Genomic DNA, 72,089 nt, shown 5'->3' with positions numbered 1-72,089 from the left:
TGTGATCCAATGTAATATTACATTAATTATAACTAATTTGGAATAAAGATCTAAGCTAGCGAATGCTATCCCATTACTTTTTCAAGCTCTAATGTGCCATTTATATGCAATCCTAGGTTTTAAGAGGAACCATAAAAATGTAAGTAGCATGGAATCTCATTTTTTAAATTAAGTTTTTGGTAGGGGGTAGTATTAATGACTGTATATAAAACAAAATTTTAGGTAAAATTATCATTTTAATTAAAGAGAGCCTATCCTCCATTTTGAAGAACATTTTATTCTATCTTTTGATTAGTTCACTAATGGTGGTTATAAAATTTTTGTAGTTTAATTTAACAGATTCTTTCCATGTATTATTTATACTGACACCCAAATATTCTAATACACCATTCTCTCAATTAAACAGGCTATTCTCTCTTAGGTTTTTTTGATCTTTTTGTTAACTAGTAATGTTTTGGATTTATTATTATTAAATTTACACCCTGAAATTCTTTCAAACTTACTTAAAGTATTTATAACATCATGCAAAGAACTATCAATATCACCCAGCATTAACAACATATCAGCAAATAATTGTATCTTAGGACAATAGTCCTTATTAATTTGAAAGCCTTTTATATTTTGCTTGTTTTTTATATATGTAGCAAAAGGTTCCATTGAAAGAGAAAACAATAATGTTGACAAAAAACAGCCTTGTCTAGTTCCCTTGAGGATTTCTAGAGGTGAGGATAGACATAATCCGATTTTCACATAAGTTTGTGCCCCACTATAACATTTCATTAATAAGTTGATAAAATCTGAGGAGAATTCAAAACCAATCAGAATTTTTTGTAGATAAGACTAAGTAATAGTACCAAAAGCCTTTTTTATGTCAAGGCTGATAATAGTTAGTTTTTTTTTTGTATTTGGATGCTATGTCTATTAATGATAGTAATTTAATAATGTTATCTTGCACTTTTCTGTGAAGAATGAACCCTGTCTGATTATTATATATTAGATTAGGTAATATTTTCTTTATCCTGTTAGCTAATATTGTCATTAAAATTTTATAATCAGTGTTTAGTAATGAAATTGGCCTATATGAATCACAAGATTTAGGGTCCTTACTTTGTTTTAATATGGGGGAGATAATTGAATATTTCCACGATGGGGGTGTTATACATGTTTGCTTAACCATAGTAAAGGCACTCATCATTTTCTTTATTATATATTCAGGAAAAATCTTATTAGTTCAGGAATTATTCCATCCAGTCCTGGAGCTTTATTATCTTTTAAAATTTTTATTTGCTCTTTTACTTCTTTTAGTACTATTTGTTTATTTAATATGTTATTTTGTTGCATTGACACCTTAATAGTTTTGAATAAAAGTATTTATTACATTATCTGTCTCCAAAAGTGGTGTGTTATTATTTATATCTTTATAGTAGTTTTTGAAGACTTCTAATATGCCCATTAAGTTAGAAGCACTCTTAACTGAATCATCACTTTTATATTTAATCTCATTAATAAGATTTTGATTGTTTATTTTTTTTGGATCTTACCACTATTTTATGTAGATATTTGGGATTTACAGCATAATATTGTAATTTGCGATAGCGTTGTCGCCTCACAGTAAGACGCTGCCCGGTTCGATCCTCAGCTAGAGTGTCTTCTGCGTGGAGACATGCATGAATGGGCGTACCTTTGTTGAAGGTTGTGTGTCAGGCCTGGCAAGCCAGTATGTAAAAATCAACTGCCAATCATTAGCGGACCGGAGTTCCACTGTGGCGACCCCTAACCGGGAAAAGCCGAAAGACACAAACAAACAAACATTGTAATTTCAAATTTTCCAGGTTTATGGCTACCTTATGATTCAGAACTTTTAAGTATTTTTGATTTAACTTAGTAATTTCATTATGTGCTACTTGTTATTTGGTTTTCTGTCCATTTTTATCTTGTCTATGTTTTTTGTAAGTCTAAAAGTTATTTGTCCCACTCTCTGCTTTTTTAAGGTAACACGATTTTATTCTACTATATATATATACTTTAAAGGTGTCCCATAGTATAGTATCAGTCACTTTACCAGTATCATTTGTTTCCATAAACATGTCTATTTCTTTCATTATCCATTCCCTAAAGTCATTTAACTTAGTTATGTAAGCAAGAATTCTCTGCAGAAATCTTAAATCATCTGTATGTGTAGTTAATGTAAAGTTTATAGCATTATGGTCCAAAAGTGGACAAGTCATTATAGATACATCACTTATTTTAGAGTTTCTATTATTTCATACAAAGACCATATCAATGTTTGTTTGTGTACCAAACCAATATGAATAGTGAGTATACAATAAGGAATAATGTTTTCTTAGGCCATATATATGATTAAGGTTCATCTGGTTTGTAAAGTCATTTAACTTCTTGGCTTGAGTTGTTAGTTTTATTTTACCATTTTTAGAAGTATCATTGCCTGATAATAGGCAGTTAAAATCACCTGTTGCTATAATTTCCACTTTTGCATTTAAAATAATCAGGTCCAAATATTTGTCAGCATATTTAGTACTCAGTCCTGGTATCCAGTATGCATTAATCAAGGTATAATACTTCCTATTGGTCCCCAAAATAACCATGCTTAGCATCCCATCTTTATCTGAAATTGTATCTATAATTCTTGACATAGTATAAGTAATTTTCCATAGAATAAGAGTGCCCCTTCTCTTAGTCTTAAAACATGAATCAGCCAGAATGGTATAGCCATTGAATTAATATTTTCCTAGATCTTTTTTAATAAATAGGTTTCCTGTAAGAAGATGATCTGGGCTTTATGCATTTTGATATATTTAATCAAATCAGCTCTTTTGACATTATTGTTTAAACCATTAATATTTAATGATAAACATTTATAAGCCATTGACTATAATGTGTATGTTATTACTAACTGAAAGACCATTCTTCCGTGTCGACTTAAAATCTACTGAAAACTTACTTATCATGGATGCATAACATGTATTAAACACTACTTTCAAAAACCCAAAACTATTTACAAGCACATACATGAAACATAAAGTTTTTGGTTTAGTTAAAAACTTAACTAAACCATCCATCCACCACCTCTCCAATACCAAACAACACAAATTATCTATCTCTGCTTAGAATATAGTATAAAAGCAAAAAAAAAAGCATTACAAAACCAACTAAAAAAATCTGAATCTATGAAATATACATTAGAATGAGAGTGTCCAATATATCTGAAGCTATATGAATATGTCACATATGATAATAGCACCTCTAATACGTAGATATGCCAGAAATACCATCAGATCATTAGAACATTAGAAGCTGAAGGTTAAGAAGATTTTCATTATTTCCAAGACTTTTCAAGAAACATCAGATAATTCAACCATTTTTGTCAGTCATCTATCTAACATTTTTCATGTAAGGATCTGTTGAATATATATATATATATATATATATATATATATATATATATATATATATATATATATACACTTATTACAATATAACTATTATATTTTGTAGTGATACACATATTACTTATATATATTAACAATATCTAAGTTGGCATCTTTCATCAGGAAGGGGGAGAGAGAGAGAGAGAGAGAGAAAAAAGGGGGGCCTCACAAACCTCTGTTTAGTTACTAAAGGTTTAGTTATATAACATAAGTCTGATGTTAATAATAATGAGTTTCCTAATGCAGCTCTTAGTTCACTTGATGTCATTTAGTTACTAATAGTGTAATTGAATCTGCAGAATGTATGCATCTATAAGAGAACATAGGCATTTTCAAAGGCATTAAACACCTTTATCAGAACTAATTATTTGCCATTTAAAGTATCTAGTGAAGGATAACAGAATTTCAAAAGAAAAGAATTCTAAGTGCAACCATTTAACAAGTTCAACAGGTTAAATGATATCATCACTGTTGTTTCCTCAAGCTGCAGCTTCATAAACTTGTTAAAAAGTATCTAAATAGGCTCATGCACAATAGAAGGTGTTTCTAGTGAAGACAAAAGCATTTTTGGTGGGAAACTCAGATCTTGAAGCTTTTAGAGTTTACAGAAAACGCAAAAAAAAACCTCAAGCTGCCTTGTCAGTGCATGTCATGAATATCCACAATGAGAACAGTCACACATACCAACAGTTTCCTCACAAAACATCAACATCATGAAAAAAATAACCCTTTAATATGAAAACAGCTATTTAGAAGTAATAACAGCTACCTCAAATCAGAAATCATATTATAACATGTCAATCATTTACCCACCATTTAACCAGGCCAGGGAGAGGGAAAAAAGAGAACCTAGTATATATATATATATATATATATATATATATATATATATATATATATATATATATATATATATATATATATATATATATATATATATATATATATATATATATATATATATATATATATATATATACACACACACACACACACACACACACACACACACACACACACAATGAAGATACAAGCAATACAAGCATTAAAATGTTTTAGTCCCTTTAGTTTCACACACAGGTCAGGTATATTTCTATCAACCAGAGGGAAATTGAGGATAGCAATCATTAAAGAGTTAAAGTTTTTTTTATCTGGGAGGGGAAGACAGCAAGAGTCAAGTGGGATAAGCTGAACCTCCCAATAGAACAAGGAGGTTGGGGATTACCTAATTTGAAGGGATACTTTATAGTTACACAGTTAAGGCTCTTAAAGATAACACAAGCAGAAAACTAGAATTCAAAGTGGAAAGTGATAATGATGAACCAGGTGATAATTCAAGAAATAAGGAAAGAATGGGATTTTGGATGCCAATCCTTAAGGAGAATAACAAACGTCATACAGAATATTACATTATATTCATAAAATAGCAGAAAGTATAATAAGAACTAAGCCAACATTGGAATGGAAAAATAAAACTCTTCCAGTTATGATGACTGTAATTAGGGGTACAGAGAACAGACAAGAGGGAGATAGAATTTACTAGAGGAAGCTGACAAAGGAAGCAAAGTATTGGGGACAAATAATTAGAGAGGCAAATGTAATAGAATGGGAAGAGGCCAAGAAGACATTTAGATTGTAGGTTAGTAATTGCCTTTCCTATCAGGGAATGAATTGAGTACAGATGAAGACAAAGAGATAGAGGCATCCTAAATGAAAGTTCTGCACTGGTTAAGGTTTTAATTGAATGTAGAACAGAAACTGCTGTTAAAAATGGGATACTTAGTATGGCATATAAAATATTACACAGTAACTATAGGAATCAATCAGAAGAGGATAGAAAGGTTTGGGAAGAGATATTACATATACAATTCACAAAAAAACAATGAGAGGATATATGTATGGCTCCCAAACATGCAACAAAATCTAGAAGATTTAGGATTTTTGCCTGGAATTGTTTGCATAGATATTTTTTATACTCCAAGCAGACTCCAAAGAACTTTTTCTCAGGTACATGGCAAATGTTGGAGCTGTGATGGGAAATAATGAGTTAGTTGGAAACATATGTTTTGAGAGTGCAATGAGTTGGCAGACTTTAAAAATTCCATCCAGAGTATTCTATAAGGAATGCTGGGTGAGCAAATGAATCTTAGTAAGGAAAATATTTTTGAGCTAAGATACTGGATCTGAATTGCCTAGACATAGTAAAGCCTTGTTAAGTTTAATGCTGGTGGGTGCCAAAACAGCAATTGCTAGAAAATGGAAAACAAAATCTAAACCAACTTTACTTGAAGTAATGAATATTTTAACAGAGATAAAATAACAGACAGCGGGATATTTAGAAAAGGGTAGGAGTAAATTACATAGAAAAAAAGATTGGGAATTGTGGGAACATTGCAAGTAGAGCAATGTTTTGGAGGAGGAATGAGGTTTAAGAGAAGGCAGGAAGTGAATGATTTATGTAATGTTGCTTAGCTTATATGACATATAACAATATATGAGATGTATAATGTTTGTAAATGTGAACTTGTTAATACAGTTTGCTTACTTTTATATTAATGTAAGTTTGCCTATGTCGTAAGTGATAATTCAATAAAAAGGTTTAAAAAAACAATATTTTTCACAATGCTTGCTGTAGAATAGCACAGACATGACAGAAGTTCATCTGAGGTGCAGCATTGGTATGTGGGATGGATGTAGGTGACTAAACATAACTGTAACAAAATGAAATATCAGAATTTGGCAATATCAGAACAGAGGATTAGGGAGAATAGTAGTGCATCAATTGTTTTGGGGATAAGATCAATTAAATCTTTCTGGACTAATGAATATGCTCAAATACTTAAGAACTACTTGTGCAATGAGTATGTCACCTTAGATTGTGAACTATAAATTAATAAAGAAAGTTTTATAAATGTGTTCTGTTTGACAACATGATTGTGATCAATAAAAGTTGTAAAAATAATAATAATAAAGTAAATATAACTTTAGTGTGACTATGGTCTCATTTATTTATTGACAATTTACAGAGAAATTCCAACTGGATAATAACCCATTTTCAGTGGATCCATCCATCTATCCCAACCCCTTTTCCCATATGGGGTTGGGGTGTCTCTTTAATAGTGACAATAACCTAGAGCCAGGATTTACACCGCTGGGTGACTAGACCTGCCATGGTAGTTATTCCGTACCAAACACTAACACCTAGGGCCAATTTAGAGTGTTCAAACCACCTGCTGCATGTCTTTGGAATGTGGAAGGAAACTGGAGCACCTGGAGGAAATGCATGCGAACACAGGAAGGACATGCAAACTCTGCACAGATGCTCAGGGAGAAAAGCACCAAAATATTACATGAAAGCAAAACAGAAGAATATAGCAAATATAAACATTTGATATGGATTGTCATTTTACTGGTACAATATAAAATATCAGTAGTTGTAGTTGTAAAGATTGTGATTTTTACAAGTATAATACAGTGTAATATAAAAAAAGTAACTAAAGACATATTAAAATTGTTTAATGAGAGAACTAAGCTTAATTTGTTTAAATTTCAGTTAACAGAGAATTGAAAGCAAGGCTGAAAAGTAGAGAAATACATGAATTCCAAAGAAACAGAGTGGAAATTAAGAAAAAGATTATTAATAAGATGCAATGAGTGCCAGCAATGAGAAACAGCAAAGATTGCTTAGTAAAGGAAGGAATGTGCATATACAAGAGAAGAAAAGTGAAAAGAAAATATGTGTATAAAATTAACAGAGAAAGAGATATTTATAAATTACAAATGAATATTTTAAGGATAAGTACTTTGGTAACATAGCAAATGAATAGTACTTTCAGTAGTGGAATAGGATATAGTAGTAAGGTTGAGGAGAAGGATAGCAAAAAAGTTATTACAACTGGAAAACTGAAGGGAGAGGATGACTTCAGGAAAATGGGACAAGAAATAAAACTGTCATTAGAGGATGAAAGTGGCATGAAAGAGAAATTGATTGTAAAATGGAACTAGCCTGATGTGGAGCATGAGCTTAAGAATGTTTTAAAGAAGTTTTGAACCTGTTGGGTGATGATCTAATTGTTATTTTTTATTACTGACTAAATTTTTTATTGATTTTCACAAACATAAACATATATACAGTATGTATATCAAAGATATATTTACATAGTCAAAGCTTAAAGTGGAAAAACAATTCCAAAAACAAACATTACAAAACCAACTATTTACATAGGATGTCTATACTTTAAAAACTTTGTTTTCTTGAATGTATCTTTGAATAAGAGTGTAATTTATTACACTCTTCTGTTTCCAGCACTTGATTTACTTTCTGCCAGGCAATGCTTAAGGAAGTAGGTTACTCTGTTCTTTCCTTGATTATTTTCAATTCCAACTGTAAGACTGATAAAACCATGTTTTTGAAATGTTTAAAATTGGGAGGATTTAGAGCTTTCCAATTCTGTGTAATATTTTTCCTTGCACAGGTGTATTCAACAAAACTAGAGATTTTGAAATTTGGAAATTATCAGTGAACAGTGCCTGTAACAAATAGTTAATATTTTCCCAATATTGTTTAAGTAAATGGCATTCATAGAATATGTGTTGGCTATTGATTGTGATTTACACCTCCAGCATCTATTTTCTTTATTATATATTAATTCTAATTTGTGTGGTGTTAGGTATGTTCTGTGTATAAATTGACATGTGAAAAGTTGCCAATATAGTGATAAAGATGTTAGTTTTGGAGATGTAAGAATTGTTTTTTTTATCTTTATCATCTGGCATTTTACCATTAACTGTCATAGTATTTCCATGTATTTTGTTTAATATGGACTCTTGTTTCTTTAACTAATTTGTACAACACTGATAAAATTCCTTTCCCATTTGTGGGAAATTCCATCAACGTTATTAACTTCTCTATGAACTTAGGAACCTTTTCCCTAACAGAGTTCTGCATTATTGTTTGTTGGTTTAAAACTGTTTGTCTTAATCCCTGCAGTGTTAACCACATTATTTTCAAGGTTGAACTCACTAATAATTTGCTGTATCATTAGTACTTTATTAGTGTTTATCAACTGATGCCAGTAAATTAAACCATTCTTACTAAGTGTTTTAACTGCGACTGAGTCCTGAGTTATAATATTATTTTGTGTATATGCTATTGGGAATATCAAAAAAGACCATGCTTTTATAGTCAGATTTTTGTTTACAAAGTGCATAAAAGACTTTAGGATATTGATAATGTATTTAGAATTTATATTTCTGTGTTCCCCTATTGCCATATATTCCTTCAGTAACCAAAGTAAGCTATTAGGTACTATTTCCATATGTTTATTTATTGAATAATGAGTGTTTTTAACCAGATTTTTTCATGTACTAGTTTCCATTTGGAAGTATATTCTTTGTTTAACCATAGAGAAACTGTTTTTAAAGCTGACAATTGCATATATCCTTCTAAATCTGGTAAGCCTATTCCAAGTTCTTCCCATTTGTTAAAATGATGTCTTAGGGCAACTCTAAGTTTTTTAGGGTACCATAAGAATTTTGTTATTAACCCTTCAAATTGTTTTAAATATGATTTAGGTGGAGGTAACAATCAAGCTTGTATAAAATACAGAATTTTTGGGAATATAATCATTTTAGTTATATATAGTCTTTCCTGCATGGTAAAAATGGGTCTATATTATAACATCGAAGTCTAAAAACTTTGAATGTTATAATATTGAGCCCAGTAGAGTGAACGCTTGAAATAGCAAAGCTGTAGAACACCGAATACTTTCCTAGGGAAAGTATTCAGTGGGTCATTTCTGCAGCTTCGCTATTTTCTCAACTGTGGAGTGAAGGTTATGGACCGGTTAATGTAAATGTGCGAATGAAGGTGAGTGTGTGATTGGGCATGTGTTAGGTGAGTTAGGGTTAGGGCGTGGGTCAGGTAAATGTGCGATTGTGTGGATGTGAGGGTTATGGTGGGGGTAGGTTAGTGTTAGGGAGCGGGTAAGGTGAGTGTGCAATAGTTAGGGATCTTAGGGTTAGGGTTGGGTTAAGGTAAGTGGATAGCTAGTGGTGTATGTCTGGTTTAATATAGGGTTTTGTGAAGTGTATTTGTGTGGATTATTTATTTTGGTGTGCTTGAGTTGTATGTATGTTTATTGGAACAGCAAATTTTTTCCCTGGGAAAAAATTCGCTATTCTGACTGTTCAGTTTTCTGGTGTTTCGATTGAATGAGTTTGATATTATAACATTCGATGTTTTTAGACTTCAATGTTATAATATAGACCCAGTAAAAATAGTGTATTTCATTTTTGTAGGAGTTCTTTGATATTATCCAAGATCTCTTTATAGTTTAGTTGCACTGTTGTACCTATGTCATTTGTAATTTTAACTCCTAAGTATTTGATTGCACCATTTCTAGATAAATATTGATATTTTTTATTTAATGCTTCTTTATTCATATTTATTAGTAACATATTGGTTTTAAATGATAGTCCAGAAATCTTCTTAAACTATTTTGTTGCTTTCCATAGTTCTTTTAGTGTGGTATTATCTTTTTTTAAAGTCAATAACATGTTGTCTGCAAATAGTTGAATCTTTAACTCAAGGTCAGTATCTAGTTGAATTCCTTGAATGTTTGGGTTTGCACATATGAAATTGGCTAATAGTTCTATTACTAATGCGAATAACAAAGAAGAAAGTGGACAGCCCTGTTTTGTACCTTTTGTAATGGCAATATTCTCCGACAAACAGGATCCTATTTTTATGTACGCTGAAGATTTATCATAAAGAGACCTTATTAGTGATGTAAAATTTTTCAAAACTTCACACTCCACCAGTGCAAGCCAAAGGTAATCCCAATTCTTAATATTTAAGCAAATGACAATCATTTTATTTTTTGTTTTGTGTATGAAATCAATAAGGGACATCATTCTCTTTATAATGTCATATGTATTTCTGTTTTTAATTAATTCTGTTGGATCATTCTCTATCAATAATGGCAATATTTGTTTTATTCTGTTTGCATGAACTGTCATAAATATTTTATAATCTATATTTAATAAAGTTATAGGTCTGTATGAGATACATTCATCAGGTTTTTGTATCTTGTTTCAAAATTGGTGATACTTGAGTGTATTTCCAAGAAGGAGGACATTTATTACCTTCTTTAACTAATGTGAACACACTTAATAATAGATTTAATGCATTATTAGATAGTAGTTTAAACATTTCTGGTGTCATATTAGCATTAACTGGGGCTTTGTTTAATTTAGTTTCTTGATTTGTGCTTTAATTTCTGTCATAGTTATATCTTTATCTGTTATTTTTCTGTGTTCATCTGATAGCCTTAGTCTTATATTTTCCTTAAGGAATTTTCTAAGTACTTTACTTGATTCTACTTTATTTTCTTGACTACTGAGTTTATTAAAATACACTCTAAAAGCTACTAGAATTCCTTCTAAGTCTGATCATTTTTTTTGTGTCTATATTGTATATTTCTTTTATCTGATTTGCCTTTATCATTCTTTCTGTCCTGTTAGCTATTCTCCTTTGATTTATTTGGATTCATAGAGTAAGCACATAGTTTGGCCTTCTCTAGATTAATCATTGCTTTATGGTTCAATATCTCTTTAAGTATTTTTTGTTGAAGTCTTCTAATTCTTTTTCTGAAGCTAATTTGCCTTTATAAATATCTAATTTCATTTTGTCTATTTTAGTTTGTAGTTCTGCCAGTTCTTTATTCCAATGCTTTTGTTTGTTTATATAGATATATATATATATATATATATATATATATATATATGTCTGCTACCTCGTCTGTGAGGTTTAAATCTAGAAATGTTTGCATCTCTGCAGTATAGTATTACTTAAACCCTTTAAGGTTTGCTATAAAGGCTGGAATTCTTATGATTGTAAGTTTTCTCTTAAAGTTAAGATCTATTTCAAAAGTTATTGCATTATGGTCTGAGAAGGGGCAGGTGATTGTTCTGACTTTGCTTATTTTTTGGTAAGATCTTTTGTTATATACACTCTGTCTATTCTGGAAAAGGCGTTATGTCTATGTGAGTAATGTATGAATATCTATTAATCTTGTTCAGCATATGTGTTAATGTCCATTGAGTTATATGAGTCAGTAAACTCTGTAAGTAATTTTGATAGTGGAGATTTTTTGCATGTGCTTTTAGCATTTGTTTCCTCTTCTTTCATTATACAATTAAAATCTCCTGCAATTATTGCATTACCTTTGGAATGTTGTATTATGTTCTCTAAATATTGTTTGGCTGCCCTGACACCCATTCCTGGTATCCAATAGCTGTTTACCAGGGTATAAGCCAAACCATTTATTAATACTGACACTAAACAAAACATTCTTGAATTATTATTGGCTGTATTTATGATCTTGGGCATCAAGGTAGTCTTTCCCCATAATATTGCTACACCTTTGCTTTTTATTATATTCTGAACTTGCTAGTAATGTGTAATTATGCATATTCATCTTATTAATGTCTTGCTGTATAAGATGTATTTCTTGTCAAAATACTACTTGCGTTTTACATAGCTTAAAATATCTTTGCAAGCTTATTCCTTTACAGCTGTTATTTAAGCCACTGACATTGATAGAAATACATTTCACTGTTAAACTAACTATACATTTGTATTTAACCATTGTCCAGTTTTTGTGTTTGTACATAAGCTTGTATGTGTGTTGAAAACTTTTTACTATTAATTTCATATATGTTATAAATGCATTGCATAGACATCTATTAGTACAAATAAAAACTGCGTAAAAAGTGGTTTACAAAATATAAACAAACAATCATTCCCTTCATGGGAGAAAACATTCCATCCTTGAATAGATTTACCATTCAAGTGACCACCTCTTATCCCTATTCAACATCTTCCCTCAGCTTTCCCACCAACAAATATAACTAAAAGCATCAAATTCTTATTGCTTGTGTGCTATCAAACTTCAACTATTGAACTATATAATATTCAATTAAACACTATTACAGAGATTGTTATATGATATTACTGTCCATATATGATATTACTGTCCATAGTTAAATAAAATAGTGTAACCAACTTTAAATACAACATTGTTCTAGTATACTCATCTTATATTTTATCTCACTGTATTATTCAATGTCTTTCAACCAACATCTGTTGTCAGTGTAACAGTATGTATTGTATAGTGTTAACATTTTATTTAGACAACTCTTTATTATCAATGCATGTCTTGCTTCATTTATCACCATTGTATACATATATATCCTTTTGTCCATATGTATATTTCTAAGTAACCATTTTATTTTTAGTGCTTCTTTACAGCAGATTTAATATACAACTAAGATGACTGCTAGTATTTGTTGCAAACCCTTTGTGACACAGTCAAAATAGGTTCATATTTCCTACTATTAAGACAACAGAGCCTTATGAAACTTCATTTGTTTCAACATCCAGTCAAGTTAATGAAAACATTGTTATTGTTGTTATAAACTGTAGATTTTAATATATAATAACATTCTGGCTTCTAATGTAATCTGTATGTATAAAATAAACAACAATTTTATATAGCACATTCATCTATTGAGTGGATTTATTTACATCTTTAGATTTAGGTATGTTTGTATTCATACTATAGGCTTCATTATTTTCTTGTTTAATAGATAAACTATATACATTTTTTTGTGATATTTTATACTTTAGATAATATCAGTAATTAATATGAATTTATTAAGACTTCATCTGATTCATGGAATCTCTTACTTTTAACTTTTCTTGTACCTTGTTTTTCTCTATGAAGTACAAGAGAATCCTTATCATTTCATAAATAATACCTGAACTGCTATTACTGTAGTATATTAAACATATCAGTATTGTTGTCATATCCTATTTAACAATTGAACTTAATCTAGTCATATTCATAGTTATTGAATAACTGTGGACTGACATCAGACTTGTTTGTGTTTCATGTACGAGTGTCAATTCTTATTTACCAGTCTTGCTAAGTATGTTGATTCTTATAATGCTTTCATGACATTTATATCCTACCATACTAGTTCTTTATTACATCTTGATATTTATTTATTTATTTTTTTTTTTTTTTATTGGTTTCTTAGTTGTTAAATTATTATTACTTTGTTGTTATAAGTAATCATACTTTCTTTTATAGCTATGTGTCCTGGCATGTTAAAGTGAGTGAGTTACAGGTCTTTACTACCACATTAGAGTATAGGGGGCGGTATGTATGATAAGGAGTTATCAATTTCTTTTAAGTGATGCTGGGAGGTATAACTTTGGCGAATTGTATTAAGAGCATGGGCATACTGAAGGATTTTTTATTTTTTTTTATTTTATTTTATTATTTGTTTATTATTTTTGTGCTCTGATTAATTGGGTGCATGTAGCTCTAACCAATTTAGTTCTTTTTGTGCAGTACAGTGATGGCTTTCATTGAGTTTATCTGCAGCAAAACATGCAACCTTCTAGAGCATTCCTAACTTTTGGTGTTTTTAATTACATTCAGAATATGCAGGCCAAGCAATTTAGTATGATATGCTACTTAAATGTCAGTGCTGTTTAGGGAGTTGATTTTGATGTTACTTTTTTCAAGGCTACATGTGCTGGGAAAAAAATAGGATTTTTTACTTCAGTAGTAATTGGCATGTTGGCACCAGCTTTCAATGGAGTAAAAAAGTTCTCAAGTTATTTGTTGAAGACTGGCTGGGCTATCAGAGGAAGAAATGAGGTTGAAGTCATCTGTGTAGTGAATGAGTGAGGCTTGTTGGGAAGAAGCATAGAGATTGTTGGTGAATATATTAAACAGTGGAGGCCTGAGAGTAGAACCATAAGGTACATCTGTGATAACTGCCAGGAAAGAGGATAGGTTGCAGAGCCATTTAACAGACTGCTGTCAAACAAGTAGCTTCTGAACCAGGTGGGAATATTGTGACAGAGACTGAGGGACACCATTTTGTGTACGAGTTTTTCTGTGTGATAGAGCATCAAGGGGCTTAGAGAGGTCTCTGAATAAAGAAGATACAAATTTACCACTGTGTTCATAGCTTTATTGATGGTGTTTAGGAAGGATATGAGCTCAGTTATAATACTGTATGTGGGAGGAAACCATATATTTAAACGACTATGGATGATCTGGCAAACATACCACAATGCCTCACAACCTTTAATCATTAAAAATTATACCACTACTGGTAAAATAAATTTAACTTTTTCATGGACTGAGAAAAAAAGACATCTAGGAAACCCTACAGCTCATATATATATGGAGGTGTTCAATCTAAGAAGAAAAACAAAAAACAAATACCACTAAATTTCATCTCACTTGCATATCAGTTACACTTGATACTTATCCTTAGACACATTTACTGCAGTAATCAGCATTTTGTGAAATAGTCTTGTCTCCTGAGTTGTACATAACGTTTGACCTATGGCCACAAGATCTCTTGTACTCCATAAGAATACTGTGCTAATACTAAATGATAACATGCTGGCAGAGAACATCTTTACTCAGGGTTCTTCCAGTAACATGAAGATGCTTTGTCATAAGAAGAATTTATAATCATCTGTATTTTAAACTTATTTCTGAAAACTGGGAGGATTTGAATACAGTTCTTATTCAAACTTTGGGTGGCTTGAGATGACAGACTTATTTGTGAGATGTGCATCATATTTATTTGTCTTTCTCTTATTTATTTTTTTCAAAGTGCAGGTATGAAAAGTGGCTTGCCTCCCAAGAAAATGCAGAGCATGAATTTTTCTTTAATTTAAATAAAATTTAACAGAGTTGTGTTCAGTTAATCATTTGCCTTTTATAGTATAATCATTTTATAGCAGGGTGTTTTATTTGTATACTGTATCTGTTTATTTACTTTTATTACTTTAATTATTCTCTTGGTCACTACTGTTCTTTTATCTTAGGACAACAAATGCATATTTTGATTGCACTTTATAAGGAAATGATTCAGTGTCTATAGGAGTTATTTATTTAGCTAACTGTTTTAAAATGTTGATACTGGAATATGTACTGCCTGCCTAACACAGTAAAATTTAATTTATCTTCATAAAATATCTGTAATGTCCTACTAATCAGGAGAGTTGAAGAATGTGAAATACCAAGCGGTTGTTTGTTTATTTATGTAGAACTGAGTCATGTATATCTAATAAATACCACATACATTTAAACTAATGAAATGAAAATAAGCTGGTTCTGCAACTGGGTGGAAGACAAACATATATATGTACACACACACACACACACACACACACACACACACACACATATATATATATATATATATATATATATATATATATATATATATATAGGTTTACCTTGATAATGTCAATGGCCATAATGGCAAACCCACTTCCACGAACTCTGAACTGCTCCTTCACAAAACCTTGAACACCGATATTCTGAATTGAAAAATATTGCCCCCTTTTTGACCCATGTTAACACTTGTTTGTAGGTGTGGTGCAGTCAAAAATTTCGACTTTCAATGTTTTGTCAGCTTTTTGAGGTTTTGGAGGTATGGGTTTCATGGAAATGGTTCAGCATTGTGCACATTCGCCATTGTGGCAGTCGGCATTATGAAGGTAAACCATATATATATATATATATATATATATATATATATATATATATATATATATATATATATATATATATATATATATATATATATATATATATATATGCTATATAATCTGTGCTACTTATAAGGAATGTTAAACAAATTATCAATTAAATAAGACCTAAAAATACTATACAAGGAATGCTAAGCAATATGTTGATTAAATAAGACCTGGAAGTATTGCATCTGCAGTTCCTATGTACTTATTTGGGAAAACATCTGTTTTCTGAAGCTGGCTCTCATCAAGAATAGGTAATTTTAGATTGAGAATGGAACAGATTTCAAGTTACTAAAACAATCAAATATACATACTTTGACCTCTTATTCCCTTACTTGACATATAAATGCAATTTGAATGTCAGGCTGCTCAATGCTAGAAGTCGAAATCTCAAAATGCACTCGCTCGAAGCACTCCTTAAAATGGAGAACATCGGCATTTGTGCTGTAACAGAGACCTGGTTCAAGGCAGCAGAAAGCACCCCTGCACAAGGCTATAGCTCATTTCACACCTTTCGGCCCCTGAGCTTGGACCGAAGCTCCAAATGTGGTGGTGTTTCCATATTCATAAAGGATGCGCACAGCTCCAGACTGGTAGCCCAACATAACACATCAGAGATACTTCAGGTGCAGCTAACATTGAGTAAGACAGTGATTCAGGTTGTTGCCTGCTATAGGTCCCCAACCATGTCCCAAGACTCACACTCCATGTTCCTAAGCACCTTGGAGAATATTAGTGTCCAACCTAACACTATCATAGTGGGCAACTTCAACTACCCCTCCAATAATTGGGAAAACTACTCATGTACCAATACACTTGCCCAACATTTCCTGGAATTCATTAATTCCAATGCACTGGACCAGCTTGTTCTTACCCCCACTAGAGGTAGCAACATCCTTGACTTGGTCATTACTAACATGGGCAACTGTTGTTCTACACCAATAGTCAACTCCTCCCTGGTTAGATCTGACCACAAACTAATCACCTTGGAAAACATCATCCCACTCACCACCCCCGCAAAGGTGACCACCATGAAAAACTTCTCCAAAGCTAACTTTGGGCTCCTTAAAACAGAGGTGGCTAACTTCACGGCACCCATGCAAATGGAGAATAGTTGCATGACCACTGAATCATACACCAATGCACTGTATGAACACGTACACAAATGCATGGATCTTGCCATACCCAACAGAACAAAGACACTTCAAAAAAAGGAAGCCAATCTGGTGGTGCCCTGCCATAAACAAATTCTACAACAGAAGGAGGAAACTGATGCAGAATAAGGTGAAGTCCCAAGAATGGAAAAACTCCCTTATCAGCCTCAACAAAAAGTTGAGATCCCTCATCAAATCCTCTAAAGCTAGCTATGAAAACAGAATTTCAGCAGATAGTAAAGACAACCACAAGACCTTCTATAGTTATGTAAAGAATCTCCATGGCAATACCCAGATTTGCTCTGAGCTACTGCACAATGGTACCTCCTATACCGAGCCAACAGATATTGACAATATACTGGTCAACAGATTCAGTGACAACTTTGCCTCTCTCTCCCTCACCAAAGGACCAATCACAATACCAGTAGATTGCCAGGCACCCAATATTACTGCTGCACAGCTTAAAACAGCACTGTCCAAGTCCAAGAAAACAGCTTCCATGGGACCTGACAATATCCCTTGATGTGTTCTACATGAACTACAGAGTGAACTGGCACCTCACCTGTGTGCCCTGTTTAATCAAAACCTTACCACAGGCTTTGTCCCTACCAAATGGCGCAGTGCTACAGTCATCCCTCTCCACAAAGGAGGAGCAACTACAGACCCTGAGAACTATCACCCTATTAGCCTGACTAGTCTGATATGCAAAGCTATGGAACGCCATCATCATGGACCTAATAAACAAGGATATAGGGAATCTCCAAACTCTGGATCCCACACAGTTTGGTTTTGTGAAGGGTAGGTCATGACTGCTCAATCTGGTTGACTTCTTTGAGTCAGTCACCAGAGCTGTGGATGAAGGCAAGGTGGTTCATACAGCCTACCTTGATCTGGCCAAGGCATTTGATACCATACCCCACTCAAGAATCATAGAAAAACTCACTAAGCTAGGCATCAACCCCTATATCACTAGGTGGGTTGAAAACTGTCTCACAGATAGAACCCACAGTGTGAAAGTAGCTAACTCCAAGTCACACTGCTGACCTATCACAAATGGAGCCCACAGGGTTCAGTCCTGGGTCCTCTCCTGTTTGGTATCTACTTCTGTGAAGGCCAGGCCAACACGAAGGTACTCTGGCTGACAAAGTTCACAGATGATTGCAAGTTGGGAGCTATTATTAACTCCTCAAGTGATGTTGACATCCTACAGAAAGGCCTCACTGAGACCAACAACTGGTGTCAGCACCATGGCCTTAAGCTCAATGCCAAAAAATGTGTCATCAACTGGTTCCCATGAATTACTACATCGATGGTAGTCCACTGAACACAGAAGGAGTTATAAGAGATCTGGGAACACAGGTTGACAGCAACCTCTCTTTTGACCATCACATTGCCACTGTGGTGAAAGTCCTTCTTTGTGGCACATCTCGTTACTAAGGGTTTTGCATCCAGGAAGAAAGAGGTCATTGTCTATCTTTACTCTTCCCTCATTAGGCCAATCTTCGAGCACAATGCCCCATTTAGCATGTACCTCACTAGACACCTACAACAACTGGAGAGGCCACAAAAGTACCTCACAAAGAGGATCCTAGGCCTTAAACACTTGTCATATTCGGACAGACTCAAAAAACTCCAACTATTATCTGTCTCATATCGCCTACTTAGAGGCAATCTCTGCTTGACTTACAAAGCTATGTCTGACCCAGCTCTGTTAGAAATACTACATCTAAAGAAATCCAAATCCCTCCACACCACATGCTCCAAAGACCTCAACCTCATTACCACAATCAACAGAACAAGCTGGAGGGACAGATACAGGTTCCTAACCTAGAGACTGCCCATGCTATGGAATAGACTTCCCATACATGTCAAACAGAGCACCTCACTGTGCCTCTTCAGGAGAATTCTTGATGAGTGGATGGGAAATAGAAAATTCACCCCCGGGATCACTCTAGGGCTCTACTCAACAGAGGCACTGGGAACTAAGGTTGAGTGGCACAATGCCACGGCAATCCTATGGGCTACGCTTGTAAAGGCTCCAGGGCTATTAGTCTAGTACACACCTATGAACCCTAATACATTCTCTGGTTGTAAGAGGGATTATTAGAAAGAGGTCTGTAATTTTAAAAGTGTTTTATGCATGTAATATCTTCTGTGTTTTGTTAAATATAGGTTAATTATATAACAAATTAAAAACAATCATTTTGATGAATCCTTACCACCTACAAATAGAGGAATTTTTGGTCTGCCAAGATATATCAGACATTAGAATACAAACCAAGGTAAACAATTCAATATTCCATTCAATGAAAACTCCAGCAAAGCTAGAACTTCGACTGAGTGACCTTCCAAACCTCTTATATCAGGGGCACATGGGATATATGCAAATGAGCCTTATGAACATCAGGTGTTTCAGCTAATTGGCGATTCTGAATGCCCATGACTTGTTTCATTGTTTTTAAGGACAAATTCAGGCCAATAAAGCCAAACCCCACTAGCTGTGGATATGCATATTTCGGCCTTGTTATTATTTCATCAGCACAGTACAAGCAGAGTGTTTGACTAGGCATTAGAAACAAAGGGCTGTTATACTAAGCTGATGTCCATTATCATTAGGGTCACTGCAAAAATATCCCAAACAACAAACTAAAAAAAGAGTGAGAAGGTCACTGAAAAACCAATCATTAAAAACAAAATGAAAACTCCAGCAAAGCTAGAACTTCCACTGAGTGACCTCCCAAACCTCTTGTATCAGAGGCACATGGGATATATGTAAATGATCCTTATGAACATCAGGTGTTTTCAACTAATTGGCGATTCTGAATGTCCATGATTTGTTTCGTCATTTTGAAGGACAATTTCAGACCAATAAAGCCAAACCCCACTAGCTGTGGATATGGATATTTCGGCTGGCTGGGTATAACAGCCCTGTGTTTCTAATGCTTAGTCGAAACACTCTGCTTGTGCTGTGCTGATGAGGTCATAACAAGGCTGAAATATGCATATCCACAGCTGGTGCGGTTTGGCTTTATTGGCCTGAAATTGTCCTTCAGAAGGACGAAACAAGTCATGGGCATTCAGAATCACCAGTTAGCTGAAACACCTGATGTTCATAATGATCATTTGCATATATCCCATGTGCCTCTGAGACAAGAGGTTTGAGAGGTCACTCAGTGGGAGGTCTAGCTTTGCTGGAGTTTTCATTTTGTTTTTACTAACTGTTTTTTCGGTGACCTTCTCACTCATTGTTTTAATATTCCGTTCAATGGAACATGAATAGACTGCCTTAATACAGTTTGAAAGTTTATACATTTGTTTAGTAGAAGACATATGTATATTTCTGATACAATAACTATATTTACAATTTAAAATATCTTTTAGAGCTATGATACTATTTATAATAGTAAAATGAGGTTGATGGTTGCTTTTCTGTTAATGAGAAACAAGTAATAAACTACAATTTGTTATACTCTTTGTCAGTTTACTTTTGGTTTAAATAATATTTATTCACAATTTTAATGACAGTCTTGGGTCCCATATTACATTTAATTATTTAAATTTCAGTCTGAGGTAGCATCTGCTAGAGTAGGTGTATGATATATGCTTGTTAAACAAAATTGTAGTTTATGAGGTAGTAAGTGCAAGAATTTTGATTAAGTTGGGAATCTTAAGTTCAAATAGGAGAGACTGATATTGTTTATTGTATATCATTAGCAATTTAGATTATTAGCAAATTATTTTTTTGAATTGTTCTCTTTTTCTCATTTACATATTAGGGCCTTGGTCTGTACTAACTTTGTTTGTTGCAGAATGTTACTGTAGAACTATAGTGTTAGGTTTTAGTTTACATTATGCATTCCCCGTTTTTAAATATAAATGGTTTGAATAATCTTAGTAGCTCAACAGATTGCACACTTGCATTTCATGCAGAAAACTGTGGATTGTATTCCCACACCAGGTTGTTGGATTAATTTTCCAATACTGACGCTGCAGTGTTAGATAACAGAATCCTGTCCTCCTGAGTGTGCCATTTTTTGGATGAGACTTAAAGCCGAGGCCCCATCTGCTAAAGTAGGTGGTAGCTCAGCTGGATGTAAAAGATCCCTCAGTATGTATTGAAAAGATCAGGGATCCTTTATTTATCACAGCATAAAAACATTATTTACATATTTACAGACATGTATGCATATTTACTATTTTTCACTTTTCTTATAACATCCTCTTTACCATTCTTCATAATTGACCTGCCATTCTTTCTTCCACAACCTTTTCACTATATATCTTTCAAAATCCATTTTGCATTAGACAAAACATCATTTAGTCTTTCATTCCAAATAATTCTTTTACATAAAATAAAGTATTATCGAACCTCTAACCTTTTCACATATTCATACTCCTATCTACACTATTTATATTTTTAATATTTTCTAAAAAATTTTCTTCACAAAACTTTTTCTATAGTTTCATCACTCTTTTAAATTTCAAAAAAATGGTCTCCTGTCGCTTCCTTCCCACAAACTTAACAAACTCTTTCAACCACTTTTTATATGGCACATTCTCCTTTATTGGTATCTAATTTATTACTACTTCCCTTAGGAAAACCTGACACTCAACTATCTCAGTAGACCACCCTTTTCTAACTTTAATGGCTTTAATCACCTTTGATAATTTCCCCATGGATTTACATAATAATAATAATGTTTCATCAAGTTATTATACCACATCCTTCTATTTTTCTCTATATCATCATTTTTTTTATTTTCTATCTGAGCATTTTGTCTTGATTTTTTTTATTTATTTTTTCATTCACATATTCTTTTTCATGTTTCTCAGCATTTCCAAGAATTTTTATACTTACAGTTAAACGTTTTCACTATTAAATTCTCATTCTCTTCCTTCACCCACTTTAATACTCTATACAAGTCTAAAGAAGCAGAATGCAGAACTGGATTTAGTAACCTCAATCCCCCTTCATCTTCATTCAAAACACAACTATTTTCATTGAGTTTAATATTGAATTTCATATGAAAGAAACATCAATTGCACAAATTTCTTTTTCAGATTTTATTGGGATCATATAAACATTTGACATATTTGCTATATTTCCTATTAATACTGAATTCACCAGATAATCCTTTTTCCTAAATGCTAGTCTACACATCCTTCACAGAAGACATTTCTTTTATTTCTATCAGTCCTTCCCATTGTATCATAACTAGCATATAGCATAGCATTCCCAAATTGTATTTCTAAAGACACTACATCTGCTGAAAAGTAAAGTTTCACCACATAACCCAAACCATTACTTTTATCTTTACTCACAGTCATTTCTATTTCCTTTAAATATCCATTCAGACAAATTAACACTTCCCTCATCCATATTTTGTTCTTAGCAGATACAGCTATATCATCAGCATATGTCAAAACTACTGGCTTTGCCATTTCATTTTACATAATATATCTAGCATCTCTCATTTATCCACTACTTCACTCTATATCATATTCATCATCATTGCAAATAATGCTCCACTCATGGGATATCCTTGCCTTATACCTTATTTTATGTATATTTCTTTACTCAGTCATTCATTCACTAACACACTCACCCTATTATTCTGATATGCTGATATACACACTCTCCTTATTCTGTTACCTATTCCATACTTCTTCATACCACTCCACAAAGCATCATGCACCACAGTATCAAATGCCTTGCTAATATTGTCTTCACAATCAGTAAACAATTATTGACATCCCTTCCCTTTTAAAATATCCTTCTTTCCATTCTAATCTATATTATCACCATCAGCTAATCGAAAGGAGCTGGGTTCAGATCCCAGAATCCAACGAGGCAGAGATGGGTGCCTCATGGCGTCCAGTGTGGTGATGCAAATGATCCTGCAGAAGCTGGTGGGGGCCCCTGGGAGAGTTCTCTTTTCTTTGTAAAGGGCAGGGTGCCCTGGAATGGGTTCACCACGAGAGAGGGACCCATGCCTTGGAAATCATAGCGGTTATAGCAGCATCAGGTGAGCTCTCACTGGCCCTTGAAAATCTAGGAGGGAGGGTGTAAGTCTTGTGCAGAGCTGTATCCATATCCACAGCAGGTCTCCAAGGTGAACAGCCTCTGGCATGTTAAAACAATGTAGGTAAGGGAAGTCAGCAAGCCAGATCCGTAACTTTGGGATAAGGATTAGCTCTAAGAGCAGGGTCAGTTGGGCTAAGGCATGAAGCAGAAATGGGCACACATTGCGGATGAATGAGGCATCACCCCCTTACCACACTCCCCCCTTCTGGGGGAGCCAGGGGGACAGTAGTGACTCTGGATGCATGCCTGAATTTCCTGTGGATCGCCCCTGCTGTGGCAGGTGCTGGTCCCGACCGGCATCCCACATCATCCGGCAGCTAGCAGCTAACTTAAAACTGATGTGGACCAGGGGAATCTGACTGTTTAATTAAAACAAAGTATTGCGAAGACCCAAGATGGGTGTTGATGTGATGTGATTTCTGCCAATTGCTGTGAATGTCAAAGTGAAGAAATTCAAGGAAGCATGGGAAAACAGCGGGAGTAACTATGACCCTCTTAAGGTAGCCAAATGCCTCATCATCTAATTAGTGACACACATGAATGGAAGAAGGAGATACCCACTGTCCTACCTACTATCTAGTGAAACCACAGCCAAGGGAATGGGTTTGGCAGAATCAGCGGGGAAAGAAGACCCTGTTGAGCTTGACTCTAGTCTGGCACCATGTTATTTAACATCATGGGTCTCCAGTTTTTTATTTTATTCTTCTCATCTTTCTTCCATATAAATTTAAATGTCCCACTGCATAACTCTTCATAAATAAAATCTTCCTTCAACTATTCATTCAGAACATTTACAACATACCCTCTTTGCTAGTATATTAATGTCTTGTACATTCCACACCTTCTATAATCTGTGTTACTTAATCAACATTTACTTTAAGTACATCATCCATTTCACTAGTGGCAATTTCTTTTTCAAAATTCTTCCTTAACTTATTCTGGAAATGTCATTACTTTCCATTGTCCCTTATTTTCCATCCTTATACTCTTATAAATATTTGTCACATGCTGTACTACAGTGCATATACATTGCTCATGATCCTTTTAGCTCTCCTTTTACATTTTTATTTCTCTCATATGAATATCCTCCTTTACTATTTTACCCAAGTATGCAGACACCTCCTGACTTCTCCCTTGTAAATACCTCTGCTTAAACATTAATACCTTATTTTTCATGATTTATTTTAGATATTTATTTTTGTATGTCATAATACTCTCTTGTATTATTCCTTATAGTCTCTAATACATTTCTATACTTTTTCCCATATTTCATTTTTTCTTCCTTTCTTACATCATCCTGCTACCAAAAAAAAAAAACCCTTCTTATACTTCTTTTTAAATCCAATCCACCACTCAGACCATTTTTTATAGAAGTCCATGGTTATAGGTTCATAGCTTCATAGGTATCGGTCCCGGGGCCTATATAAGCCTAGCCAAAAAGGTTCCCTGGCTTTAGCCACCCAAGAAAAGTATTTTCCTGTGCCCTGTCAAGCAGTGCCGCAGAAGTAATCCCCGTGGTGAATTTTCTATTTCTCATCCAGTCGTCAAGATTTTTCTTAAAGAGGGCCAGTGAGGAGCTTTGCTTGACATGAATGGGTAGTTTGTTCCAGAGTATGGGAAGTCTCTGGGACAGAAATCTACCCCTCCAGCATGTTCTGTTTATTGTGGTGATAAGGTTTAGGTCCCCGGAGCATGTTGTTTGGAGAGATTGGGATTTCTTTAAATGTAGCATGTCCAACAGCTCTGGGTTTGACATAGCTTTGTATGTTAGGCAGAGATCACCTCTGAATAGGCGATATGTGATGGATCAGAGCTGGAGGTTTTTGAGACAGTCTGCGTATAGCATCTGTTTGAGGCTGGTAATCCTCTTAGTGAGGTATTTCTGTGGCCTTTCCAATTGTTGTAGGGGTCTTGTGAGATACATGCCAAATGGGGCATTGTACTCTATAATGGGTCTGATGAGGGATGAGTAGAGAGGAAAAATGACCTCCTTTTTTCTAGAGGAGAACCCTTTTGTGATGAGGTGTGCCACGTAGAAGGATTTCCTGACTACTGTGGTGATGTGGTTATCAAAGGAGAGACTACTGTCCACCTGTGTCCCGAGGTCTCTTATCACACTTGCAGTGTTTAGTGAGCTACTGACTATGTGGTAGTTCATGGGTACTGAGTTTTTCCCAAAGGGGATGACAACGCACTTCTTGGCATTGAGCTTGAGGCCATGACTTTGACACCATGCATCTGTCCCTGTGAGGCTCTTTTGTAGAATGTCTACATCATTAGGTGATTCTATTATGGCTCCCAGTTTGCAGTCATCTGCAAACTTTGTTAGCTAAAGACCTTCTGTGCTGGCCTGCACTTCAGAGAAGTAGATGCCGAACAGGAGAGGACCCAGGACTGAACCCTGTTTCATTCCACTCATCACTGGTCTGAAGTCGGACTTGGAGTCGGCTACTTTTACTGTGTGGGTTCTGTAAGTGAGTCAGTTGTCCACCCATCTTGTGGCATAGGGATTTATGCCCAGTTTGTGAGTTTATCTATAATTCCAAAGTGGAGGATGGTATTGAAAGTCTTGGCGAGGTCAGGATAGGCTGTGTGCAATACCTTGAACTCATCTACGGCTCTAGTGACTGCTTCAAAGAAGTCAATCAGGTTTAGTAGACATGATCTACCTTTAACAAACACAAACTGAGTGGGGTCCAGGGTTTGGAGGTTACCTATGTCTTTGTTTTTAAGCTCCAAGATGATACATTCCATGGCCATGCAGACCAGGCTTGTCAGGCTAATGGGGGTAGTTTCCACCCCCCCCCCCATGGTGGCACCCTCTTTGTGGAGTGGGATAACCATCACTGTGCACCATTCACTAGGCACATAGCCTGAGGTGAGGCTATGATTGAACATGGTACTTGAGGGGGGGGGGTGCCAGTTCGTTCTCTAGTTCATGCAGTATGCAGCCTAGGATGTTGTCTGGTTCCATGGATGCTATGTTCTTGGCTTTGGAGATTGCAGTCTTTACTTGTTCATCCATGATTACAGGGGCTTTGCATTCTACCGGTATTAAGATGGGCCCTTCGGAGGGTGAGAGGGGGGTAAAGTTAGCCCTGAACCACTCTGCCAGGATGTTGGCCGTATCGATTGATTCTGTATATTTAGTGCCATTATGCTGTAGCTCAGAGCAGATCTGAGTGTTGCCACTGAGATTCTTGACATAGCTGTAGAATGCTTTGTGGTTGTCTTTGGAATCAGTGGTGATTTTATTTTCATAGCTTGCTTTGGAGGATTTTATGAGGGATCTCAGCTTCTTGCTTGAGTTCCTCCAATCTTGGGATTTTACTCTTCTTTACAACAGCTTCTTTCTTCTGTTGTAGAGTTTGTTTATGGCAGGGAACCACAAGATTGGCTTCCTTTTTTGGAGGATAGCATCTTGGTTTTGTTGGGGATGGCATAACTGCAATACATGCCGCTCTACAATTTCATCCCATAATTTCTTATTTATTCTTTATTTTTCCTTTCTAATTTTAATATACACCTTTTCTTCCATCACCTCCATCCATATTGCTAAATTGTCTGAGAAACCTGTCACAACTGTATCACCATTCACTACCCAACAAGCCTTCTGATTTGACAAAATAATTAATTTCAGATGCAAGTGTCCCCCTCCTAAAAGTCCATTGACTTTTGCTCCATACAACATACTTTTCACATTTGTAACACTTCCAGTATTTTTTGCATCTTGCCCTTTCTTTTCATATCTTCCCATCACAATTAAAGTACCCTGCAGTTATAATGTGCCTGTTAACTATTGCACAGTTTAATATTTGATGAAACAGATTGTCTCTTTCATTGCTAGCGTTCTCCACCTTACACATACAACAGTTAACCCTCCCATCCTTACCAATGTTACATCTAGTATTATAATGGTTTCTTTATACAACACAGCCACTCAGTAACATAGCTAGGGTGGGATGAGGGGGTAACTGACCCAGGTATAAAGTGTTGGGAGGGAGCAATCAGCCAACCCTGATCTCTAATACAATACCAGCTTTTAAAAGCTGCATAGCATTTGTGGTCAAAACTGAGAGCTGTATCACTGTGCTCCATTGCAGCAAGCAGTTTGTTACAGTTTACAAGTAAAGAAAATCACTTTTTAACTAAAACCCAAGTACTGTAGCACTCTGTGCAGGCAAGGTAAACTGTTGCAAACTGTTTTCTGGTTCATGGTACCAGCCCAGGATGCTGGTTGAGCCAGCTACACTTCTGCAGCCACTCCAGAACAACGTTCACTTCCTAATTACCATATTATATTTCTACCCACATTTTTTCTGCTTGTAGTCTTTCTTCACTGGTCGGGAGTCTCACATGCTCTAACATAATAACATCCACATCACATATAGCACACCATTCAAGTATCCCAATTCTTCTTAGAGCGTTGTTAATACCATTCAATCTTACTGAAAATACTCTAAAATTGTTGTCTTTCCTTCTCTTTAAGTGTAGGGAAAATATTTTTAATATCTTTTCTTAATTTTAGTCATTCCTTTAGTGAATATTTTTCCTGGATTTATGTGCAAATAGTCCTTGATCCTCAGAATCAGATTCTTCAATGGCTAAAACTTTGAACAAATTCATAGCATCAGTCCCTTCTCCTGACCTCTATAACTCTATGAAAACTCTTTCTACTTTTTCCTCTCCTTATTGTTGTTCTTCTACAGTTTCTTCTTCACTTAGTTCATCCTCTCACCCGCTATTTGTTATTCTTCCTTATGTATGTTTTTTTTCCCTTTCCCCCTTCTTTCTCATTATTTACTGTTTGGTCTTGACAGTCCATCCAAAAATGTCCCTTTTTTCCACAGTCTGCATTAAGCCACAGACCTTCTGGTTGCATGTCCTTTCTCCCCACACTGATTACATTGTATCTTATCACAAGCATTAATTGAATGAGAAAGTCCCCACAAAAGAAACATGAATTAGTTTAGCCAGCATATCTTAATGTCCCTCCATGACCAACCACAAAATTAACACTTAGCAAGTATTTTACCATTTTTTCACATTGCAAAACAGCTTCCAACCTTTGCCCTCCATTCCATAAGCTGACTTTCACAATGTTATCAACGGTTTCACACCAATATTGCATGCATTTCTTAACATCTTCTTTCAATTCATCAGTTCTAAACTGCAAAGTAACATTTTTAACATTTAAGTTATTAACAGAAGAGAAGTAATTGTTCCATAGATAAATGCCCTCCTTGTATCACACAATCCCAGAAATGTAATCACCAGTCCCTCAGATTCAAGTCACAAAAAAGTCTGTCCCTAGAAAAGACTGAATTTATTTAGCTTTAAATCACAGACTAGCTACTAAATTATTTCATACGTAATATCTGTTGATTACAATCTCATTTGTTATTCTTATTTTCACAGTTGAGCTTCTCCTCTATTTAAAAACAGTTTTACTTACAGCTTGTTGTTGCTCTTCTACCTTCTGTGACTACTGTGTAAGTTTTAACAGCTGCATTCCCTGCTCCCACAAAACCAGACTCTCTAGGCTGTAGCTGTTTTCCTTTTTTTACATTCTGTCACTGCTGCATAAGTTTTAACTGCTGAATTCTCTGTTGCCACGTCTCCTGGTTCCTTCTCCACATTACCATCTTCAGCACGTTCAACAAGTTATCTGCCATCTCACTCCATGAAACAGCAGAACTGTCACCTGGATCATTCACTTATTTCAACGCCCTCGTGACAGCAGTTCTGTTATCTGCAGCAGTTGATTACTTCATTTTCCATTGATAAAGCTAAGCACCGCTCATTTGTATCATCCACCACAGAGGAGTCTTTATCTGCATTATTAGTCCCCCATGTTCAACACTTTTTTCTCTCCAAATTCTCATATTCTACCTCAACTCTCCATAGCTGTTCTCTCCTATTCCATTCTACTGCTTCTCTTAGATCTATTCCCTGCTGGCTGTTGCACCCCTCCAGCACCATTTAGCAGCTCCAAAAAGAAAAGAGTAGGGGAAGTTTCCCAGTGCCTTGGAGTTTGAATACCACCTCAGGTGTCCCTGAAAAAATACTATTCGCCTAGTGAGACTAACCCTGTCAACAATGTATAAATAACTAAAATAAAACAAAATAAAAATTGATGAATTATTCATGTTTCTGAATTTAAAGTTACTTTTGCATTTTTAGAAGAAATGCAGTTATTAAAAAATGTTGTAGGCAAGTTAAACACTTGGGGCTACAAGATTTTATCTGCTTCATCATACATAGAAAGAAGAGGCATTACTACATTGCGAAAGCAATTTTGATAAAGATATAATGCTCTTTATATCTAAAACTGAATTTCAAATTAATTATTGCACACTGATCAATATGTGCCGGACAACAGACCAAACAACTCTGAAACGCGAAAATTACCAAATGACTTTAATAAAATGTAAAGCTTTCAGATACAACTCCTTCATCAGTACACTCTACATATTGAAAATCACAATTTAAGTAATAAAACATTAATAGTCACATGATGTCATGCAGCCAATAAGCTAACATCACTAATAAAAAAATTGACAGAACAATTTTATCTCAAGTACATTTGTTTGTACTTGAGAACAGGTTTTAAAGAGACCATCTTGTTTATGTCAGGTGCACGATCAGCTTGCAAACTCAGAATCCATCCATATTATCTGCATTCTAATTTATTATTTAAATCCCCACCCCTAGTATTTTTTACAGACCACTTAGCCACATGTAAAAAGTGCATTAATTTCTATATTGGAAAATCAGCTAGGAAATTGAAGGATAGGATAGATGAACATTGGTCCAAGATGAGAAGGGGTACAATAACCAATTCTTTAGCACAACATCAGAAAGAAAAAGACAATGATCATTTTTTTTACCTTCAGAGTCATGGATAAGGTCACTAAAAATATTAGGGGTGTGGATTTAAATAATAAATTAGAATGCAGAGAATATGAATTCTAATTTATTATTTTATCTGAAACCTTTATGTTTTATTAAAGTAATTTGGTAATTTTCAGCATTGCAGAGTTTGCTTTATATGTTGTAGTGTTGTTTTTTTATGGTCCTCTGCTTCACCACGCACTTTTGCATTTGTTGGTTGTGCAATATGTGCCTAACACCAGTTATGGAAAAAAAAGATTAGGTATATTAATGGGTGATAGAGGAGGCCTTTTTGTTTTTACATGAATTTTAATTGTTTATTAGATATCAACAATACAAATGCTTTAAAAAGAATCCAGCATCTCTGCATTGGATAAAGCTTTTTTTGAAAAGATGGACTCAAATACAAATTTGCAATATATGACTAAATCAACAGATCCTGAATTTTATTCATTACTCCTTGGTATTTAGGTTCATATGTGTTTACTATGCTTATGACCACAAGGGCCTTTTTTAAGCCTTGTTATGCATCCCAAATCTCTGACAAGTTCTGGTACCCTTGATAAGCCTAAGCAACAACTTGGAAGGTGAAACATTTACAAGCAGGGGCTTGAGAGATGAACCATTTACAGGCTGTCTGTGTCCATTAGTAACATAGGTTCCAAACCTTGGATGAATTACACTTGAATTGCATTAGGAAAGAACTCTGCTTCACATGGATTTGGAGTCTGCTCCAGAGAAGGGGTATTCTCTGGTATACTTAAATGTCTCTCTAGCAGGTCCTATTTATATCACAGTTAAGGTTTAAGTCTTTAGAATGAGTTATTATGGTGCTGTTTGTTTTGCAGATATGCAGGAGGTCCATCAGAGTAGAGTCTAACAATGCCGTATATGCCAGGTATAGAGCTCCCCTCAAGAATGTGTAGGAGACAGAATACAAGGATAGCACCCTGAGGTGATCTGCATAGAACATGTAACTTACACCCCTGTATTCTTTTAGTGAGGAACCTCTATGGACGTTCCAGTTGTTGGATATGCCTGGTTAGGTACATACCAAAGGGGACATTGTAGTCAATGATAGGTCATATGAATGCTGAATACACTGGTAAAAATCTTAAAATCTGGACAAACATGAAGTTTATATATTCAACCCTACATAAAGTAAAACAATTTTTTAAGCTGTAGCTTGACCATTTTCTGACCATAGTGCATTTCTGAAGTGGAGTTAGACACTACAGGTCCACTGATTACTTGGTGTAGTCTGGCTTATTTTATAAAAACTAAAAGAGTATAAAGAATCATTATTCAAGGAAATAAATATATTTATTTTACTTCATGAAAAGCAAGACAGTAATAAAATGGTCCTCTGGGGTTCATTAAAAACTGTTTGCATGGTGAGATATAAGAATAAAATGAAAGAGTGGAATAATTCACTGTTACAAGTAAAATTTAAATGTTTTAGACATTAGTTTTAACCACAAGGAAAATCTTTTTGGAGATGGCAAATAAATCACTTATGAACAAATGGCTTTGATCATTATAAGTAAAAAACTAAGAGCTCTCATAAAATCATCCAAGGCAAATTTTGAGAGAAAAATCGCCAAGGACTCAAAAGACAATCATAAGGCCTTCTTTAGCTATGTTAGAAACCTAGGAGGAAACTCCCAGATATGCTCAGAATTAGTTCAAAATGATGTGAAGATTACTGAACCTACACACATTGCCAACATACTGGCTGACAGGTTCGGTGCAAACTCCCCCCCCCAAAAGGAGAGATATCTATACCAGAGGATTGTAGCCCCCGAAACATCTCCAACGCCCAGGTGAGAACTGCTCTCTCCAAAGCAAAAAACACAGCATCCATGGGACCGGATGGTGTCCCTGGCTGTGTGCTCCACGAACTCAATGAGGAATTAAACCCGCAGTTAGGACAGCTGTTTAATCTTAGCCTCACCTCAGGATACGTACCCAAGGAATGGCGCACGGCGACTGTGGTCCCACTTCACAAGGGCGGTGCCTCCACCGACCCTGGAAATTACCGTCCCATTAGCTTGACAAGCCTTATCTGCAAAGCCATGGAGAGGATCATAATGGAACTCATAAATAAAGACATAGGGAACTTGCAGACTTTGGATCCAACCCAGTTTGGCTTTGTCAAAGGCAGATCATGCCTTTTAAACTTGGTTGACTTTTTCGAGACAGTCACCAAGGCCATTGATGAGGGAAAGGCAGTCCATACAGCCTACCTTGACCTGGCAAAGGCCTTCGACACAATACCCCACTCAGGTATCATCGAAAAACTCATCAGCTTGAATGTAAACCCATACATCACAAGATGGGTTGCAAACTGGCTAAGTGACAGAACCCACAGGGTCAGAGTTGCTGGAGCCATGTCAGACTCAAAGCCTGTCACAAGTGGTGTCCCACAGGGCTCAGTCCTGGGTCCACTCTTGTTCGGCATCTACTTTTCTGAAGTACAAGCAAACACAGGAGGGTTATGGCTGACAAAGTTTGCAGATGACTGCAAACTGGGCCATAGTCGAAAACACATCTGACACAGATATCCTTCAGAAGGGCCTCACAGAAACGGATAACTGGTGCCAGAGCCATGGCCTAAAGTTAAATGCCAAGAAATGCATAGTCATACCCTTCGGGAAAAACAAGGTTACCCCTAGCTACCATATAGGTGGCAATCCACTGAGCACAGAAGAAGTCATCAGGGATCTGGGGACCCAGGTTGACAGTAGCCTTCGTTTGACACTCATGTTGCTAAAGTAGTTAGGAAGACCTTCTACATTGCCCACCTGATCATGAAGGGATTCACATCTAGATCAAGGGAGGTCATCGTCCCCTGTACTCATCACTCATTAGACCTATGATTGAGTACAATGCCCCATTCGAATGTATCTGACCCGACACCTGCAGCAGCTGGAAAGGCCCCAAAAGTTCCTCACCAAAAGGATAAAGGGTCTCAAAATATGTCTTATGCTGCCCGACTGAAGGAACTCCAGCTCTATTCAGTCTCATACCGCTTGCTCAGAGGTGACCTGTGCCTGACATATAAGGCCATGTCAAACCCTGATTTGATGAATATGCTCCACCTCAAAAAATCTAGATCCCTCAGAACCACAAGGGCGGGAGACTTAAACCTTGACACGGTTATTAATAGAACGTGCTGGAGGGACAGATTCATCACCCAGAGACTCCCTATGCTGTGGAACAAAATCCCGGTACATGTGAGGCAGAGCACCTCGCTAGCCTTGTTCAAGAGGAATCTTGACCAATGGATGGGGGATCGCAGATATACCCCAGGGATTACTTCAGTGTCACTGCTTGACAGAGGCACAGCAAAATAATAGGCATAGTTTTATTCAAACTAAAGGGGTGGCGAAAGCCAAATAACTATGGGCTAGGCTTATAAATGCCCTTGGGCAGATAGCCTAGTATGAACCTATGAACCTATGAAAAAAGCACAATAGAATTGATGAAATGGAATCTATCCATTGGGGGTTAGAGAACAGACTTGTAAATGACAAACTGGTGGTCTAAACTGTTATGCATAATTACTAATGTACAAATCTGAAATGTTTGCTTTCTGATATAAATATTATGGTATCACAAGGATTTTTCTTTTCCTTGAAATACAACAGTCTTACCCCTAAACTGGTGTGTACAGGAGGATTGCCACCTGCAAAATCATTTTTTTTATTTTTTTAATGTGGTTGTTTTCTGTTTATTGTGACTTTTTATGATTATGCTAATGAGTTTCTATTGCAAAACATTCATACTTTAGTCATGCAGTCCAGTGATTACACAGGTTGGAAAAAAAATTCCAAAATCTTTTCAAATAAGAAACAAACATAAATTAGCAAAAACTTCAGTGGTGGTAAAACCGATACAGGCATAGAAAAAAATTCTAAAAGTTTTAAATATCACAATGAGAAATTAGGGGTCTGAGTTGAGAGATGATAAAATCAGTAAGCAAAGGATAGTAATAGTATTGCTAGAATTGAGTTCATTCTCAAATCTTGGTGAGTAACTTCATAAGGTGGACTCTGTTTTTACAAAATCTGAGCAAGATGACACTGATATGTAGACTGTATTTTACAAAGCATATATCATGGACAGAAGTAGGTTAAAAAATAAAGAGTACAACTGATTGCACAAGTCTCAGGATAGAAAAGTGCCCAGTCCTGGTAGGCGCACTGGTGCCAGTACTGGAAAAAATGACAGTGTAGAATCCTCAAGACATGGAAACATTCCTACAATGCAGTTAGGCCAGACTCAGGGGGGGGGATGACCCTCTGTTGTAAAAGGAAGTAGTACTCAAGAAGAAACATAAAGACTGATAAGTCAAAAAACAGCCATAAAGATGACAGAGTGGACTACTGACAATACAAATGAAATAAATTATGTATTGTTACCATTATGCAAGAAGATCAGAATTCACATACAGTAGATATTCAAAAAGATTAAGAGAGAAATTAGAGGAAAGATACTTATACAAGAAAAACTGTCAGATGTTTCAAATGCAAATTTGTGTTTATTAATACAACAAATCAACAAAAACACAAAGCAACAAGGGAAAGGAATGGGAAGAAATCAAATGCCATCATGAATGTATAAAATAGAGAAAACTATAAAGCAATTAAGACAAGAAGTGTCATTGTTAGAAGAGAATAGAAGAGGGAACAGATCAACAAAATTACTTAGAAAGATAGAAGTGATAAAAGAAATGCACAGTATCAGAACAGACCAGGCTCTATGTACACTATTCAATTAAATTTAAGTTATCAGCACAGGCAGAAAATCATAGAAGACATGCAGATAAATATAAAGGAAAAGCACACGATAAGCAATTAATTGATGAATCAAAAACATTTTATAGAGAACTGGGAAACAAAGAAAAAGGAATAGAAATTCCGCCCAAAAAACAGATGAAATAGACACATTTTGGAGAAATATCTATGAAGACCTTATGGAACATAAAAAAGATACTGAACAGACAGAGGAAGTAAAAGAAACAGTTCAAATGTATAAGATATGAAATGGGATGAAGTAACAGCCAAAGAAATTGAAACACAATTATGACAAGTTCCTAATTGGAAAACGAGGAAAACTCCAGGCCCAGATACATTACCTAACTTCTAGCTAAAAGCATTATCATATTTACACAAAGCTTTAGCCCTGAGTAAGAACTACATCCCAAACAAACACCATCCTGGTTAACAACAGGAAAAAAATATATACTCCTCCTTAACAGTGAACCTGCCAGCAATTCTAAAAGATATAGGCCAATAACTTGCCTTCCAACAATGTATAGAGTATATACTGGAATTGATGCTGACAGAGTTTATAGTCATTTAGAAGAAATTTCAATCATTTCAAAAGAACAAAAAGTCATATGGAGCAAAGGATCTTTTGTTGTTAAATAAAGTAATAATGGAGAATTGTAAAAAGAGAAAGAAACAAAGTATGGCATAGATAGATTACAAAAAAGCATTTTGCAACATCCCACATTCATGGGTAAAGGGGTGCTTACAGATGTATAAGATGCACACTACACTGATCAATTACATTACAGTAACCATGAAACAGTAGCAAACCACTTTGCATCTAAGCTGTGATAAAGGACAAATTATTATCCCAGGGATAAAAATTGAAAGGGGGATATTTCAGGGTGACTCTTTGTCAACACTGCCCTTAACCCATTAAGCTGCCTACTTAACAGATTAGGTTATGGTTACAATTTGCTCCCAGAAAAAAAACAAGGTGTAACAACTTCTCATCTCCATTTTGTGGATGATTTAAAACTGTATAGTTCATCAGCTGAGGAGCTGAAAGCACAACTGCAAGTGGTCAAAACTTGCTCAGATGATACAAGAATGTTATTTGGTCTTGATAAAGCAACATTTAAATCTGGAAAGCTATAGCACAAAGAAAATATCATTCTGGGACAGGAATGTAATATAAAGTCACTTGAGCAGGAGGGACTGTATAAATATTTTGGAAATGATGAAAGACTGACAATAAAGCATGAACAAATGCAAACAAAACTAAATAAGGAGTATTTTAGAAGATTAAAATTAATACTGAAAACAGCTTTGACATCCAGGAGCAAATTCCAAACATAGCATAACATCAAATTTAAACAATAGCAAATGTAAAACTGACAAGACTGAAATGCATGTGCCATATTCTAATGGCAGAGGGAGGGAAACCCAATTTAAAAAAGTGCATGCATGCAAATGCCAAGGTCAGAAGTGGAAAAAGAATTAACAATGAATCTAGAAGTGATGCAATGCCTTGCAAAGTACATACTCAGACTATGTGAGGTAACGATGCCTTGAAATAGCTGCTAGAATAAGATGTGTCTTGACTACGGAGCTATGGACAAGAAAAATCATTTTTAAATAATGAAGGAATTAGTTACAAATACTAACGAAAACAAATACTCCAGTATTAAAATACTGCAGTGAATATTGCATACTTGCAGTTCTGTTATAGTACCCTAACATGCCGCATCATGTCATAAGGCTAACCAGTATTGTATTGTGGCTATAACTAATCAAATGTATTGTTTGGCAGAATCAAATTTGCATTTCTTCTGACCTTTATTCTAAGTTTCCATCTTCCTATCCACACCATCAATCATAAATTACTGTTTACAATGTATCTAATATGTTGCAATTCTTTTGAGGTCAGTATATCACCAGCCAGCATTAATTATTTCATTTTGTACAGTTATTTTTTTTCATTAATGGCTTTCTAAATGGAATACTATTAAAGTCATTCCACTGGCATGTTTTACATAACTTCTGTGTATTTCCCAAAATAATTCCAATAATATTTTTCTGAGCAGCACATCATATGCATTTCCCCTTCATTGTGTATAGCATGACAGATGTCCCTTGCACAAATTTCAGTGTCTTGAACAAAAGCTAATCGATTGCCTGCTAGACAGATTGTGTCTCCTTGTAATTCTTTACATTTTACCTAAAGCTTCTTTGATCACATCTGTATATAATCTGGCACTTTTTTTACTTCTTTGAGAACCTTCTTTATATCCCATCTCACTGCTCTAGAAGTAAAACCTTCTTCCACATGCCTAAGGTGCCATCCCTGCTGGCCATGGCTTTAACTCACCTTCCGTTATATCATTAGTCATACTCAGTGCAGGCTCTACTGATGTTTAATACTGGTAAAAATGTGTTGATATCAGGTTCACCTTTCTGCTTTCATCCCCATCTCTGTTTCCCCCTTTGGTCCAATGCTACACACAAACCAATGAAGTATTCATATCCCAGCAGGACGTCAGGCACTACTAGAACCAAAGTTTCCCCAGAAGAGTAGGGGTTCGATATTTTTCTAAAAGCCTTATATACACAGCATACCATATATACACCTCAATATAGAATTATATTGAATACTTCATTCAGTCCATTTTCCCTTTGTTTTATGATGATTTACATATTTTCCAAAAAAATTCACAGCTGCCAATTTCTGAATCCCATATTGTAGGTTTCCTTAAATTATCATATACAAAGTTTTACATGTATTTGGTGCAAAATATTTTTCCACTTCTTGAGCTATGTGATCTGCATAAAATTTCACTCTTGCCTCCTTTAGTACAAAAATAAGAGTGGCAATAACTTGCACTTTCAATTTTGCATCTCATTTTTCTTTTAATGCACCCTGGTATCAATGTTTCATATGCTGCATCATCTTACTAAATGCCTACTAATCCCATTCCTGTCCCTGCCCCTTACCCTACACCTTACCTTTCAAAACCTTTTCTAAAATACCACCACTATTCAGACAAATTATATCTAAATGTGCACTGATGGTTAAGTAATAGAATACGCCAGTTTCCTTTTGCCCTTTTTCAATCTTCTGTGTGTGTGTGTGTGTGTGTGTGTGTGTGTGTGTGTGTGTGTGTGTGTGTGTGTGTGTGTGTGTGTGTGTGTGTGTGTGTGTGTGTGTGTGTGTGTGTGTGTGTGTGTGTGTGTGTGCGCGCGCGCACGCATGTGCATGTTGATCTTTAAAAGGCTGGATTCAATCAGTTCAGAGTCAATGATTTTGCATTCAGATAAATCAATATATACTCATACGTGTGTGCATAGGCAATGCCATTTTTCTTTCCCATATTGCAAATTTCATAATCTCTTGCTTTTAAAACACAGAACACTATCTCTACATTAAAAACAAAAGTGCATAGTATCATTTTTCTTAACAAAGCTTTTTAATCACTGATAAATATGTAAAAAATGTAGGTAACTCTCTGTTTCAATCTTGTCTATCCCCTCACCTTTTCTATCAGCTGTTATAAAACAGCTGCCAGCTTAGAAAAAGGTGCATATACATGAGAATTTCTTGTAACAGGTCTACTAACATGGGGTGGGTTGGCTCAACAAGTTTACTTGCCTCAAACAGGGTTGGCTTGGTAGGGCAAGCATCATGTGTACTGGAACCTAGAAGAGGAACTGACTTGCATACAAAAGTAATAAAAAGGGCAAAGTATGTGGTAGAGAGTACACTTGCCAGAGGAGATAGTAGCTCTAGACATTTTTCAGCTGTCAGGAATTGATAAAGTAACCAGGATGTGACAGGGTAATGGAAGTTTGCAGCAAGCAGGAGAGAAGGCAAGAGCTATAGAAGTGAAGAGGAGCCCCACAGGGGACAAGTAGAAGTATCCCCTGAAAAGTTCATGCTGACAAGACCATGTTTAACAGCACAGAATGGAAGACAAAATTCTAACAGCATGTCCAGTAAGATGGGGACACCAGCAGACAAGAGTCTAAGAAGCAGTTCAAGAAACAGCATTAATGAGGAGGTTCATCTACTAGGTGGGCAAAAGAGACTTCATTGGCCATGGGAAAGTAATAGCATTTCAATAAACAAAATGCAGAAATGGGGTATGGACGATGGTTACTGCTTGCTATAGCTGTTTTCCCATAGCCCGTGTCCTTATTTTATTTCATTTATTTCTCTTCTCCATATGGTATTTTGATGTTTATTTGGTGAGATGTTTATGAATATGAATGTGGTCCAAAGAGTAGCATGTCAGGTGAAAATAGAACTGTGTTGCTTGAAGAGAAAGAGTATCAGTCTGACAGACAGAGTAAGGATGTGGGTGAAGGCATGGATTGCTCCACTAGGAAGCTCAAGGTGAAAACTGCCAGACAGGAAGCCAAATATTTCTTACTGGCAGAAGGCTGTGATCACTGGCCTTTGGGCATCTGAAGGAAAAGACTTTATTAAAACTATTGCAGTAAGTTTGTATATGGCAAGTTACTTGAATGTATAAAAGTTGAATGCTTAGTTCAGATTGATTAACATAATCCCTACTATTAATATGATTTTCTCTCATTCAGTTGATGCCATTATTTGTGTGGTATAAGATATGCTTTGGAGTTTTAATTATTGAAGGAGTTTTTATTAAAGGGATGTTCAAATTAAGTTTAGATTGCATAAACGGCAATGTTCAGCGGATTTATAGTCTGTAAAGAAGGCAGGGTGAGCTGCCAATGAACTTTCCTGCTGGGGTGACATAATTCAGACTGAAAGAAATAGGAAGTGGTTGAGGAGGGAATAATGTTGTATGTCTTCTTGCTCTTAACCTACATTCACTTTTAAAGCAGACTGGAGAGTGGAATGAGTTTGTACTTGGGACATGTGGTTTCAGTAGTAGAGATGAAGGATGTGGACAGCAAATGTAGTTATCAATGTATTATGCTGAACTTGGAAATAATAGTTAAAGAAGATAGAACAAATGTAGTGTGAAGGAAGGGATGATATTAGCTGAATGAGTGGGAGCAGAAATTGAGTATACAGGAATATGGCAGTTAAGCTTGGCATACTTTTGCCCAAATTAATACGTTAATAGAAGAAGACAGGACATGACCACCACAGGATAGTGCATAAAATCCAAGTTTATTATAGATGAATAAGCTCTTTCACGTGCTCCCTCAGCACGCTTCTTCAGATTTCACTATATCATTTGTATCTCAGCATTTAAATATACCATCATAATTACTTAATTGGAGACAATCAATCCTAGATGCAAGCAATTAAAATAATTGTATAAAACAATCTGCATCATCCATTGTGAGGTCTAGTAGAAAAATTACATTTAAAACAAAACAAAAGTTAATCAACACACCTATTATATGTGATTCTAATGTAAATAAAAACAATCTAACGCCCAAACAAGCTAAAACCAAATCCATGATACAAGCTAAACTCAATAATGTATAGAAACACCTCCCATAAAATATATATATATATATATATATATATATATATATATATATATATATATATATGAAAGAAAAGAACCCCAATCTTCCAGTGGAGCAGTACAGTGTATACGATCACCTTAATGGATGAAACTAGTTGCAACAATGTCCAATTAAATGCCATTCAGCGTAAAGCAGCAAATAACAGCAAGGATAATAACAAAAACTTTTATTCAGACGTTAGCGCTTTCACGGTAATGAACCGCTTCCTCAGACGTATTTCAAAAAGCACTATCCAAACATTTATAAGCATAAGGAATACAACGTCACTTCCTCAATTTCATCAGTATGCAATGCATTAAAACACATTAAAACTCATACGAATAGAAATTATAAGCTATCCTGACCAATACAATATAAATACAAATATAAAAACAGGATACATCTATTGTTAATATATGAACGCTTACTATATGACTTAACACAAGTGAATACATCTAGTTAATTAATTTAAAAAATATATGTCAATTTAAGGATATGTGCTGCTCTTTCATTGACATAATTTCTATTCGTTGAGGAAGTGACGTTGTATTCCTTATGCTTATAAATGTTTGGATAGTGCTTTTTGAAATACGTCTGAGGAAGCGGTTCATTACCGTGAAAGCGCTAACGTCTGAATAAAAGTTTTTGTTATTATCCTTGCTGTTATTTGCTGCTTTACGCTGAATGGCATTATAATTGGACATTGTTGCAACTAGTTTCATCCATTAAGGTGATCGTATACTCTGTACTGCTCCATTGGAAGATTGGGGTTCTTTTCTTTCATTTTCGTTTGGTGGTTGTGGTGGTTTGTTATCTTTGTATATCATCACTGGGCTTTTTCCAATGGAAGTCAATGCTGAAGAACGCGTTTTGTTGCCTGATAATGCCAGGAGGGCTGCCGAATGTTCAGGTGGTTTGAGGACATTATTTATTGATGGGGTTAACCCGTTATTGAGCCTTGAAGACTGGCCTGTACCGAACACTGTTGAGCTTGACGTTGAAAGCGAGATCATGGCTAAACAGTTGAAACGGGATATAGAGAACAATCTCTTTAGGTACAAGAGACTTCAGTGCCAGCGGCACCATCTCGAGGCAAGCCTCAAACATAAGGTAGTCCCTAGAGGCCTCCAGATTCTCAACATGCCGACTTACGGCAACACATATCCTGATCTGTTAGCCAGGTGGCAACAGATCCATCTGCAAGCCAGCAATTCGTATATACAACTTTTATTGGATTATTTCAAACCGAAAGAGTTTGAATTAAGAGACAAGGTGAATGAGCAGCAGCAGCATTTATCCGACCTAATTGGGTTGGATTTATCGGAAATTTTTATACAAGAATTGACTGAAAGAGTGTTAAGGTATGAAAGCACATTGATAGCACAGAAAAAGAAAAAACTACTGAGGGACAAGACGGACTTTGACAGGAATAATGTATTTGTCTGGCCCAAAGTCTCAAGTTTGAATGAGCATGAGTCAACTCGTTACATGGCACCGCGGATGAATAGGGAGAGACAAGGTAAAACCATACTTCCTACTGTTTCATCCATTAGGATGAATCAACAACAACAGGTAAATAGTGAACAAGTCCTTGTCAAGCCGTTAACATCCGACAGGGATGATAACAACGGGACTGTGATTTCCAATAAGCAGATGGAGGGCAACGTTACACCAAAGTTGGTAACGTCAGTATACTTCACTCCTGCTGAGGTTTTGCCTAATACTTCTGCTCCTGAAGTGGAAGGAGCCTCACGTACTAGCACCGTAGTGAGACGTAGAATTCAATTGGACAAGCTGAATAGGAATGAGCAACAGGATTTTCCACAGGTTCCGTTGCCGATTCGAACAGGGAGAAAGAGGTCGTTAGACTATGGTTCGAACAAGGGCGCGAAACGCAAGGAATTATACACGGACCAGCAGGGCCATCCACAGCAGCAGAGATGGATGCAGGACATTTAACGTGGAATATATCCAGTTATACGTTAACGTGTGATGAGTTATCTATCCTTGAAAAAGGTTTGACTTTTATACCTTGTATGGACGTTGATATTAGTGATGTACTTCTAGCTGTGAGACTGTTTGCTAGGAATGTTAGTCTTAAGCTCTCATTTAAGAACAATGAACTCAATAATCAAAAAATTTTAAAAAGAAAAGTACCATGAATCCACCTTTAAATGCTAATTTGGAAGTGTTTTTAAAGAGTGTGGAGAATGAGTTGTATACCAACTATCGGAACATTTCTGATAATCACTTTTATAATCTCACTGAGAATGAATCTTTAGCTTTAACAGCATTGAAAACCAACAATGACATTATAATACGCCCTGCTGATAAGGGTGGATTAATTGTTATAATGGATCGAACATTCTATGTAGATTTCAAGCCCGCTAGCTGTAACAATAAAGGGTATCCTCCGTAAAGTCTCGAAAGTAACAACACTTCGCCACCTCTTAAAAAATCTTCAAAAAAGTTCCCGGAAACTGAAGTCACAGCCAAAAAGTTTTATTTAACTCACACAGCAAACAACAAACAAGATTGAGCGCGCTTTCATCTGTTAGACTTCCTCAGAATCACATGATTGCAAAAATACTTTACTATTATATAGTATCACATTGTTATTAATTGATATTTAACACAGTACTTAATTGACCACACCATGGCTACTTCAGTTAACAACAAAATCTAAAAATATTCACATTTAAAACCCAGGAACAATCTAAATATATTATATACTATGCCTAAAAACACTTTTAAGACCTTTTAAAAAAGAAGACTCCTTTTATAGAAATATAAATATACGTGTATATATATATATAATTTATATATAATATTGTATCAACTATAAATATACAAATACATAAAAATAAAAATATAAATATGTAAATGTATAAATATAAATATATATAAATTCTTGACCTCACAAATATATAGATAAATACAGTGTACATGTATAAATATAGTATATATTATATAGATAATTATGTATACCCAATAATTAATTAAATAATTAAACAATAATAAATATTTAATATAAATAAATGTATAAATATATAAATATATAAATATATAACATATGTTAAAATTGTGTTATTTTAAAAAACTTACAGGTATATGATATTAACTGATGTATGAAGAATGTGTATCATCATCTCATATGACTATTATTTGATTTAAGATTTAGGGTTATTTGCTAAAAGTTTCAATGCAGGTTTTATGGAGAAATGGTCATTTAATCCCATATGGCCGCAGGCATCTAACCTAAGTTGCCATATGAGTTCCCTATACTCCAATAGGGTTTCCCAGTCACCCCCCTTGTCATTTTTCTTCACATGTTCTAATATCCAAAATTTTATATTAGCTCTTTCACATGTCTGGGTGTGTCTAAATAAAGCGTTGTTTTCGTTCTTTTTGTTTATATCTCTCATATGTTCGTAAATCCGTTGCCTAAGGTGCCTTTCTGTTTTGCCCACATAGTATTTCCCACATGCCAAACAATATGCCAGATATACCACACCCTTGGTGTAACAAGTATGGTATCCAGAACTTTTCAACCTGGTACCTATGCCCCTAAGAAATAACTCCTTTTCACCTGCAACAAAAGAACATTGACCACATCTACCACATTTATGTGTACCAAGTTTTACTTGTGCTCCACCCCTCTCATGAAAGTTCTTTTTCCTTTCAAACAGCTTTTTGAGATTGGTGTTTTTCCGATAACAAAATTTTTTAACAAATACCCCAACAATGTACGGGGGAATGATGAACTTTTTAAAACTATTACTGTTTTGTTAAATGACTGTGGTTTATCCATTCTTAGAGCTATTATTGATAGTAACATGACTATTTTAACCGAGAGTAAGAACAGGATTGATAAATTACACAACAAAATTAGCAATGACATGTTGTTTACTGTGAAGGAATATAAATCTATGTATTGTAATGTGCTTCACAATGTAGATGTTAATGTTTCTAAAAACTATAACAGGAAGTTATGGAAAATTGAGAGGGACATACGTGAATATAGGGAAGGCAGGGCATATGTTAAAGGTGGTACAATTCCCCATGACAATTATAAACAAGGAAAATATTTTCAGCGTAGAACGGGGGATATTCCCGATAGGGATACCAGTTCTGGGAATGTACCAAGAAAAAGGGCCCACACTAATGATAATAACATGGGACATAGTGATAGTGATAGATGCCATACATTTATGGACACAAGTAGGGAATTGGTATCATATGACCCTTTAGTCGAGGAAATGGGCCCCAGGAGGTCAGAGAGAATAAGGAATCAGAACAGGCACTACTCATATGCAGAGGCCATGGGGAACTATCATCAGATGGGACGGGTAGAAACCCACTACAGGTAATAAGAGGTACTACAATTGAATATATCCCCGAGGAATCACTGCTTTACCATAATAGTCAAGATACAAATAGTGAATATATTGGGGAAGGGGTTAGATGTTTTGAGAATATCCCACAAATAGAGACAAATGAAATGACTATAATAAGCGGAAAAAATACAAGCTATGTAGAAGAAGTACACCATATGAACAAGTGTAAGGTGCATGTGGAAAATAACTTTAATATATACAACTTCACAGATTTGGAGATCACACCAGGTTTTTTTAGTTTATTTACAAAAGAATTTTCTTTTATTCCTACTAAGAAACCAAAGGTAGACGAAGTGTTATTAGATATTAAAATATTTACAAGGAAACTAAATTTGAGATGTATGTTTGAGAATGCAGGTATGACTAAAATAGATCCTCTTAGAAGGAGAAGTATATTTAATCCCCCTCTTCAGCAAGATATCTCCAATTTTGAGTCCTTTGCTTTGAATATGGTCAGGGAAGGATTTGAAGGGAGAACAAATGACACTGTGAATTTTGGAAATTTAACAGGTGAAGAAATTAATATCTTGGGGAAGCTACAACAGAATGACAAAATCAGAATTATGAAACCCGACAAGGGGGGTGGTGTGGTCCTAATGGACCATTGGGACTACACACAGAAAATGTTGGGAATTTTGAATAATCATAACAGATATCAAATTGCCTCCAGGAATGAGATGAACATTTATTATAGGAGAATTGATCTCTGGCTGGAAGATAATCTGTTGCAAGGGCTTCTTGATTTAGAACTTTACAACTTTCTCAGGGTACAAAAACCAGTTATCCCTGAGATATTTGGCATCCCTAAGATGCATAAACATGTGAATAACCCCCCTTTGAGACCGATAGTAACATCACAGTGTTCTAAGACACAAACATTAGCCATATATGTAGATACAAAATTGAAACAATTCTATAGAAGTTATGAACATATTTTGATCGACTCTTGGGATTTTTTGGTGAAATTTAATAATATCACATACAACGACAATTTTTTGTTTGTTACAGTCGACGTAAAGGATCTGTTCTCAGTTATACCCCAGGATATAGGGTTGGTATGGTTTGAACAAATGTTGACTAGTTTCAAATTCCTGAATAATGCAGAATTCAGACTAGTCCTGGAAAATATGGAACTAGTCTTAAAAAACAATTTTATATATTTCCAGGGTGATATATATCACCAAATTGATAGGGTGGCAATGGGTTCTGCCTGTGCCCCCATCTATGCCAATATAGTGATGCTTTTTTGGGAACTGGAATATGTGTTCAAATCAACATTTTACGAACAGATAGAGAAATATTTCCGATTTTTGGATGACATTTTTATTTTATGGAAGGGGACATCAGAACAGATAGACGAATTCATTAAGTATCTACACACTACTACCAAGTTTCTTGAATTTACGTATCAATATAATGTTGATTACGTAAACTATCTTGACGTAAATATTATGAAAAATAAAGAAGGAAAGACATACAAATCGAGGATTCATAGGAAGGAATGTTTCTCCAACTCATATATACACTATGAAAGTGACCATCCCCAACATTTGAAAAGAAATATAATAAAGGGACAAATGATTAGGGCGTCGAGAATGACTACTGAAGAGATGGAATGTAGAGAAGAGATGGGTTTCATATACAATTTGTTTAAGGAAAGAGGCTACCCCCCAGAATTAATAAAAGGAGTGAGGAAAGAAGTTCTAAAGAAACGTAAATCTGTGTATTTGCCATTGTTAAGGTATCCAGTAAATGTAACCAATATGAGAAATAATCAAACGGACAGAGAGACCAAATCATCCAAGGATGACAATGCTTTACGTTTAACCCTTACATATTTTAAAGGGATTAGTTGGATAAGGGATGGCTTACATGAGGTCTGGAAAATCTTTTCCAGAATGAATGATAAATCGTATATATTTAAACAACCCTTAAAATTTTGTTATCGGAAAAACACCAATCTCAAAAAGCTGTTTGAAAGGAAAAAGAACTTTCATGAGAGGGGTGGAGCACAAGTAAAACTTGGTACACATAAATGTGGTAGATGTGGTCAATGTTCTTTTGTTGCAGGTGAAAAGGAGTTATTTCTTAGGGGCATAGGTACCAGGTTGAAAAGTTCTGGATACCATACTTGTTACACCAAGGGTGTGGTATATCTGGCATATTGTTTGGCATGTGGGAAATACTATGTGGGCAAAACAGAAAGGCACCTTAGGCAACGGATTTACGAACATATGAGAGATATAAACAAAAAGAACGAAAACAACGCTTTATTTAGACACACCCAGACATGTGAAAGAGCTAATATAAAATTTTGGATATTAGAACATGTGAAGAAAAATGACAAGGGGTGACTGGGAAACCCTATTGGAGTATAGGGAACTCATATGGCAACTTAGGTTAGATGCCTGCGGCCATATGGGATTAAATGACCATTTCTCCATAAAACCTGCATTGAAACTTTTAGCAAATAACCCTAAATCTTAAATCAAATAATAGTCATATGAGATGATGATACACATTCTTCATACATCAGTTAATATCATATACCTGTAAGTTTTTTAAAATAACACAATTTTAACATATGTTATATATTTATATATTTATACATTTATTTATATTAAATATTTATTATTGTTTAATTATTTAATTAATTATTGGGTATACATAATTATCTATATAATATATACTATATTTATACATGTACACTGTATTTATCTAGTATCTATATAATATATACTATATTTATACATGTACACTGTATTTATCTATATATTTGTGAGGTCAAGAATTTATATATATTTATATTTATACATTTACATATTTATATTTTTATTTTTATGTATTTGTATATTTATAGTTGATACAATATTATATATAAATTGTATATATATATACACGTATATTTATATTTCTATAAAAGGAGTCTTCTTTTTTAAAAGGTCTTAAAAGTGTTTTTAGGCATAGTATATAATATATTTAGATTGTTCCTGGGTTTTAAATGTGAATATTTTTAGATTTTGTTGTTAACTGAAGTAGCCATGGTGTGGTCAATTAAGTACTGTGTTAAATATCAATTAATAACAATGTGATACTATATAATAGTAAAGTATTTTTGCAATCATGTGATTCTGAGGAAGTCTAACAGACGAAAGCGCGCTCAATCTTGTTTGTTGTTTGCTGTGTGAGTTAAATAAAACTTTTTGGCTGAGACTTCAGTTTCCGGGAACTTTTTTGAAGATTTTTTAAGAGGTGGCGAAGTGTTGTTACTTTCGAGACTTTACGGAGGATACCCTTTATTGTTACAGCTAGCGGGCTTGGAATATTCACTTTTTGAGCTGTTTTGTGGTGGAGAGGTGGTTCTGTGGATTCTATGTAGATTCTATGCTTAATTTATTAAGTACTGACTCATATAGATCTGTTGATTTTTCAGATATTGAGAAGTGCTCTTTGAGAATTTCTAGTTTGCTTACTGAATGCAAGTCTTTGAATTTATTAACTAATCAGTTATTTGATTATTTCATGGTTGATTTTCCACTAGTACCATGCATAAACGGTCTTCCAAAGATTCACAAACATAAGACTGTCCCCCCGTTTAGACCTATAGTTGCCGGTTCAGGATGGCTCACTGAGCCGATATCCATTTACCTTGACTATAGACTGAAACAGGTACTGGTACATTTTCCACAAGTATTGAAGGATACTGGTCATTTTTTACAAGAACTCCATGAGTATGTATCTCAGCAGGGCAGTATATTGGGGTTGCAGCTCGTTACCATGGATGTGGTCTCATTATTTACCTGTATACCTAACGAAACAGGACTGGAGATGGTTAAGAAAGTACTGTGTGAATACATGTCTGTATATGAGGCAGATTTTTTGTGTCTCTTGTTAGAGACCGTACTAGAGAACAACTTTTTTGTCTTTCAGGACAAGTTTTTTAGGCAGACCACAGGGGTGGCCATGGGCACGAGCTGTGCTAACTCCTATGCTAATTTAGTCATGGTTGCATGGGAGAGAGAAATAATGTTAACCTGCCCTAATATACTGTTCTATAAACGTTTTGTTGACGACCTTTTTATTTTGTGGTCTGGGAATGATTCTAGCTTGGATTTGTTTATTAACAAAGTGAACAGTCTTGAAGGTTTTTTACGTTTCACTATGGAGAGGTCAACCATCTCGATCAATTATCTGGATGTAACTGTTTATAGGGTGGGGGACAGTTTTGCTACCAGAGTGTATAGAAAACCCTGCCATAAAACTTCTTTTCTATCAGCAGACAGCATGCATCCCCCTGCTATTTTCCAAAATATTGTTAGAGGGCAAGCACTCAGGGTTTCCAGACTTTGTTCTGATGATAGAGAGTTTCGAACAGAGCTGGATGGTCTTGAGAGGGGCTTTGTGAGTAGGGGCTATCTTTCAAGCAAGGTTAGTAACACTTGTTCTGACGTATGTAGACTCAGGTACACCAGAGGTAAGCCCTACTACTCCGATAGGAGTAACATTGATTTGAGCAAGACTGAGAGTAGTCTCCAAATTCCTCTAGTTCTGCCGTATGGCAGAAACACCTCTTCAATACAGCGCATCATTATGAATAGTTGGAACATTCTTGTGAGTGATGATGATATTAAAGCCGTAGTAGGTAATTGCCCTCGCTACACATATAGTAACCTCAAAAATCTTAAACAACAGCTATGTTTCCCTGATTTGACTTTGACCAGGGATGTAATGCCTTTAGAACACTATTACGGTACAGCTAAGTGTGGCTCATGCCCTCAATGTGAATTTATAGATACTTCAAGGTTTTTTAGAAACCCTAACGATGGCAAACTGTGGCAGATTAGATGCAGTGCGGACTGCAACACTAGAAACGTTGTTTATGTTGCAGCATGCCAAATATGTTTCCACTTTTATGTGGGAAAAACTAATAGAACGCTCCGCGAGCGAATTAGAGACCACCTTTATTGTTATGCAAGGCAACAATCATGTAGTGCAATAGCCAAACATATGCTATCTTTAGGCAATGAGAAATCATTTTTGTTTCAAGTGCTACATGTGCAATATTGTAACATTAGAGGAGGTGATTTGATTAATTCAACGGAGGAATCTGAACTCAGATGGATACTCCGTCTGGGGGCACATAGAGGAAGGGGACTCAATGAGAGTGTCCCGCTCAAACCTGCATTGAAAGCCAGACCCCTCAAATAGTTTTATGATAGGTTCTGTAGTATATATTTAACTGTTAACTAAGGATATGTGATGCTTTTCACTGTTTTTTATATAGTGTTCAAAATAACCAACTACACTGAATTATACAGTAAGCGTCCATTCATCAACTATGCATGTCTTTATATTTATATTGTACTAGTCAAGATAGTTCTAAATTAACTTATGCATAAACCTGTATTAAAAGCCAGATCCCCATAGTAGTTTAATTGTTCATGCTAGATTTTGTATAGTATATTTTATCCAATAATTTATGATATGTGCTGCTTTTTCATTGACACATTTTAATTCAATTAACTAGATGCATTCACTTGTGTTAAGTTATGTAGTAAGCGTTTATATATTAACAATAGATGCATTTTGTTTTTAATATTTGTATTTATATTGTATTGGTCAGGATAATTCATAATTTCTATTCGCATGAGTTTTAATGTGTTTTAATGTATACTAAATTGAGGAAGTGACGTTGTATTCCTTATGCTTATAAATGTTTGGATAGTGCTTTTTGAAATACGTCTGAGGAAGCGGTTTATCACCGTGAAAGCGCTAACGTCTGAATAAAAGTTTTTGTTATCCTTGCTGTTATTTGCTGCTTTACGCTGAATGGCATCATAAATGGACATTGTTGCAACTGGTTTCATCCTTTAAGGTGATCGTATACATTGTACTGCTCCATTGGAAGATTGGGGTTCTTTTCTTTCATTTTCGTTTGGTGGCTGTGGTGGTTTGTTATCTTTGTATATATATATATATATATATATATATAAATGCTATGTAGCAATATAAATTAATTCATGTTTTCTATACAAATACATATATTTAATGAATATCAAAAACATATATATGAGTAACCTCGATGTAACTATAAAACAAGTCACATCATAGTTATATATAGCTTAAATAATTAATGGCATTGAAAACATTTCAACCATTTTATCTAGCGTCATTAGTACTCATATAATATTAAATAGCCTATAAATATAAGTACATAGCTTCTATATGTAAAGATATAAAATAAAAAGCAACACTATTTATTCAAAACATATAATAACATGTGAATAAATATAAATATACATATAACCAATCTACTTCCATAAAACATTTAAACAAAATCAAAATCAATTGTGTTGTAAACCCATAAAAGTACTACTTACAAGCATCAAGCACAGGCTTGATGCTAATAAATTGGTTAAGACCAGGATCTACATGAGCTCGTAATTTAAAAATCCAACAAAGCTCAATGGATTCTAGGTAATTCATATTATTGCCTCCCCTCCTATTCTTTTTTACCAGTTGTAACACCCTGAATTTAAAACTATGATTAGTATGAGAGATAACATGTCTAGCTAGTGCGTTCTGCTGATTCTTCTTTCTTATATCATAAATATGATTATACATTCTATCTTTTAATTTTCTTGGGGTCATGCCCACGTAAAACACTGTACATTGTGTACATGTTGCTAAATATATCAAGTTCTCATTATCACAACTGGCATGAAACCTAGATGTAAATTGTGATGAAACTACACATCTTGCATCTATTGCAACAATATGTGCCTGATTTGGTTATTCTAGGTCTATCATGCTCAATGCAGGAATGTTCTCTGCATAAAATTCTTTTGGGATTCTTACTATTTCTATACCTAAACCTAGGGGTGGCTTCTATAATATTTAGGATCATTGGATCGACAGTTAATACCTGCCAATTCTTCCTAATAATATCTACTAGCTTACTGTTGTCATTAGTATATCTAGTAGTAAAAGTAACACTAGGACCATTGGATATATTTCTCCTTTCATAGGTATATCTATTTGTATTACTACTGCCTTCTCCTAGTCCATTTAGTACTGAATCCTTAATCTTACTTACCATGCAACTATTATAGCCTCTATCTACAAAGAGTGTATGCATGGTATCCAATTGTGTCTGCATGGTCAAGACATCCTTACATAATCTAGTGAGCCTAACAAATTGTCCCTTGACAATATTAGAAAATACAAATCCCGGATGCATGCTACTATAATGTAAGAGTGCGTTCTTCCAGCATGGTTTTCTATAGAGGGAGGTGGATATACAACCTCCTGTATCCTTTGTTATACTTATATCCAAAAAATCCACTTTATCATATGAAAAATCCAGTGTGAATCTTAAGAAGTCTGTAGTTGATTCCAAATAGCAAATAAAAGCTTTCAGTTCTTCTATATCACCTTTCCAGAATAGTAGTCTATCATCCACAAACCTTCTGTAGAAAATCACCTGTGGATGGAACGCACAATTGAGCAGGAACCTTCTCTCCCAACAGTGTACTACAAGATTTGCATACGAATTAGCACATGGGGTGCCCATGGCGACACCCCACTTCTGTGCAAACAGCTTGTCATTGAACATGAAAACATTATTAGTTAATACAATCTCTAAAAGTGTGCAGACAAGCATCTGTTGTTCATTGTTAATTCCTTCAGTAGAACATAAAACCTCCCTAACGGCTTCTATGCCATATTCATTAGAAATTGAGGTGAACAGATTTTTAACATCTAAAGTTACCAATAAACAAGAAGGATAAATTCTGCCATTGGTAAAACCAGCTAACTCATTAATTAGTTGGTAACTATCTTTTAAAATAATAGGTATGTTCCTAACCAAAGGTCCTAATATGCTTTCAATATAAACTGATATTCTCTCTGTCACCCACCCATCCCCAACCACTATGGGTCTCATCGGCGGGGGAAAGATGTTCTTATGAACCTTGAGTAGGCCTTTTATGTATGGAATTAACAGAAATTCAACTAAAAAATAATTATATAGCTCCTGTGTGACCTGTCTGCACATCAAAAGATCATACAAATCATCATGTACTCTTGTAACAATTCTTGCAAAATGTTCTTGATTTATCTCCATATAAGTGTTAGTGTCAAGTAACATATACAACATTGCTGTATTACAATCATTAGCATCCAATAGTACTACCCCACCCCCCTTATTGTCAGCTTTTATCACCAGATCTTCATTCAAGGATAGATTAACCAAAGACTGTTGTTGTTGCTTGCTTAGATTAAAATATGTACATCTATGCCCTTGTTTCGCAAAATATGCGTATAAATCATTTTCACATAGACTAATAAAACACTCTATATTTGCAGGTAAATGGGGAACAAAATAACTTCTACATTTAAAATTGTACACTGGTTGTGAGACCATTTTGTTATCAGTAGCAAAGATTAATTTGAGTGCTATCGCACGCCCAAATAGTCTCAAATCAATCAATAACTCACTTAAGTCACTTGCTTGCGAAGGAATAAAGGATAAACCTTTATTTAGTAAAGTATAGTCTGTGTGACTAAGCTCAAACCTACGAGTTGATTCAATTCCTGCTGAACTTGGAAATAATAGTTAAAGAAGATAGAACAAATGTAGTGTGAAAGAAGGGATGATATTAGCAGAATGAGTGGGAGCAGAAATTGAGTATACAGGAATATGGCAGTTAAGCTTGGCATACTTTTGCCCAAATTAATACGTTCTAATGTAAAGGTGGTTATTCTTATTAGGGGATATGGAATTACAGCCAAAGGCCTCCTATTATACATGCATTCTCAAATGTATGGGATTTGAGTGGGATATTAGGTGAGAGAAATTAGAAGTTCTGAATTTTCTCAAGTTGGGTAGAAAAGGTAAAAGTAACTATTTATTTAATTTAGTTTGTGCTGCAGTATTCCTTACTAAAGGGATATCCTACTGAGGATAGCAGTATGTCCAGCCAGCATACCAAATCCTTAGGCCCTTCCAGGTGTTGTATGTCAGACATATGTACTTCTTCCAAGATGTAAAGTACATAAGGGGAGAATAAAGGACCTCTTGGCCAGAGAGTAAAAAAACAGAACAGAGAAGGGAAGGAAAGGGGGATGTAACACTGAAAGGTAGGACATGTACTGTTATGGTAAGTGCCTACACAACTGGACTGCGTCCTTTCTTATCACTGTTGCAATATTCCCTACTAAAGGGAGAGTACTAAAGCAACTATAAAGAATGGGAGGAGGAACCAACAGAAGAGTCTTCCAAAAGAGCATCTAGGATAGCTCTGGTAAATCCAGCTCTGGCCCTAAAAAACTTCATTTAACTTGCAGTGGTTAGTAAAAGTATGTACAGAAGACCACGTTGCAGCTTCCAAAAATGGCTCTACATCCAGACCCTTGAAAAAAGCACCAGAAGAGGCAACTGTCCTGGCAGAATGAGTACAAACTGGAGAAGAAAGCTGCTTACGATGAAAAGAATAACAAAAGGAAATTACCTTAGAAATTCAAGAGGTTTGCTTAGAAACAGCTAAACCCAATTTGTTGGCATGAAGGCAAACAAAAAGTTGTTGACAATTCCTAATATCGTTAGTCTTACCCGAGTAACATTTGAGCTATCTATGCAAATGTAAAGGATGCAGAATCCTCTCACCACTCTTCTGAGGTAAAGCAAAAAATGGCGGAAAATGAAAAGACTACTTCAGGGACAAGTCACTGATCACCTTGGGCAAAAAGGAAGGATTGGTGCAAAGAAAAAGTATCTGAAAAAAAAAAACAGAAAACAGAGAAACTGTATGGAGTTGAGAGACTCTCTTAGGAAAAGTAAGAGGCACCACCAAGTACAGAATTATAAAGTAGAAGAAGCTGCAGGTTAAAAAGGAGGCAAAATCAAATTTCCCAGAACAAAATTAGAATCCCAAGAAGGAAGACTGGTCTTTCCTGGGGGCCTAACATGGTTTGCCTTTCAAAAATTGTTTAACTTCAAATCTAGAGCAAAGCAGTGGATCCAGGAGAAGTCAACTAGAAATAGCTGACAAATGAGCTTTAACAGATGAATATGCAGGCCAGAATTGAGCAACTTGCACAAATAAGAAAGAACAGCAGAAATACCCATTAAAAGATGGTCCTGTTAATACTTGTGACACTAAATACAAAATCTTTTTCACCTAGCAACACAGGGTTTTCCAGTCGTGGGTTTTCTGGCCTTCTGTAAAACCGAAAGCACATCCTCAGAACACTGGTGTTGAAAAGGAATTAAACAGTCAAATGTAGAATGAACTGATGAGGGTGAATGGGAGAGCCCTTGTCCTGTGTGAGGAGATCCATCCTGTGAGGTAACTTGTGATGGCCGTCTTTGGACAGATAAAATAGAAGGGGGAACTAATGCTGTCTTGGCCAAAAGGGAGTCAGCAGCAAGATTTTGAGCCTACCCACATGATCTTGTGCGATCCCTTTGGTAACAGAGCAAGTAGAGGATAATCATACAAGAACATCCCTTTCCAAGACAAAGATATGGCATCCAATTCCCAAACTGGAGGACGTAGCACTCTGGGGAAGTTATGTGTTAAGAGGGGAGGCAAAAAGATCCACTTGAAGAGTATCCCACAGTTGGATATTGTCCAGGAAGACAAGCATCCATTTATGAAGGCCCACTCTGGACTTGCAAAGGTTGTCTACCACTAGGCTGTGCTCTGAGGGATTGTACACCACCTGAAGGAGCAGATGATGACTGATAGCAAATTCCCCAAAAAAGAAGAGCTAGTCTGCAAAGAAGGTATGAATTTGTGCTCCCTTACTTGTTGACATACCACATGACGGTGTTGTCTATGAAAACCTTGAGAGGACACAGAAGCCAGATGGAATGCAGTGCTTGAAGATCTAAAAGCAGAGCTCTCATCTCTTTAATGATTTCATCTTCTGCCTGTCATGGAGACAACACTCCCTGGACCTTGATGTTGTTGGAAGAAGCCCCTCAGACCAGATCTGAAGTATCTGTATACAGCTCCTGAGTGGGGAAAGGAGCTCAAAAAGGCATGCCTGAATTCAGAGATATCTGATAAATCTACCACAGAAATTCCTGTTTGAGACAAGTCAAGAGAGTAATGAGAAATTTCAGAGCATGACAATGTTTTAGCTAAACTGTCTTTAGATAACACTGAAGCTTCATCATGTGGAGTCTGGTGAAAGGAACCAAAGAAATGGTGGAAGCCATGTACCCCAGGGTTTACAGAAAATCTCTTGCAGACACCACTTGTAAAGGAAGAAGAGACTGGAAAACCTGTTAAGAAGGTAACCTTGCAAGGAAAAAACCTCACCATAGGTAGGGTCTGAATCCTGCGGCACAAAAATACCTAATCCTATTAAGGGGTCAGAAAAGATTTTTATTTGAGATTGATGGTGATTCCTACACTATGAAGTAGAGTCATGGTAAAGTGAAGACATTGTAGAAGAATCTGCTAAGGAGCTTAAATTAGTTTATGGAACTATTCACCACATTCCTTCCTCCCTGCATAACTTTCCCTTTATCCTGTAAGCTTTTAAAAAGATAGACAGGAAAAAATCTGGCTGCTATGGATTTTCCAGTAAGCCAGACATTTGATAAAGACTCTTGCTGCTATAGAAAGAACAAATGTTAAAGTACAGAACTGATAATGTGAGGAAGAAATGGAGAACCATAAAAACATTTAGAAGAGAGGGTGAATAGAAATGTGATGATAAGCATCCTTCAGGTCCTGGGACACCATGTAGGCCTGGGAAAGCAGCAAGGGAAAAGGGGCTGGAGAGTTAATATTTTGAAAGAAGAGACACTCAGAAAAAATGTTAAGAAGGGAGAGATCCAGAATGGGCTTCCAAGAGCCCTACTTCCTTGGTATCAGGAACATTCTGGAATAAAATCCTGTGCATTTCTGGGAGGGAGGAAGGAATGAATGTGGTGAATAGTTCCCTAAGCTATAAGGTCCTGAAGAAGAGGAGGAAGACAGCGAGGAAGTTGGCAATGTGCAGGTGGAATCCATGGAAAGGATGGAAGGGGTTTCCAAGCCATGAAATAGTCTCTTTGAATTATGGAAAGAACCCAGGAAACTGTGATGATCTGCTACCAGATGGGGCAAAACAGAGTCAACTGAAGATAAAGACCAAGGGGTAGGAAAGGATGAATGTCAAACAGAAACAGACTTGTCAGGAAAAGAGGGCTTCTGACCTCTAAAATCCTGTGTTAGCTCATCAGGAACCACCCTTTTTGAGATATATTGCCCCTTAAGGGATGTTTCTGCTGCCTATGCTCCAAGGAAGTCTTAGAAGGATAATTCCTTTGAAACTTAGCGAGAGGAAAGAAAATATGTTAACAGCACTGCATAACTTTCCCTTTATCCTGTAAGCTTTTAAAAAGCTCTACAGTAGCAGAACTAAACAGATTCTGAGTATCCAAGGGAGAATCCAACAACCTGTTCTCTATATCATTGGAAGAAATTATAACCTAAGCCAGTTGTACCTTCATATAACAGACCCTGATACAGCGACCAGAGAAGAAACATCAGCAGCATCATGACTACATTTGATAGAATGGAGAGCCACCTGGGAAGCAGAGCTCAATAAGGAAATTGTATAAGTCTTAACTTTGGAGTTGGGCATGTCAGTCAAAACACCTCCAAGTTTAGACAGAAGAACTACCACATACCTAGTCACATGGATTTGTTAGCTTTTGGCTCTGAAAGCCAGGGTGGTTGATGTATAAACTTTTTTCCATACCTGTCCATAGTCCTACTGTTCTTACCAGAGAGGAGAAGTTTAGAAGACAACAGCAATATGGAAGGTTTGTCAGCAGAAAAAGAAACGACTGCAGGGTCAGAAGAATGACTCATATGTAAGAATGTTTAAGACTTGGTACCTTGTAAAACCTCTCAGGTTTCTTAGGAGTAGGGGGCTGGTACTCAGGAGCTAAGGAAGCAAAGGAAAATGTATCCAGAAGGGTTTCCACCACAGATGGGACTGCAGAGGCCATGGATAACGCATTTGGGAACTTTCCCACTGAATGTAGTCCATCCTGTTTACTATGGTGTTTACAAACAAAAACTCCTCAATAGGAGAATCAGGAAAAGTACTGTCCTCAGTCGCTGACCCTAAAGCAAGAGGTGGGTGGATTGAGAGGAATAATTTAGGGACTCTTCCCCAGAATCAAAGTCCACATTTTCATCAGAGGACTTTGACTCCATAAGTCTTTTAAGGAGTAGAAGAAAAGGACACAGCAGGAAGCACTAACAACACTTGGGAGGGTTTAAGGCCATGAGGGCCTTGAAAAATCCTTGAGTGAAATCCCACCACTTTTTATGGGGATCTTTAGCCACAGGAGCCAAATGCTTAGACTTTTGTTTTTTCTTGAGAGGAACTTCTTCCCTAACAGATTTAGGAGGGTCACAACCATGCCTGACTTTAATAAGAAAACCAGGGACTTCTTTCCTGACAAGTATCTGGGGAATCCCCCCTCAGGCCTTCTGATATAGTCAGCTGCAGCTACCTCTCCTGGTCTGTAGCAGCTACCTCTCCTGGTCTGTAGCAGATGTATGCTTAGCCTTAGTGGACATGTGGGTAACCAACCCCATATGGGCCAGCACGTGGGTCACAACAGAGAGATCTAACATTGGAACCAGATGGTTTTCAGGTTCTTCATCAGACTCAGTGGAGATATCTAGTAACAAGGTAGAACAAATGGTGAAATACTCCAACTGGTAAAATAAGTTGACAGAACAGGGTATATCCACGTCACTCGGAGCCAGTTAAAACAGATAATCTTTATTGTAATCCACACGGGTTAAGCGCTTTCATCTGCCTGAAACGCAGATTTCATCAGAACCATTCTACAAGGCAAAAACTCAGTCTTAAATACTAGTTTTGGCGCCAAACACAATTGATTAATTAATTCAATTAACTTGAATAAGTCTTAAAACAACCACGCTCTTCAAATAATATGAAGTGGAAATTATTAAAAATGAATTAAAAATGAATTAAAAATAATTACAAATAACACTCTTCAAATGTTGTTCTACGAATATACATATGAACTAAGTCCTCTAGTTGATCAAACTCGTTCATCCTATACACAAATGATACCTATACACAATGAATAGCAAATATATATATATAAAACATTGATATAAATATAAATATATAATACAATAATAAAAATACATGAACAGTTTGTGAAGATGTATGCCAAGTGTTCATAATATTCGTGAACAAAACGAGCAAGGTGACTATCCTATAGTAGTAGTAGTAATGTTAGTTAACTTAAATGTCATCATAATTACAATATATAAAAGATGCTTAAGGCTACTAAAAACTAAAAGACTAATCTACTGAGTTCTTAGTCAGTGCTATGCACAAATTGTAGTGTTGAACAAGTCCCTCATTCTACTATAATAGGTCCACCCCAAATGCTCACAATGTGTTGCACTATGATGGAACATGTAATTAAAACGTGTGAAAACTGTAATCCAAGATGAAGGAACTACAGTAACTGATATGAATAATTAGTGATTTCAACTCAGTTTAAAGCTAACAGTGGTTTTAAACTAATAAAGTCATTAATACCAGGCTTCGTGGTGGCATCAGTACTAATTTGCCATCTACTTTCTTTCCAGGCCAGGTAAGTCTTCCAATCACCCCCCTTATCCTTGATGTTTACTTGGTCAATAATGGAAAACCTAAAGGTGTGTTCAGTGCCCTTTTCACAAATATGCCTGTACAGCGCGTTTTTGGTGTCTTGCTTGCTGATGTTATAAATATGTTCGTATATCCGTGTCTTGAACTTCCTTTCCGTTTTACCTATGTAATAGGCATGACACTTTATACAATTGGCAATATACACTATACGCTTGGAATCACAATTGCCTGATATACTTGTGATCTTAGTGTGCAGGATGTTCTCTAACCTAAAGGTGGGTGTAGTGTTTATAAACTTGCATTGATTGCAATGACCACATTTACTGGTACCTTTGTTGCTGACTCTTCTTTCGCTCTTTGATCCACTTTCTAAAATATGCTTTATATTATTTCCAGTTTATACACAATCCTCATCTCTGTTCCTACCAAATTACCCAGATTTCCGTAGAAATGATAGTATTCCAGTACTTCTTTAGAATGTCAGTGATCAAGTTAACAAATGGGTTGAACGAATCACACATACCATCATATTTGGCATGTCACCTATTTTATTCTGCATAAAGGTTGAACTGCCTAAGGCGGTTTATATTTTAGCCCCATTGTGCCTTGACATAAGTAGTGATGTTATCCAATAATTTCTTAGGCTATCCTCTGTCACTAAAAGCTGAGAAATGAGGAGTAGTTCCTTATTCATATCTTCGTCAGTAGATGACATTCTGACTGCTCTAATGCATTGGCCCTTAACAATATTTCTAAAAATGTGTCGAGGGTGACAGCTAGAAAAGTGAATATAATCGTTTGAGAAGGTAGGCTTCCTGTATAATCTGGAAATGAAACCAGTACCAGTGTTGCCTATCCAGGTGTCCAAGTAGGGTATACCTTTTTTGTCATGTTGATGGGTGAATCTCAAAAATTCTGTGGTGTTGTTGAGATATTCCACAAAGGTTGACCTTTGTGGAATATCTCAACAACACCACAGAATTTTTGAGATTCACCCATCAACATGACAAAAAAGGTATACCCTACTTGGACACCTGGATAGGCAACACTGGTACTGGTTTCATTTCCAGATTATACAGGAAGCCTACCTTCTCAAACGATTATATTCACTTTTCTAGCTGTCACTACATTTTTAGAAATATTGTTAAGGGCCAATGCATTAGAGCAGTCAGAATGTCATCTACTGACGAAGATATGAATAAGGAACTACTCATTTCTCAGCTTTTTAGTGACAGAGGATATCCTAAGAAATTATTGGATAACATCACTATGTCAAGGCACAATGGGGCTAAAATATACGCCTTAGGCAGTTCAACCTTTATGCAGAATAAAATAGGTGACATGCCAAATATGATGGTATGTGTGATTCGTTCAACCCATTTGTTAACTTGATCACTGACATTCTAAAGAAGTACTGGAATACTATCATTTCTGGAAATCTGGGTAATTTGGTAGGAACAGAGATGAGGATTGTGTATAAAACTGGAAATAATATAAAGCATATTTTAGAAAGTGGATCAAAGAGCTAAAGAAGAGTCAGCAACAAAGGTACCAGTAAATGTGGTCATTGCAATCAATGCAAGTCTCTAAACACTACACCCACCTTTAGGTTAGAGAACAGGCTGCACACTAAGATCACAAGTATATCAGGCAATTGTGATTCCAAGCGATAGTGTATATTGCCAATTGTATAAAGTGTCATGCCTATTACATAGGTAAAACGGAAAGGAAGTTCAAGACACGGATATACTAACATATTTATAACATCAGCAAGCAAGACACCAAAACGCTGTACAGGCATATTTGTGAAAAGGGCACTGAACACACCTTTAGGTTTTCCATTATTGACCAAGTAAACATCAAGGATAAGGGGTGATTGGAAGACTTACCTGGCCTGGAAAGAAAGTAGATGGCAAATTAGTACTGATGCCACAAAGCCTGGTATTAATGACTTTATTAGTTTAAAACCACTGTTAGCTTTAAACTGAGTTGAAATCACTAATTATTCATATCAGTTACTGTAGTTCCTTCATCTTGGATTACAGTTTTCACACGTTTTAATTACATGTTCCATCATAGTGCAACACATTGTGAGCATTTGGGGTGGACCTATTATAGTAGAATGAGGGACTTGTTCAACACTACAATTTGTGCATAGCACTGACTAAGAACTCAGTAGATTAGTCTTTTAGTTTTAGTAGCCTTAAGCATCTTTTATATATTGTAATTATGATGACATTTAAGTTAACTAACATTACTACTACTACTATAGGATAGTTACCTTGCTCGTTTTGTTCACGAATATTATGAACACTTGGCATACATCTTCACAAACTGTTCATGTATTTTTATTATTGTATTATATATTTATATTTATATCAATGTTTTATATATATATATTTGCTATTCATTGTGTATAGGTATCATTTGTGTATAGGATGAACGAGTTTGATCAACTAGAGGACTTAGTTCATATGTATATTCGTGAGAACAACATTTGAAGAGTGTTATTTGTAATTATTTTTAATTCATTTTAATTCATTTTTATAATTTCCACTTCATATTATTTGAAGAGCGTGGTTGTTTTAAGACTTATTCAAGTTAATTGAATTAATTAATCAATTGTGTTTGGCGCCAAAACTAGTATTTAAGACTGAGTTTTTGCCTTGTAGAATGGTTCTGATGAAATCTGCGTTTCAGGCAGATGAAAGCGCTTAACCCGTGTGGATTACAATAAAGATTATCTGTTTTAACTGGCTCCGAGTGACGTGGATATACCCTGTTCTGTCAACTTATTTTATCAGTGGAGATATCTGGTAGAGGCTGGTCAGCAGAAGTCTCCAAATGCATATTTTTGTACTTCTTTGAAGAGGCTGCTAAATGTCCAGGTGGGTGGATTCAGAAGCATTAATTCCCTTGGCTAGTAAATTCAGATGTTGGTTCTCCAATTAAACCAAGAGATGATAAATGGTTAGAAGAATCTTGGGTACAAAAGCCCGACAAATTTCAACACTGAGTGTGGTCAAGGTTTGCACCTAGGCAGAAAAGTCACTCTTTGTGTCTATTTTTATGGGGAATCAGCCACACTCACATTTCCCCTTTCTGGATGACATGTAGAATGGTAACCCAACAAAGAGAAAGTCACTATGTATGGTCTTTTGAAGATTGTTTGTTGTTCAACCTGAAAACAGTTTGTAGTTAAATAGCCTTAGGCTTTTCCCAGAGAAAGTGTTGCTGAAAGGATCTGGGAGGTAGGAAGAGCTGTTGGATCCTTCTATCCTGCCAAATATAATTATGACCCGATAGTGGAATATGTAGAGTGAATACACTTGGGCACAAAACCCAGAGGGACATGCAGAAGGAGATGACAGAGCTTCCTACACATGTGTATGAGGAAGGACAAACACTGGTCCTGAGTAGTATTTTGCCATCACCCAGAGAAATGCCAAGATTCAAAGACAAGATAACTTGCTTTAGTAATTGGTTATGTAGCTTTTGCCATTCTAGGGAGACCCACTATGAGATGAGATGGTTAAGATGGCTAAGGAGCCTTTCTGCTTTTCCAGGGATGATCTTCTCTCAAGGCTTTTGTATTCTGGCTAAATCCTTTGCTTCCTGCGCAATGCCTTTTTAAGCAGAGTAATCTGCTGGATGATTCAACCTATCTAATTCTAATTTGGAACTCAATAACATGGCTTTACTCAGCATCAGGAGTCTTAACAAAAAATGCCTGAACTAGAGGGTCTCTTGTAACTTCAGCACATTCATATAAGTGTAGTTACAGAGACATGGTTTCAAAGCAATGAAAGCACTCCTCCTGTTCCTGGGTAAAGTGCTTATCATGTGGGACTATCAGTATATGTCAAGGATACCATCACCTTTTGACAGGTCCCATGAAACACCACATTTAAGATTCTAGATGTCAAGTCACATTAAATAAGACTAATTTTCACTTCATAGCTAGGTGATGATTACCTATTATGTCCCCTCCTGAGCCTATTTAATTATCTTAACACCTTAGCTGAAATCCCCATTAAACCCAACAGATTTTTACTGGGGGACTTTAACCATAAATAAACTGGCTGATCTACACTCCCAGACATCAGCTGGCCCAAGAATTGCTTTACACTATAACTGATAACTTTCTTTTTCAGTTAACCATCCTACTAAGGGCCCCAATAATTTTGATTTAGTCCTCACAAATATGGCCATTACTTGCACATCTTCAAAATGTATTATCCTGGCATGTTAAATCAGGTTATAAATTTGTGACCTTTTTCTTTAAAATGAGTGGTAATTCCAATGTAAATACCTCTGTGCTTAGTAACTTCTCAAAACAAATATTTTCAGTTACTTGACTGCTAAAATAAATTCTGATATAATCCTCCTCTGATGGATCCCAATGCTAAAGCTGCTGCCTAGGCCTCTGACTTCCACTCCCCACTTAAACAGTTGCATTGGTAAGTCAAATCCATCACTGCAGCAACTACGGGGCATTTAAAAACAGCCCCCTATGGTGGCATACTCGTACAGATACATTATACATGAAGAGAAAGAATTCTACCAACCATAAAAGCACAATTAAAGCAACTAGTAGAAAGCCTAAGGGAAACATCTTGTTGTTCAACGCAGAGTATGAACTTAAAATAGTAAATAAAAAATAATAACTACAAATTTATATTAGGAGGTTAAGAACTAACACTCAGCAGTGTTTACAGCTAGTCCCTAATAATACAGCACACTCTGACACAAAGGAAATCACTGATATGTTAGCTGACAAATTTAGTTTAGATTTCCCTCACCGAAAAGGTATAGCTATTTCACAGATTCCACAATCATAGCCACCCCCTTTTAATTACCATAGAACAAGTTCTATCACCCCTCTCAAAAGCAAAAAGCACCTTATCCATGAGCCCTGATAATATACCAGGTTGCCTGATTATCAGCACCAAATCTGGTCCATCTGAATCCCCTACATAACCTCTTTAATCTAAGCATCGCCACTCGTTGCATTCCTAAAGCTTGGAAAAAAGACACTGTGGTGGTTCTAATCATGGACCTTCATAACTATGGAGTCATTAATCCTGCTAGCTTCATAAGTAAAACTGTGGAATGCATTACAATCATAAACAATGGAGTCAATACCAGTACACAAGCAAGTCCACCTGCCAATTTTCAAAAATACCCAAAAGTCTGACTTCTGATGATGTCCATGTATGAGTTTTGTCTGGACGAAAGCACTTTACAATAGTTCCATTACATTTGCTTGTATTAATAATACCTCAAACTTCTGGTTATTTTTGAAAATTGGAAGGTGGACTCACTTGTGTCCTAGTGTTAACCCTGTTGTTTCTGGTTGTGGTTATTAGTTTAGTTGGGTTTTGTTCTCCTTTCAAAGATTCTTAGTTTATGGAATGCATTATCTCAGACCTCTTCAATCTGGACATTAAAAATTCCCTTCACTGTGAGTTTTCATCGATATGCCTTTGTCAAAGGATGATCCTGCTTCTTTAACCTCTTTAAATTATTTGAAAAAGTAACTGTGGTGGATAGCAGTTATGCAGCACGTAATGCATATCTGAACCTGGCCAAGCTTTAGACACTATTCTCCATGCAAGTATTATTGACATATTTGGACACCTTAATATAAATCCTTACACTATGCAATGGCTAGCTAACTGGTTGTCAGACAATGCCCATGTGGTTAGAGTCACAGGAACAATGTGTAAAAGCAAAAATGTTTCCAGTGGTTTGGTACAGGACTCGGTGCTGGTCCCTGTCCTACTTGGCATCTAGTTCGCAGACCTTCAGTGCAACACTCCTGACCCATGGTTGTCTAAGTTTCCAATAACTCTAAATTGGGTGTTGTTATTCAATCTTCCAATGACTCAGTTGCTGCAACATGAGTATGACCATGTTAACAATTAGTGTAAAGACATGGCCCCACAGTAATTCAGAAAACCTTCTATCTAGCTCATCTAATTTCCAAAGGCATATCATCTAGATCCAAAGAAGTCTTAATTCCCTTTACCCATTAGACCCATAATTGAACATAAGGCGCCCTTTGGTACATGTTTGTCTAAAAATGTAACTCGACTTGAAATAGCTTAGATATTTGTAATTAGAAAGATCAGTGGCCTCAAATATTTTAGTTATTAGGACAGACTGGCAGCCCTCTCCCTGTACACAATATTTTATAAACTCCTCTATGGAGAGCTATCTATAGCTTTTTGAACCATGAAAACTGCAACCCTATGTGACCGCGTATTCTTTTGCAGAGCAAATGGTACTTCAAATACTTGCTTAAATAAACTAAACCTTCATCAACAGGTAAGATGCATTTGGCATTATAGATTCATAACCCATTGTATCCCACACCTCTGGAGAAAACTTTCACTGTATGTCAAACAGTTGGACTTTTTAACACCTTCAAAGTAAATCTAGATAATTGGATAGGCAGCCTCAAATTCACCCTGGTCTATCTTGTCTTGCCCTCCTTGAGTCTTACAGGGAACTTTTGAATATAGTTTTTTTGGCTAGATCCATATCAGTTTGCATATTGCCTACTACTTACTTATGAAACTAATTACATGAAATTTAAGTAGGGGAGTACAGAAGAGTATGGAGTCCAGCAGGGAGGAGAGGGCAGATGGGCAGTAGTAAAGAGGAGAAGGGACAAGTCTGGGGGTGTATTATGGACCCAACACAGATAAACTGGAGTAATTAAACTTTTTGAGAAAAGTTAAGCGCCTCTAGGAGGAGGATAAAATAATCTTGTGGGTGGATTTTTAACTTGTTTTGAAGCAAGATTTAATTTTATTTTCAGTCATTTCATTTAATTTGCATTTTACTATTGCTAGATCTAGACCAACTTTTTATGCTACTGAGATTCCTGAGAGAAGCTAAAAGTTTGATACTTAAGACGATAGGGATGCATTTGGTTATTTGAAGAGAAATGTGGGTAGCAAGAAAGGAAAACAAGCTGGCTGAAGAGAATTTTGGACAATCAAAATATTTGGGGGGGGTGACAGGAAGTGTAGAGATTTTAGAGATTAATTTTTCAGACTGCAACAGTAATGATGAAGTGGACTAGGTACTAGAACAGATTAGCAAGGGGATTAAAATAGAATCCAGTGAAGAGGACAGGATTTAATGTTCTAGCAGATGCTCTAGACAGGATTGACAAATGACAGAAATGTGGAGATGATGGCGAAATAGGATGGAATTAAGGCTGCCTGGAGTGGCAGGACAATGGGAAGGCTGGCTATGGTATCTTGGTGGACAGGATTAAGAAAGTGAAAAGACAATTGAGAAAATGGAAGTGTAAATGGAATATGGATGCAAATGAGGTATGATAGCATATACAGAATATGAACAATTATATTAAAAGGCTAGACAAATCTAAGCTGGAACAAAAGTAGGAACTATATATACTGTTATTAGAATGGAAAATGAAAGAAGAAAAGAAAATGGTAAAAAAGAAAAGGTATCTCAAAATAGGTGTATAGGCGACAGTCCAAGGATATTTCAAAAGTTTTCTTCCTCTCTATTTAAGACTACCTAGTACGGGGAGAGTTCTGACAAATGGTGAGGATCCTGTGTTGCTGGAAAAAGACAAGCTATTGTGTGTGTGTGTGTGTGTGTGTGTGTGTGTGTGTGTGTGTGTGTGTGTGTGTGTGTGTGTGTGTGTGTGTGTGTGTGTGTGTGTGCGCACTACATCTATTTACATGTACATAGATATATTTATCTATAATGATGTATGTATATAAATGCAGTATCATCTATTAACTGGAAGTTTCTAAAAATCCTCCCCTTGGAACAGAGCCAGATCATGATCAAATGGGGCACTAGATAGGTAATAGATCTGCAACCCCTCCCCCATGAGCATCCCATCTTACAGCAAAACCCCGTTCCATTACTTGGCTAGTTCTCCCCAGTTACTATAAACACTGTTCAAACCTGTCAGCGTATGTGTACTGTTTTCTTATTTACTTCTACAATGATTACAAATAAGAAAATAAAATAGCACAAACATTGATAGCCGTTTGCTAAACAAATAATACAATCTCACAATGAAAACAGACTAAAATGAGCAGTAACTTTTCAGCCCTTGAAACTCACATTCATTGAAATGGCATTAAAACCCACATTCAAAGAAATGCATCTGGCTAGTAGAGAATTAAGTTTATCTTTGGGCTGTTTTCAAACCATAGACTCCTTTCACACATTTTCAGGGCCATACATATATACATGTTTTCTTTGATTCACCTTCCTGATTGTATTAAATTATATGTTCTTGAATAATACAGCACCACTTGTTAGAATGTATTTTAAATTTGTAGCTGTGAACATTCTTCTAGTAAGAAATGAAACAAAATGTATGACCCGATAATGACAAAACTACCAATTTCAGCCATAAAAGGCCACTCCACCTTCTGTCATGTCAGTGAATAAACACAATCTCTGCAGAAGTAAGTCATCTGAGTAATTCCACATTAAAGAGATCTGTAACTAATAAGTTGCTACTGGCAAATAACTTTACATTTCAGCGTTTCATCTACAAATTCAGTGCCTGCTGCCCTTAAGGAATTAATTACCTATGTTGCATTAAAAAAAATGGTAAACTGGTAATATTGCAATAGGGAATGACTGACAAACTGACAACAAGTTCATAGTTCCTACGCATCTCATACAAAGGAGGACACACTCCCGAGTGCAGAACCCCATCCCTCCTTAAAATGCACCAAATAATCAGCAGTTGAAAGGGCACTGCAGTATCTGCTCTCCATATACATAGTGTGGGAGTAGAATCCACAGCCTTGCACTAAAGGCAGTTATGCTACTAACACTACTTTTAAATTCTACAGCACAAACAGTGACTGCCATTTGCTAAACAAAACAGTTGCATATTGAAAACAGACTTAGCATGAGCAACATAAACTTTTCTTCCCTTGAAACTCACAATCCATTAAAAAGCAATGAAACTCATAATTCCCTGAAAATGTACTGAAACTCACAATTCTGTCAGCAGTCTAGTAGTTGGTATAGAGGATTCAGGCTCTTGTCTCCACTGAAGCCCACAATTCCTTCAGTAGTCTGGTAGCTCGTGTAGAGGATTCAGACTCTTTTCTTCACTGAAGCTCACAATTCCTTCAGCAGGATTCAGGCTCTTATCTCCTATAACCAAATTACAGGAGCTTGCCTGATCAAGTTAATTGAATAACCTGCCACCCTGCCCCCCCCCCAAAACTATGGCATTACATACCATACCTCCATACCGCTCAGTCTCTTAGCAAAAGAAATCTGGACAAAGTCTAAAATAATGGGGGTCAAAGGCCCAAAAATAGGGACAGATTTTAAATATTGCTGTTATAGACTTAGAAATTTACTAGAATAACAGCATTTGTAGTATGCTATGAAACTCAAATGTATGACATTATTTAATTATTTCAGTCTTCAGTGATTTGCCAGAAAGAGCAAAAGCCAAAAACATTAGCTAAAATCTGGACATTCTGCAAAAATCTGGACAGTTGAGAGGTATGTATACCTTTCAACCTCTTAGTGCAAGAAATCTGGACAAAGCCTAAAAATAATGGAGATACAATGGCACAAAAATAGGGACAAATTTTAAATATATATTTTTTTACTTATAGAGTTGCTAGAATTACAGGATTTGTGTTAGCATGCGTTTTTCAGAAGGACATGAAGTCTGAAACTCATATAGATGTCATTATTTAGTGACTTAAATCCTCCGTGATTTGCCAGAAAACCACAAATTTTATGAGAAACACATAAGCACACATACACCTTCTCTCTCATACAGCAATGAGCAGCTAGTTTAAATTCCACATACACACACACCTTCTCTCTCATACAGCAACCCCCACACACACACATTTTTATCTCTCATATGAACATAACAGCTAGTTTAAATTACATACACATATGTATACATGCACACACAAACACACACATATGCGCACTCACTTTTGTCATGCAGAGAGTAACAGAACTGCTAGTTTAAATTACATACATGCACATAGACATACATATGTACACATACACACACACACACACACACACACACACACACACACACACACACACACACACACACACACACACACACACACACACACACACACACACACACACACACACACACACACAAACTTTCTCTCTCACACAGAAACAGAATGGCTAGTTTAAATTACACACACCCACTCACACACTTTCTCAATGGAACAGCTAGTTTAAATTCTGTGCGTAAGTATGGAATGTGTTTACATCTGTGTTAGCTTGCACCGCATGCATAGACCTCCTTAAAGGAGAAGATGCCGCCACCGTGGTATCAAGTAGTTTTTTTATATATTAACTGAACTTTTAATGTTGAAGCTTCTTGGCCAGTGGGCCCTCAAAGCCATGGGGACCTAGGTGACTGCCTATGTTGCCTAATACTGGATCTGACTCTGCCTTGGATGATGCTGTAAATTAATTCATTACAACTTTCCTGAGAATTCTAAATAGCCCTGCACCTCCCAGATGGAACAGACTAAAATCAAATAATGCAATCTGGATATCCAAAAAATTAGAATGTTAATGCAGGATAAAGAAAAGGTATGAAAAGAATATAAAACACCACAATATCTTAAAAATGTCAAGATGCTTTGCAATCTTACTAAAAAGCAAATTAATGAAGACAAGAAAATATATATTATAATAACTTTCAGAATAATAGTAAACACAACCCTAAAAATTCTGGGCAACCATTAAAGAAATTTTGCATACCGGCCATAAATTCAACCCTAACCTCTCTCCCAATAACTCAACACTCAAAACAGCAATACATTTCAACTCTTATTTCATAGATAGTATAACATCTCTAACCAAGGATTCCTCAATATCTAATCCTAACCCTGCCTAGTAGCCATGTATCACCATATCCACTTTCATCTTCAAACCAGTGTCCACACCATATATAAAACTACTCTTAAACAAACTTAAAACATGTTCTACTTCAGTTTTGGCCTTCCTAGCAAGTTCTTCAAAATAGCAGATGATAGCATTCCTACACAGTTTCAATTCTCATAAACAGATCAGTCCAGAAATCCCATGTTCTCTCTCTCTATGGAAAAAGTCACACATCATCCCTTTGCACAAAGGGTGAAATTCATCAAACATTATTGACTTTAGACCTATAGCAATCTTATCCCCCTCTCCAAAATACTTAAAAAAAATGTATTCAAAAACAATAGCTAAACAATCTCCTGCAAAAAGAACTCCTATCCCCACACAATCTGGCTTCTGTCCTTCCCATAGCACTATCACTGCACTTCTAACCTATATAGATACTTTCAATAAAGATAGAGGCAATAGCAAACTAGTCTGATCCTTATTTCTAGACTTGTGTAAAGCAAATCTTCTACTTCAAATGTCCTCATTAGGTCTCTCTCAGCCCATCTTCTATGGTTCAAAAACTACCTATCCGATAGGTATGGCAGTACAATGACAGCCCACCCTCTCTCTCGATACCTCCCAGTCACCACAGGTGTACCACAAGGTTCTAACCTTGGTCCCCTCCTCTTTAACATTCTCACCAACATCCTCCACACATCCACACAACAGGCCTTCCTAATACTGTACGCAGATGACATTTGCACATGGTCTTCACCCCAAAGAGGACAACCCCCTTAAATAAAGCCCAATTCACTATACTTTCTCAGAAAAACACAGCAATCGAGGTTGTTACCCACAGAAAACTATTAGGAGCAATTATAGATGAACACCTTAAATTTGACTTACATATACATCATAGCATCAGCAAAACTCATTAAGAGCTAGGAATCTTCTATAGGCATAAACACTTCCTTAGCCCCTCCAAAAAACAAGCCCTTGCTTCCATGTACCTATTACTATCACTCGTGCATGGTGCACCCCTACTTATTAATTTCCAATCCTCCTTAATAGCTAAACTCAACACTTGTTATAACAAAATTGTCAAATTTGCAACTAACACCAAACACTATACCCATCATTGTACTCCTCTTCAAACCCTCAAGTGGCATGAACTACCTCACTACCTCTCATATCTACAACTGATGATGGCACACAAAATAATGTTTCAACCATCACACTGTCCTGCTCTTAGCACAATATTCATTTTCTATCAGCCAAGAAGGTCTCTTAGATCAACTTGCCAGCTGGCCAGTTTCTATAATCTTGTTCAGCAGCCAAAGCATGGAATGTCCTACCATTAACTGTTAGAACCACTCAGAATCCTGATGCTTTCAAAACCTCCATAAGAAATTACTTATATTTTACCTAGTAATGCACCTGCACCTTGTCTCCTCTTAAAACCTAATTGCCACTACTTAATGTCAACACTAATGTTAAAAATGTACTGTTTTAATAGCAGGTGTTAGCCTTACTATTTCTGCTGTCAAAAATATGTATGTAAAGTTAATCTCTTTACCTCTGTTGTATCTGACATTTGTCAGTTTGCTAGTATATTAGTGATTCA

This window comes from Protopterus annectens, chromosome 16.part0, assembly GCF_019279795.1.
Source record: "Protopterus annectens isolate FY-2018-M chromosome 16.part0, PAN1.0, whole genome shotgun sequence".
In the NCBI taxonomy this organism is placed as follows: domain Eukaryota; kingdom Metazoa; phylum Chordata; order Ceratodontiformes; family Protopteridae; genus Protopterus; species Protopterus annectens.
The sequence above is the reverse complement of the archived record's forward strand: the minus strand, read 5'-3'. Positions refer to the sequence as shown.